Source organism: Gossypium hirsutum, chromosome D09 (assembly GCF_007990345.1).
Source record: "Gossypium hirsutum isolate 1008001.06 chromosome D09, Gossypium_hirsutum_v2.1, whole genome shotgun sequence".
Taxonomy (NCBI): Eukaryota; Viridiplantae; Streptophyta; class Magnoliopsida; order Malvales; family Malvaceae; genus Gossypium; species Gossypium hirsutum.
The window spans coordinates 26933337-26997869 of NC_053445.1; the positions used below are offsets into that span (position 1 = coordinate 26933337).

At 31.4% G+C, this 64533-nt stretch overlaps 1 protein-coding gene across 2 annotated transcripts; it reads left to right on the top strand.

Moving 5' to 3' along the window:
* The first annotated feature begins 20134 nt into the window (after positions 1–20134).
* Positions 20135–36776, top strand: LOC107891947 (probable serine/threonine-protein kinase SIS8). Of its 2 annotated transcripts, none has more exons than XM_016816875.2 (13): positions 20135–21309; positions 22963–23400; positions 23885–23988; positions 24361–25622; positions 25742–25782; positions 27412–27480; positions 28069–28169; positions 28692–28770; positions 29200–29298; positions 29385–29453; positions 30241–30290; positions 30389–30565; positions 36335–36776. In XM_016816875.2, exons 1-13 carry the CDS (start codon positions 20815–20817, stop codon positions 36465–36467), a joined length of 3117 nt encoding a protein of 1038 aa, XP_016672364.1. In that variant the 5' UTR covers positions 20135–20814; the 3' UTR covers positions 36468–36776. The 2 variants fall into 2 exon arrangements, with proteins under 2 accessions (XP_016672364.1, XP_016672366.1); XM_016816877.2 differs by having other exon boundaries at positions 21170–21309; positions 22944–23400.
* The last annotated feature ends 27757 nt before the right edge of the window (positions 36777–64533 follow it).

Sequence of the window (64533 nt, forward strand, 5' to 3'; positions counted from 1 at the left end):
TGATGAATCAAATTTTTTATTTTTTATTTGAAAGGTAAATTTATCTATTTATTCAATGAATGGAATCATACAATTCAAAGAAAAAATAGCAAACACTCGTCGTAGATGATAAAAGACAAGCTCCATCAACACAACAAAAGCTTTAGCCTTAACATCAGTAGAACATTATGACACATTGACAAGTGGCTTTGTCACAACTGAAGCACGACATGTCTGGAGTGATTGCAAGCACTTAATACGATAAGGAAATCAGCCCCGGATGGTCCAAATCGGTGAGTAAAAATCGGCAAAAGAATCAAGCATTCACCAAACTAGAGAGGACGACAACAAAATCATCCCTAAAATTACTTGTAAAACTAAGATTACATGCATAAGCAAGACTAAAAAACGTGCTACAAGAGTAGACAAAAACTTCTAAAACTGAAGACTTATTAAATAATGGAAAAAAAACAAAAAATATAAAACTTAACACGAGTCCAAATCGACACGTGAAATCATTTATTATTCTAAAATACTCTCAAAATAGAAACATGTTAAGAAGTTGACAAAGAGCCACCCACTTTCCAAGAAAAATTACTGGTGGCCGATGGAGTTTTAACAAACGACAGGCACAGTCATCTGTCCATCACAACTTGTGAAGACAATAAAGATACCCATAAAATAAATCTGCAAACCGAAAAGAGAGAAGACATGTATAGTGGGTAAGAAAAAGAAAGAAAGAAAAGGTTGATAAGAGAGGAATATGGCGGGCGATAGCCAGCCCAGAGACTGACACCGCCGCTGAGCAAAACAAAAGATAAGAAGCAAACGATTTATAATGGATCAACTTTTTAAAGATTAAGAACGGCGGAAATTTAATAAAATGAAGATATCAACTTTTTTATAAGCTATTATTAGTATATATATCATATGTTATTTTTTTTATCTTATTATCTTATTTTTAAATGTAATTATTGCATTATTCAATTTTTATATTAATATAACTGTACAAGCCCATTTTTGCCCGGGCCCGCACCAATAAACCAAACCCAAAACCAAACCACCTAAACCTAACCCATTAAACCCAAACCTCAGCCCAATTAAAAACTTAGCCCAATAAAACCCAGTACCCAAAATAAAACCCAAAACCCATTTACAAAAATAGACCCAAACATGGCCCAGACCCAATGAAAACTAGGGTCTCAGAACCCTAGTCTCTTCCACTGCCCTAGCGTGTACCCCCACTTGCTGCTGCTATCGCTGTTCGTCATGTCCCATCCGTACTTACTCCTTGCGCTCTGTCACCTACTCCTCCGCGCCGCACGCCTTTTGCCCACCTGCTCCAGCGCCACCTGCAAAACAAAGAGAGCACGCAACAGACAGAAGGGTAGAAACAAATCGCAACAGCAAGTACAACGGCAGTTGAAATAAAAAAATTGTTGTAGTTGGCTATAAATGCCGAAACCAAAGACATGTAAAGGGTTCGGCCCCTTTTTATGAATATTAGAAAATAAAAAAAGAGACTTTTAAAAGGATTCAAAAAAAATCTTAAGGTGACTATTGCTTTTTTTAGATCTGTTAGTTTGTTTCATTTTAATCTTGTTTGCGCTTCTAAATAAAAAATAAGAGTAAGGGAAAGGAGAATCCTTACCTGTGCCGCGCCAGAGGAGGAGAAACCGAACGGTTTCCCTCCGTTTCTAGGGCTCACAGCCACCTTTCACGGGATTCAGCCTTGAATCCGTGTTCTAGAGGCTACAGGCTTCAAAGAGGAACCGGAAAGGCTTGATTTTGTGCCTCCGGCCGCCGTTCTCGGTGGCTCTACGACGGAGGCGCGTTGGAGCCGAGGCCGGACTGAGGAGAGGGGTTGAGAGAGAATAAAGTTTTTTTTTGGAAAAAGAAGGGAAATGAAATTTTTTCTGAAAATTCTAGCTTTTATACAGTTTCTAAACGGTGCCGTTTTAGCCCAACATGACCCGCGTGTGACCTGACCCACTCCAGGGGGGATCCGCGTGTTTTCATGAAGTGGGCTATTTGCGCCCTTGGTCCCTCCTTGTTATTGATTTGTTTTAATTTAGTCCTTTTGCTTGTTTATTTATTTTTTAATTTGGCCTCGAAATTTTATTTCATTTTCAATTGGGTCCCTGGCTCACTGACGCGCTGGAAAGTAGACACGTGTCCAGGGATTTGGGTTATTTACCCTTTTGGTCCTTCCGCTTTTAAATATTTTTCCAATCAAGTTTCTTTTATTTTTTAATTTGGCCCTGGAATTTCTTTCAGATTTCAGTCCGATCCAAGTTGAAGCTGTGCGTTTTGGAAGGACAGGATTATTCCCCTTTTGGTCCCTCCTTGTTATTCGCGCATTCAATGTGGTCCTTCCCCTTTTATGTATTTGTGATTTGACCCCAAATGATATTTTTTTACTCAATTTAGTCATTTTTTTGTTATTTTGGTTATTTTATTATTAAAATTAACAAATTTGATATTATTATTATTTATGTTACTATTTTTCTTTATATATTCTTGGTTTTATATTATTATTATATTTTAATTTGTGTTAAGGTAAATAGTTTAGTGATATTTTGTTATTTAAAACTATTTTCATTTTTTTCTTTGTGTTTCTTTCTTTATCGTATTTTTTATTTTTTATTTTCTTTATTGTATTTATTGTTTCGCTTAACCTTCATTCATTTATTTATGTATTCATTACTATGCTTTAATTCCATTTGATTATTTACTTGTTTTTTCATAATTGATTTGTCCTCTTTATTTATGTATCTTATTTGTGTTGCTATTACTCGTATTATTTTTACATCATCATATTCATTTTTGTTTTGTTACGTATATTAACATCGTGTTTTATTTTTACTATTTTGTGATTTTATTTAAATTATGATTTTTGAATAAGCAAAATCTCGTGTTTAGATTTGAGAAGGTCGTACCCTAACTTACTGGGTTTCGATCTTCTCAATAAATCTAAATACACGAATCTTTTCAAACTCAAGTTTTTAAACGATATCGGGAATTAAAAAAAGATCGTGTCCTAACTTACTGGGCATGATCTCTTTTCTAAACCCGAGATAATTAAATGTCTTTTTAATAAGTAAATTTTGGCATTCATTCGCGTATCAAGAATTCGAGACATTGTGTCCTAATTTACTGGATATGATACTTTTTTTCTCGATTAACGTGAAATGTTCTCCTTTTCCCAAAATTTTCAACATTTTAATACAAGGATCGTGTTTTTAAAAATTCCTCAAAGTTTTCAATTTTCGAGACTAAGACATTAAGTAATCAACTAGGTACCAATTTTGGGCGTATCGAGGGTGCTAATCCTTCCTCGTGCGTAACCGACTCCCGAACTCATTTTTCTGAATTTCGTGGACCAAATTTGTTGTTTTAATAAAATTAAATTGTTTATTTAAAACAACTATTTTCACAAGGTGACTCGATCACACCTCATCAAAAAGGATTGGTGGCGACTCCCATTTTCATTTTTTTCAAAACCCAAGTCGACCCCGTTTTCATCAAAAAATGGTGTCAACAATAACTATTAATAATTAATGTAAATTCTAATCTAAAAAAATTGAAGAGAAAAGAAATGTATTAATTAAAATAATAATAAATTAAAATGCTTTTTCGTGAAAAAATATTATCTGTTTCAATAATTTTTTTTATTATATAAATTATGTTGAAACTTAAAAGAAAATAAGATTAAGGGGTTTTGTATTGGTACGTAAATTTATTGAATAATTCATCAAAAAAAATATAAACTTAAATATACATAAAAAAATATTTAAAACATAAAATATGATTGAAGCCCCAAAAGATTTTACCAACAGAATTCATAGGTATAGGAATAGGCCCTATCAAATAGAGGTTTTTTCTTTTGACCATATTTCGATTGTTAATACGATATATAAGGATCGTTATTACAAATAGTACTATACCTTTGATCATGAAATACCGATTGCTTGTTGAACCTTGTGAATTGCGTGAAAGTAGGATACTCCAAATTCGGCTGTCTAGGAGTTTTATAAAACATTCTTGGTGGAAAAAAATGTGAATTAAATATCCCACTGAATTGAATTGGGTCCATGAATCTAAGAAATAGTGAGAATTCTGAATCTCTCTCAATATCTCTCTCAATTCGAAAATCCAGGATTTGAATTAATGTCCTTTCATTGATTCCTCCTAAATTGCATTGATTTAACTTAAAAATTTCATTTCAATATTGGAATTTGGTTATTCACCATGTACGAGGATCTCCGCTAAGCATCCATGGTTGAGTGGTTAAAGCGCCCAACTCATAATTGGTGAATTCGTAGATTTAATTTCTACTGGATGCTCGCCAATAGATTATATTTCTAGTATTTTATATATAAATAAATGCTTAATTGTTGTATAAAAAAAATTTAATAAAAAGAATTAAAAGACAAAGCGTCTCACACAATTTTGTTTAAGAATAATTATTTGCGTAACAATAAAAAAAATATTTTTCAAGATACATCAAGAAATATTGTTCTTTTTTATTGAACGAAGTAGTTTTAATGAAATAATTGCACTTTAAATTAAATAATGCAAATTTTGTATTGTATATTTCTACACTCAAATTTTAAATTGAATAATTACACTTTTACAATTGAATAATACCAAAAATCATTCGAGAGAATAAAAAAAAGTTTGTACTATATATGTTTACACTCGAATCTAAAACACATATAAGCACCACGAAAAGGTGAAAAAAAGTCATAATACTAACTGTTGTTTCAAAAAATTCATAAAATGTTGTTTCAGAAAGGTTGTAACCTTGAAAATGTCATAAAATCACAAAAATTTGATAAGTAACATTTCAAAAATGTCATAACCTCGTAAAGGTTATAACATCAAATATTATTTCAAAAAATGTCATAACATTAACTGTCGTTTTATAAAAATTATAACTTTTTGGTGGTAAAATGTATTTTATTGGAATCGCCATTCATTTGCAAAAATTTAGTACTTATTGGAATCACCATGTTAATTGTATTGGCGTTTTAAAAAAGTCATAACCTTTTGGTTGTTAAGTGCATTGTATTAGAATCTCCACTCATTTATTTGTCAAATATTAACCTTTTTGGTAGCTAAGTGCATTGTATTGGAATCACTATTTATTTGCAAAATCTTAGTACTGTATTGGAATCACCATGGTAATTGTATTGACATTTTAGAAAATTCATAACATTTTAGTGGCTAAGTGCACTACATCGGAATCACCACCATTCATTTGCAAAATCTTAGTATTGTATTGGAATCACCATGGTAATTGTATTAGTGTATCAAAAAAGTCATAACCTTTTGGTTGCTAAGTGTAGGGGTGTTCAAATGTTTAATCAAACTGAGCTATTATTAACATAATTAATCGAACTTTTTAATCCTTTACCTGTTAACCAAACTAAAATTTTTAAAAAATAATTAACCGAACCGAAAATTTTTAGTTAATTCGGTCGGTTAACCAAATTAACCAAAATTTATGTGTTTTTATTTTTATTTTTAGTTAAAACAAGTATAAAACATATAAAAAATTTGAATTGATAATGTTCACTTGACCGAATTAAAATTACATATAATTTGTATTATTAATTATTAAGTTTGGTTAATTCGGTTGATTCTATTAATTACCCGATTTCAAACTGAATTAACCAATAACTGAATTTCTAAAAAATCATTAACTGACCTCCGACCGAATTAGATCAGTTCGAATGGTTAATTTAGTTTTAACCAAAATTTGATCACCCCTAAGTGTATTGTATTGGAATCACCACCATTTATTTGCAAAATCTTAACATTTTGATGGCTAAGTGTATTGTATTAGAATCACAATTCATTTGAAAAGTCTTCTTTTACATTGTATTGTTGTATTGGAATCACCATAAAAATCTTAATACTTTATTTGAATCACCATTCATTTACTGTAGTACTATATTGGCTGCAACAGCATTGGAGTCACCATGGTAATTATTTTGCATTTACAAAATTTTAGTACAATACTATGTTGATTGAATTCACCACCATGGTAAATTATTACAAAATCTTGTTTACAAAGGTTAGAAAAAATTTGTTGTTTCTCTCTTTTATATAATATAATATTATATTTTAATAGTATATAAATAACTTTAAATATAAGTCCTCTCATGAATCTTTTCATTTGAAGAAATTCTAAAGTGTTTATGAAAATAGTGAAAAAATTGACACTTATTTATAGGGTAAGCGTGAGTTATGAGTTGTTTTCTAATAAATGTAGGATTAAAATTATTTTTTAATTTCTTAAAATGTATCTAAAAGTATGTATTTTTTTATTTCATTAATTTATTTATAAATTAAAAAAATTGTATTAAGAATAAATAATATAATATTTTTTATTAAAAAAAGATTACGGGGATGTTTATAAAAAGATTTAAACTAATAAAATAAAATAAAAATAATTTTTTAAAATAATTTTTTTACATTGATAATAATTCTAATAATATCAATATTAAAAGCAAAATTGTTATAAATATCTTATTAAGTGGATGCCATCAAGATCAAGATAAGTTTTGATGTAACATCACTAACCAATATCCGTCGCCGGAATAGGATTTCGAAACATTATTGAAGTTTATCGATCAAACAGGCAGAATTCTCAAACACTTCATATCATCAAAACAAGTCATAAACCAATCAAACTCATATATATATATATTCATTTCAATTCAAATAATTAATACGTTCATAATATATCACTTCAATCTATTCAATCAACTTTAATTCAATTCAATATCAAAGTGTCAAATACTCACCTCAACACTTACCATATGCATTAAATTAAATTATAGCAAATTAACAACTAAGTTCGGATTATAGAAATACAAACCAGGAATTTCGAGCTATTCGACGTCGATTTTATCTTTCCCCTTTTTAGTAGAGGATTCCAGTACGATGTTAGCTACGAAATTAAAACAATTAAAATTCATCAATATAACACAATTCAATTTCATATTGAATATTTAATTTTTCACTCAATATTTGCCTAAATTTCAATTTAGTCCATAAACCAAGACTAATTTTTATTCTTCACATTTAATCTTATATTTTCATACAAATTCCACTTTAACTAAATTTAACTCCCTATTTTCACTTAAACCCATAAATTTCTAATTTTTCACAATTCAGTCTCTATTACTCAAAATTTTATTCTATAATTTAGTCCTTTTTAATTTCTAGCTTAAAAATCTATCAATTTAATCCCTAATAATAAGATTATTCAAAATTAACAACCTTTAAAAACTCAATCAATGCTAAAATTTCGACATGGTTCGAGAAATACTTAATACCAGAATTCCAAAAATATACAAATTACAAAAAAATAAACTAAATTGACTAACCAATTCAACTTGGAAATTTTTGAAGCCCTTAGGCCGTGCATCTGCTTCTTTCCTTCTTTCTCTTTTTCTTTCTTTCTTTTCTTTCTTATTTTGATTTTGCTTTTGTCTTTCTTTATTTCTTTTACTTATTTACCTATTGATTTTATTATTATAATATAATACATATGAGAAAACTTTAATTATTATAATATATAATAATAAATTTACAAATATCTTACATAATGCAGTCCCACTAAAGAAATAATGGGGTAAAATTGCTTCTTTAGTCCCTTTAATTATTCTTTAATCTATAATTCAACTTTCACCCTATATACAATTTAGTCATTATACCTAATTATTTTTAATTCATGCAAATTCACTTAACTAAAATCTAATTAACTGCACAACTAGTTTCATAAATATTTATTAAAAATATTTACGAATCTGATTTATGGGAACAGTGTCCCGGGAATACACTTTTTTTTATTTAGTCCTTTTTAATTAATCATCGAAACATTAAAAGTTTTCAGCGAAACTTTAATACCACCTTAATGACACTACGTAAATATTTATAAAAATATTTACAGCTCGGTTTATAAAAACAAGGTCCCGATACCTCATTTTCTAAAACCACTTGAACTTAATAAATCACTCATATAACATAAATTATCAAATCAAAAACCTTTTTAAAAATCACAATTGTCTCGTAAATATTAAATAATAATATTTACGAATTTACTCGTCGGATTTGGTTGTCCCGAAACTACTGTTTCCGACACCACTAAAAAATGAGTTGTTACATTTGATGTACTTTAAATTCCTATAGTAATTAGAAGTAGATCTCTACTTCATTTATATTTTTTATGCATATAAATAGAGACTTTAGATAAGTTTTGTAAATATTCCGATTGATCAATAAAATACGCTCTCTCTTTTTCTCTCTCAATTTCTTGGTTCTTTACTATCTGTCTATTTATTTTATAACGCGTTATCAGCACGATTCTCTTTTAATTGTTTTTCTTCATAAGTCACAAAAATATCCCAAAATTTGCTATTGTTGATTGCCTCATAAAGTTGCTGCTATTCCAATTGAGGCCTACATACTATGAATAATTATTAAAGCCTTTAACCACTCAGCCAGGGTGATAACGATGGTGTTAAAGAATTTCAAGTGTATTTAACTATGCTTTATTTATTATATCATGTTTATTATAATTGGAGACTAATCATGACAACATGAATAGATAGATTTTTATTTGAAATCCACGCATGTTTTGCGATTGTGATTATGAAATAAAGAATCAATTGAGGCATTTATAAGTTCGTTGTAGTAAATCTATTGCATTCCTCGAAGTGAACGCAAAAAAAAATATAAATCAATATTATTCCAATATTTGGTAATACAAAATTAGTCGAATGTTCCAGAAGAGCTAACATATTAATATCTTGTGATGGTTAATCCATTGGTTTTAAGGGATATTTATAATGGATATCATATTGAGATTGTGAATGAATATAAATATCTAATTTGAAAGGATGAAAAAAAGGGAGATTGAGTTATTAATTACTCTTGTTATTAAATAGAATTGATTGTGATTATCTTTGTGATCTTTTGTCATCATCCCCATTAAGGGGTTGAAAGCAAAATATTTGATTGTGAAAGATCTATTTATGAGCAATAGAATATGATAATTCTATCTAAAACTCGTTATGGTTGGATATACCTAAAGTTGCAAAAAAAAATTTAAACTATGAGTATAACTCTATAATATTCAGAATAAGTTCTCAATTAAAATTACATGGAAAAATATTATTGATGAGAACCTTGCAAGAGAGAGATTATTCAATTTTTCATAATTCAGATGTTCTCCTACGGTTGCAATGTCATGAAAAAGAATTTTACTTATGATTCAACAAAAGTTTTTAACCACAAAACCTAACCATTCCCTAAAAAGAATGTAACAATATGTAATAAATTCGAAAGACATAATCTTTGACGTAGATGTAGTAAATTGGACTATAATAATAGTCATGGGGGGTGGTCGTAATAAATTTTCTCCCCACCAGAAGTGGAAAAATGAAGAAAGCAAGAAAATAACAAGAATTTCCTAGAACTTTTTAAAAAGAGAGACAATTTATTTATGAAGAGTTATTGGTTATGTACCTATTGTTCACTTGAAAAATAAGACCCACTATCAAAGTTTGCTATTAATAGATTTTGATTGTATTCAAACTCTACTACTAAAGTTTAATTTGTTTACTTCTTATCGTTAAGACTCAATGTAGAACAAAAAAAGATACGTCTTTAAATATTAAATCAACTTGATATATGATTTAAATATTTTTAGATGGTCTTTCTTTTTAAGTTTTGATTGCATGTGCTACATATTGTTTTAAGCATCTCATTTGTTCATGAAAATGAATATTAACTGATTTATTTATATTGCTATAGTAGGTTTTATAATTAAATAATATATTTGATTAAAGCATATCTAGTATGTAAATTTATGTTAACAAACCAATGAATTTTATGGTTATTCAGATTTGGTTTACTTCAAAGAATTGTTAAATGTAGTAGTTCATATGTTTTATATTATTCCATTTGTTAATTATTAGAGAAATGACAGGAGCAATTGTAAATGAAAAGTTCAATGAGCTTGAATAGTTGAATTTTGAATTAAATTTCATGCATGTTTATGATGATAGTTATGAAAAAATTGCTAGTTTTTCAGTATGCCATATTTTTATGTTTGAGATGTGATGTTTATTGATATATTTAATATAGGCTTGTTTCTATACATGACCTAGGCAGTTATTCTTGGTAGTTAACTGATTATGCAAAACTCTTATTAAAAGAGTTTTAAAGGTATTTTGAATCGAACTCGGGACTTCTCGCATCTAAAGTAAGAATCATACCAGTAGACCAAATGCCCTGCATTTGAAGATTTTGACATATTCCTTAAAGTGAATATTGCATATAATTATTTGGAAATTATATTTATTGACTTAATGGCATTATAGGCTTCACATTGATTTAGACATTTCCGGTAGTAAATGTCACAATAGTACTTATATGTGGATACAAAATAAAAAGAATCATAGTAAAATTATCAATTTAGTACAATTGAAATGTGTGTTAAAATAAACCAGAAGTTTGTTGATACAAATACATTTACTACTTGGCATGACCAGTTAGACCATCCTGGATCATATATGATGCGGAAATTAATTGAGAATCCATATGAACATTCATTAAAGAATTGGAAGATTCTTTAATTTAAAGAATTCTCATTTGTTGCTTGTTATCAATGAAAATTGATTGTTAGAAACTCATTAGCTAAAGTTGAGATTTAATATCTTGCATTTCTGAAATGAATATGGTCTCATTTATCCACCATGTGGATGGTTTTGATAATATATGATTTTGGTAGATGCATCTACAAAATAATCACGTATGTATTATCAAATTGCAACCTGTCATTTGCAAGATTGCTTGTTTAAATAATTAATTTCAGACCATGCAATAAAGATAATTCATCTTGCTAATATTGATGAGTTTATATCTTAGTCTTTTATTGATTGAGTTTGAAAAACTTTTGTAAAAGTTTGTTATTTATGCACATAATGGTTTAGAGAAATTATTAATTGAATGCCTCTAATTAATGTCTAAACCATTATTTATGAGAACTAAACTTCTTATTTCAACATGAGATTATGTTGATTTACCTGTTGTACGCATCAAGCCAATAAGTTATAAATACTCCCCATTACAATTGGTTTTTGACCATGAGCTAAATATTTCTTATCTTTGAATTTTTGTATGTGCGCATATGTTCCAATTGCTCCATCACAACGCACAAAGATGAGTGAATCCTCAAAGAAAGTTGGGAATATATATTAATTACAAGTTTCTTTGTACTATTAGATGTTTTGAATGTATTGAATATTTAATTATGACATGATTTGTGATTACAGTTTTGATTTGATAGTTTTTCCGACATTAGGGGGAGAGAAATAATAACTTGTAATGAGTTAGAGGAGAGTAATTCGAAGCAGAAGTTCAACAAGGATAACTCATTACAAGTTAACTATCAGATGTATTTACAAACTTAATGAGAATAACTAAGTGTTATATACCATCTAATATTTTAATTTGAATTAAAGTCCCAGTAGGACAATCAGTTAGAATAAAAAATAGATTGATCAGTTCCAAAGATAAAAATTCTTCTAGATGGTCATATAATGGAGACGGGTGCTCCAGAAGAAACCCAAGACATAACAAACAAGTAAAACTCTAGAAGAGATTTAGGTACGTGAAACTGAAGATTAAAATAATGAAACTAAGAGATCTCGATAAGTTATGTCAATTCGAGAAAATGTGGAACCGAATAATAAAAGTGGTCGACAATGATTTTGCATGCAATATTATAATTGAAATAATGAAATAAAAGGAGGATCTTGAATAAACCTATTGAGAAATATAGATATGAAATAAATTGATCAAAATAGAAAGACGCAACTCAAGTACAATTAAATTCATGGATTTTTTGTACCAGTAGCCCAAATATCTAAATGTATAAAGCCTGTGAGGGTGCAAATGAAGTAGTTTTGCAAAAACGAAATAAAAATATGAAGTTTTTCACTAAGTCCTGGTATTGATTATAAAAAGATAAAATATTCTTTTGTGGTGAATGCAATAACCTTTAGATATATTATTTTGATAATTCATAAAAGATTTAACTTACGTCTAATGGTTTTATGAACCACTATTTTTATGAACTACTATATAGTAAAGTTTATATTAAAATCCTTGAAGGATTTAGGATGCTAGAAGCATATTGAAATTCTTAGGAAATTATTCATTTATAAGAATTGAAATAATTTGAATATATGTGGTAAATAGTAGTTGAAGGAGGATTATAAAATGATCCAAAATACCTATTTGTGTTTTTATGAAAGAATCGTGATTAAAATTTGCTATGATTATTGTTAAAACTCCTGAAGAGATCAAAATATATTTCCCCAAAAAGATGATGGGAATGCTTATTAAAAAAGTTTAAACTAAAAAAATAAAATAAAAATAATTTGTTAAAATAAATTTTTGCACCGATAATAATTCTAATAATATCAAGATTAAAAGTAAAACAAATAAATAATTGGATTTTAAGTTTTCTTGTAATTATTAGCTTCCTAATTTTTTTTCTTTTGTGGTAGTGGATGAACGGTGTCGTTTTAACTTAGATTTTTTATGGTAACAAAAATAATCAAGTTTATTAAAATTAGATAATTTCATTCTACTTTATTTGAAATTCATGTTTTTTTTGGTAGAACGATAACTATTCTTTTTATGCACTAATAATTATTATTATTTAACTAATCACAAAATTCAAAAAAAAAGTTAAATTATGAATAAATCGCATGGAAAAAAAATAAGTTGTCCACGTTAGCTAGAAGTACGAAATCTTGTAATATATAGATATATGATAATAAATTTCTAGTTGAGATGGTGTCATGAGTTACCACTAATTCAAATGGAATTAAAATTTTAAACATTTAATAAATATTATTATAGAGATGTTTATCTCTTTTAATATTTTTATATAATATCTTTTTTTAATAAACTTAAATATCTACTAGTTTTATGGTACACTCATGTTCCTTATGTAAATAATATATTTATAAAAGTTGTCCATTAAAAATCAAATAAGACATTGATTGAGCCAATTGAGTCTTAGTTTGATTGGCATCGGTACTGTTGCTAGTGTAGGAGGACGTAAATTTGAATATGCTGAAGCGCATTATCCTCTATTTAAGGGTTGAGAAAGGGGTATGAGTAGTTCTAAATATTGTATTAAAAAGAGCAAACGTGATCAAACATATAATGAAATTAATGTTCAAAAAAAAAAAGAGACATTGGTTGAAAAGGTTGAGTTAAAAGTCTACAATTCATGCCGATTGAGTCTTAGCTCAATTGGCATCAACATTGTTACCAATGTAGTAGGACGTAGGTTTGAGTATGCTAAAGCGCATTATCCTCTTAATAAAACTATAATTTTCTTTAAAAAAAAACTAACTTACAAGTACTGTAAAAACACTACTATCCCCATAATTAGTACATAATGGTTTGTGGTACAAGTTGAGCCCATATGATAAATCACAAGACTTGATAAAACATACTTAAAAAAGTTGAAGATTATTTAGAATAATACAAGATCACTTAGAAAAGTCCAAGATGAAATAAATTTGGTGAAGCTGATGTTGGATATAAAATATTCTAGTTAAAATAAATTGGATAGACAACTTATCTCAAGCTACTGAAAGAGTTTTATGAGCTTCAAACAATCGACCTTTAAAGCTTGTATATTAGGTACTTTATTTCGTGGGAATATAGGGAATTGAGAGAGTAATTTTATGTTTATTGTAATCAACATTGTTGAAAATGTTTTTTTTTTCAGCTTTAAATGGTTAGTTAACAATTGAAATGTTGTTTGGGTAACGATGGTGAGATTGAAATTATTAAAAGATATATCATGAGTTTAGTTGTGGATTTCTCAAACCATGACGAGTTTAATATTAGATTTTTTTAGAAAATTAGAATAATTTAGTTGTGGATTGTTTGTACCATAAGTTTAGTAGTGAATTCTATTCGTGTAGCGTAAGGTGATGCACTGAACTGCATTACTAATTTTCTTATGTTTTAGTCAACAATTGAAATGTTGTTTGGGTAACTATGGTGAGATTGCAATTATTAAAAGATATATCATGAGCTTAGTTATGGATTTCTCAAATGATGATGAGTTTAATACTAGATTATTTTAGAAAATTAGGATAATTTAGTTGTGGATTGCTTATACCATAAGTTTAGTAGTGAATCCTATTCTCTAGCAAATGATGTGTAGCGAAAGGTGATGCATTGAAGTGCATTATCAATTATCATGTATTTTTTTAGTACTTACTCAATATATTACCAATTTTCTTATATTCTTTCTAGTATAAATAAATGCCCTTATAGTCATTTATAATTAAAATATAAAAATAAATTTATTTTAAAACACTCATATAAATTTTAACCAATAAAATAAGAGTTACTATTTGGTGCACTAACAATGTATTTTTTTATTCCACAAACAGCTTTAAAATATTATCACGTCTTTTTTTTAAATATTGGTTTTTTAATATTTTACTATATCAGAACACTTGTCAACCCCCTAACCCTACTTATGAAGTCTAAAAACTCTATTGATATTGTATCAAATATTTTTACATAAAATAATTCTTTATCTCTCATGTTTCTAATAAATTTTAACAATTTTTCACCCATAAAATAGGTTTTTCTAATTTTTAATATATATATATATATATATATATTTGCGTATATTTAGTTATTACCATTGCATACTTTTATCCACCTTTAATTAATTTTTATTTTAGTCACCATTTTATCTTTTTAATTTCCCTTATTTTTTCATTTTAAGAATTAATTTTATTTTTCTTTCAGTAAGGGGAAAAACTTAGATTTTCTAAGAGAAAAATCTGGGTTAAAAAACCAGTTTATCTTTTTATTTTTCTTTATTTTTTAGAATTAATTTTATTTTTTCTCAATAAAAGGGAATGAAAAAACTTGGAGTTTTACAGGGAATTATCTAGGTTTTTAAAAGAAAACATTGAGTTCTTACGGGAAAAACCAATTTATCTTTTCTTTTCTTTTTTCTTTTCCTTTTTCTGGTAACAGGAAAAAATATGGGGTTTTATAAGAAATTATTTGGATTTTTACAGAAAAAATTATTTCATCTTCTTAATTTCTTTTTAGAATTAATTTTAGTTTTTTAGTGAAAGAGAAAAATCTAGGATTTTATAGGGAATTATCTAGTTTTTACAGAAAAAAAATAGTTTTTACATGGAATTGAGTTATAAGTAAAAACTTTTGTTTCATTTTAGCAGCTGAATAACTCAATTTCTTATAAAAACTCTTTCTCTTTTTTAAAATAAAATTAATTCTAAAAAAAATTGACCAAAATAAAAATTTACTAAAGTTGGGTGACTAAAATAAGTGTAAATAACGGGTGACTAAAATGATAAATGTATGTAACAACAATGACTAAAATAATAAAAGTATATAACAATAGTGTTGAGACCACAATTTTTTTTTTTGATTTTGATATCTAAAATAAATAAAAAAATTATAAAAGTTGAGTATAGTTGACGAAATAAACTGAACTGAATTTCAAATAAAAATAAAACTTTTCCATATTTATTTTCTAAACACAAAATCCAATAAAAGTTAGTAAGGTCAATCCATATTCAAGGTTTTAGGCTATGGAACCACGTGATACTCGTTTAATTATTTACAAAATTGCATTGATATGATAAAAATGGTTAGTCTAAATAAATTATAGACTAATCATCCAATCAAAAGTTTTCAACACTATGGAAAGATTGATAAGTCAACATTTAGGATGTACAACAAATTTCAATTGTTCATCGCATCATATTCTAAAGTTGAATAATATGGAACCTTTGAATAATACAAGGTCTGCCTTGGAATTCTGACCCAGTTCTTAAGGTTTCTTTAAGTTTTTTTGTTTTAAATTTGTGCATTCTCATAGATGGTTGTACCTTTTTATCAAACAATTGAGTATGCTTAAATACAGATGGTTTAGTTAGATTAAAAGATGCGTTCACTACCGTTGGAGAGCTTTTGCGTGATCGCAATGGGGATGGATTATTGGCTTTAGCATGTATTTGAGTAATTGTGCAGTACTGGGTTTTGAACTTTAGGGTATTTTCGATAGGTTAAAACTTGTGCTAGATTGGGGGTTTGAGAGAGTCTTAATTCAGACAGACAATCTTGAAGTAGTTAACATCAATCAGGATGGAATAAGTGAGGATTTCAGTTCCACTTTGGTAAGTAGAATCCATACATTATTGAAGGTTTTAAGGCAATGGAATCTTCAACATATTTTTCGGAAGATAATAAACTCGCAAACAAAATTATTAAAGCGGTATGAGATAGAAGAATTGATTTACGGCTAGTGGAAGATCCCATCTAGATAACTTAATATTAATATTAATATTAATTATTTGAGCTGTAATTATTTTTCAAAAAAAAAAAGAAGAGTTGAAAAATATACAAACTTTGTTTTTTATATATTGTTTCAATTAAAGGGACAATCAATAAATTTAAATTCAAATACTAAGATTTTTTAATTTAATCACGTGACTGGTTATAATAATTTTGAGATTTTAAATTCAAATTATATTTGTTTTGGGTTAGTTTTAAAATTTCATTCATGTATTTAGATGTTATTTGATAAATTTTTTTTAAAAAAGTAAGTGTTAAATATTCAATACCAAATCTTATAAGTACAGTTAAGTTTTACTGGATTTTGAGTTTAGAAAATAAAATTGACCTTCAATAAAATTGTTAAGTATATTAATAAAATTCACTCTTTCTAATAAAATTGTGAAGCTACTAAATGTAATTATGTTGTTTGATATAATTAATATTGTTTTTTAAAATTATTTATTTCTTAAATTTAAGCTTATTAATATAATAATTTGGATATCTCACTTTTTAACAATTTTTAAAAAATATGCTTAAGCATTTTCAACATTAAGTGATAAGTAGTTATCTACTTACTTATTCAACATTTTTTGTTGAATATTTTGTATTAATTAAAAAATTAATAAGATTGTCAAACACATTTAAAAAAAATGTCAAAAATTTTCATTTTCAAAATTTTCAACAATTTATCAAACACAAGCACCAACAAGTTTTTTTTTTTATTTGATGCAAAGAAAAAAAAAGACTATGTTCTCGCCATATGAAATATGAAATAGCATGACACTTCAAATTCAATATGAATTTTTTTATTTTTTATTATTTCAAAATATTAAATTATGTATTGAAAGAGTAGTACAAGAGAAAGAGCATTTCCAATTTTATCTTAATTGTCGTGGACCTATCTCAGCATCATAAACTTTTTTCTTTTTACACCAAAGGCTATTAATAGTATTTATGTTATAAAAGACTACGAAAAAAAACTATTTTTTATTTTTCTTTTCAAAAAAGAAGAAGAAATTTTGGGATTACTGAATCAAATACGAAATAAATATATAAAGCAACGAAACATCATAATATTATTGAATTTTTTCCGAAAAAAAGGTGATAATTAGATTATTTAGTGACTTGAAGTTCGTAAAAAAACCCCAAGAAACATCATTGTATTTGGAAGAAAACTTTGTGATCTCGTAGATTTTTTTTGTAATTCTTGGAATGTATGGATTATAATTGTAATTGAGTACTCATAATTATATGGATAATCTTTTAAAAAGAAAAAATTATTAAACACACACCTCTATATTTTCTCTATGACAAATTATAACAAATATTTTTTTAATGACAACTAAATATATTTTTAATAAAAACCTATGTAAAATATTTAATTTAGAATTTAGGTCTTTACGTCTCATGCATTTAGAATTTAGTCTTTTCATTTTTATTTTTAAGAATTTAATCTCTCTACTTTTTTGGATTTAAAAATTCGTTTTCAATTTATATATAACCACCCAACATTTTAATTAAAAAGTAACATTATAAAAATATAGAGAGCAAATAATATTAGAAATTAAAATTTCAATTTTAAACATATTAAAGGAACTAAAATAAAAGAATTATCCATTTTATAAAACGCAATAAAGAACATGGGGGGTGTGCGCCAAGCATAACAAAAAGACATTGGACTTTCCTTTAATATACAAGTATATAGATATTGAAATTAAATTTTTTTATTCGTGTGATACGTGTGTATTAATTAAAAGATATTTAAAAATTTTAAATTCACCCTTACCATAAGCCTATATTATATTTTTAAAATCGAATTTATATTTAAAACAATTACATTCAAACTCTAATATAGTATAATTAAATATGAATACAATAACATTGGACATTTCTTCAATTCTTAATTAAATTCAATTTCAATCTCAATCTCAATCAGTCAAAATAATTAAATATTGTTTCTAAAATTCAACATTGAATCATCAACAATTTTTAGATTGAATTGGTGATCGAACCAGTTAGGTTACCGATTTGTCGATCCGATCAATTCAATTAAAACTTATTAAAAAGTTAAAATTTTTTAAAAAAATCCAATTCAATTTTTGGTTCAATCGATTTGTACCAGTTCCCAGTTTAATCGATTTAAAGTCACTCTTTGAACCAATACCTCAATCGGTTCTTGATCCAACCGATCTGATCAACCGGTCCAGTTTGATTCAAACAACATTTATTTTAATCTGCATTTTTTTATACATTGAAATGATTAAATATTTTTAAAAGATAAACTTAAGTATGTATATGTGTATATATTAAGTATATAAAATATTTGTTTGATAAGTAGAGTTTTAATTTATATCAAATTTCTTTTATAAGGGTTATTAGATGTATTAGATAAATTCTTACAAAGTACATTTGATTCTAATTTTTATTATTACAAAAGTTTTGATTGTAGTTCACTCAAAAACAAGATATTTAGATAAAATTTGATTAACAATTGTTGTTAGTCTCTATACTTGGATAAAATTTAAAATTTAGTTTCTATACTTAAGAGGTTAAAATTAAGTCTTTTTATTTTTTTATTTAAAAATTTCAGTTTAATCATTAACATTCTTAGTACTTTTTGTCAAAATTTATCAAGTTGGCATATTGATTAGACCGTCTTCGTATAACGTTGAATATGATTGACAAAAAAATTAAACATGTAAAGTTGACAATTTTGGACAGAAATTATAAATAATGATAATGGTTGGACACTAATTTTTAGCTTTTAAAGTATAGGGACTAAATTTTAAATTCTAGATAAGTATAGATACTAATAGCATATTTTAACCTTAAAATTTTACCAAAAAAAAAAACTTTACAAAAGCGGCCGTAATTTGTAATTGCCTTACGGAAGGTGTAATCTTAAAAAAAAAAAACATTTTTTTTTACTTTCCATTGCAGTAAATTTCATGGGAATAGAAGTTAGAACAACTTTTTGTCTTCAAACTTGGTATCGAATAGAAGCTGACAAAACGAAAATCACATTAAAAATAGGCAGAAGAAACCCAAAACCAAACAATAAAATTAAAAGCTAAAAAGAAAAAGTATAATAACTTTTTTAATCCTCTAATTTTATAAAAAAAATTATTTTAGTCCTTTATTTAATTTTTTTATCATTTTTAATCCTTTAAATTTGCTCTGTTTGTTAAATCACTCAAAATAGATGAAAAAGAATAATGTTTGTTAATTTTGTTGACTGTATACACATGAATTATCACTTGGATGCCACGTTAATAATTTATGAATTTTTTAAATTTTAAAAATAAAAAATAAAAAATTACAAAAAGAATAATTTAAAAATTTTAAATTTAATTAATTGCTGATGTGTCAAAAGTTAATAACTTTTTCATCTATTTTAGAATGATCTGATAATCAAGGTAAGTTTAAAAGATTAAAAAAATAAAATATTAAATGAAAACTAAAATAATTTTTTTACAAAATTAAAGTAACAAATAATTAATCACCACAAAGAAAAGAAAAAAAGCATCAGCAAGTCATTGAAATGAAGTTCATGGTTAAATATGATTCCATTAACCTCAAATTTCCAACTCATCATGCCACCACCTTCCAAGTTGTAAGCAGAGTTTGGGGACGACAAGAATATAGAGAGAGAGAGAAAGAAAGAAACAAAAGAAATAAAAAGAAAGTATTTTTGCCACCAAAAACTGGAAAACTTTTTTTCCTTTTTCATTTGGGACATCGAAAATCCTTGTTGGCCTTTGCTCTATAAATCAAGTGGGTCAGAGTTTGTTGTTGTTTTCCGAGGGGTCCTACAATCCCACTTGTTAGTCCTTTGCTCCTTCTCTCTCTCTCTACCCTCTGTTTAGTGTTTACCTTCACTTGTTTTTAAATATATATATTTTCCAAACTACTCCCCTTTTCTATGCTTTCTTCTCTACTATCTATATCCGAAAAAGGAAGATCCATTCTTTTTCTTAATCTGGGTATTGGAATTTTTTGTTGTTTTTTATTTAGTTGTTGAAGCTGAAAGAAACTGTTTGCTTCTTTGTGTGCTGTTAAACTCTTTTTCCTTTTTTTTTTGGTGGATTTCTTTGTATGAGGAAAGTGGGGGTGTTTTCTTTGACCTGAAGTATCTGGGCCTTTCTGATATTTGACTAACTTTGCTTGGTTGTTTTGTGATTATGGTGGTTTTGGATTTTGGATTTGATGGGTTGATTTTTTGGGAAATCTCGAGAGGTAGAAGGTAATTGGGTTTTTAAGAAAAAGGGGTTCTTAAATTTGTTTTTGGATTAGTTTAAACTTTAGATTTCATGCTTGGTCCAAGACAATGGAGATGTTTATGGCCAGATTTTTATTTCTTTAGCATTGGCTGCTATATCTTAGTGAAATAATATGAAGAACTTCCTCAAGAAACTGCATATGATGTCTAATCAATCGGAAGATGTACAAGGGTCAACTTCATCGAAGAGTAACAAGTCCAGTATTGTATCATCATCTAGTGATAGGCCTTTACAGTCAAGGCCTCATCATAGTCCTGACAACAATAAACCATTATCTGTTCTTTCCAATTGGTTAAATTCAGTTGCTAATAGAAAAAGTCCCAGTCCACCATCTTCTTCAAATGTGAAGAGGGAGGAAACTATGGAACCTGCTGATTTAGCTACTACTAGTGCTTTAGAGGCTGCTTTGGATGCAGTAAGGCGTGATTCAGGGTCTAGTAACTCAAGGGATCCTGATGTAGAAGAGGAATATCAGATACAATTGGCTTTGGAGTTGAGTGCCAGAGAGGATCCTGAGGCAACTCAGATTGAAGCTGTTAAGCAAATTAGTTTAGGCTCTTGTGCTCCAGAGAATACCCCAGCTGAAGTTATTGCATATAGATATTGGGTATGTTTCCCTCTTCATTCCCCACTTTAATCTAATTATCTCGGTTGAGTTTAAGCAATTTATCCAAGTATATACTATAGGTTTAGCTTTAGCCAACTGTTTTGCATTGCATGAAATGTATATTATCTTTTCTCCTTAATTTATTTATATTTCTTTTCTGTTTCATCTTGAACTGCATGTAAACTTTATTTCGTAAATTGGAAAAGTTTGGCATATGAATTTCTGGCATGAAGGTAATTTATGCTTTAAGGGGAGAAATACTTTCAAAACCAAATCCAATAATGTTCTGAGGAGGGGTCTGCCTTGCGCTTGTGGTGATTGTGAGTCGTGATCCTTTTCATTTTTTCATTCCACTAAGAAATATGATTATAAATAGCATCATCAAAGCTTAAGCAAAGTTTCCAAATTCCCTATTAGTGCTGCTTTACATTTATCATCTTCCCAATAGAAAGGCAGTATTGTTGCTCATGTCACTGATGACAACCTTTTGCTAGAGTTGGTAAAATGTTGGTAGAAGGCTTACATTGAAACTAGGTATATGCTGGCAAAAGTCTAGGGACATCTAGTTTCATAATCTTCGATTTTGATGGCTTTTTTTGAGGAATTAGTATGAGGGTTTTTCATTTTGGCTAGTTGTTTATTTCTTGTCTGTTGGTTAATCTTATTGGACTTGAATTTATCCCCTTTAGATCTAGCCTCGAGGTTTATTTAAATCATCGTCTGACATTCTGTTCTTTTAAGTGTAAAGTCCATAGTCCATTTATTTCTTATCTTCAGCTAACATAGTCAGAAACTGAAATTGGTCTTTTAGATAAAGCTCTTTTGTAAATTTTTCATTGCTGCTTCTTAGTTGAATGGACATACTAAATTATATTTGTAAGCTCATGGATCCTTTCAATCCATTGAGAAAAGCATATGTTTTGAGACTTTCACTGTAATAGTCTGGTTTATGGTTTACACTGAACTCATGAACTTTGCTTATTTTGTTATTCTTCCAAGAAATTAAATGTGCAAGTCGAGCAATTAGAGGGTTGAATCAAATCTCGGTCTTTTTGTTTTCGAGTTGCTTTAGATTTAGGTAATCTTGGGTTTGTAATTTTGAATTTGATATTTTTGGGGGTTGGGTTCAAGCTGTTGATTTTTTTTTAATTTTATTTTTTAGGATTCAAATTCAATTAGATTTGGATTAATCTTTTAAATCAAGGAAGATTTTATCAACTGTTAGATTATTCCAGGTCATATTTTAGTGAACTTGTGGTGTACTCCAAAATTTGATTTTTGATGTCATATAAATAAGATATTCATGGCGCTAAATATTTTAAGTGATTCTCGGTAATTATGGTTTTAACTTATATACAAAGGTCATCTATAACACCAAAAGTCAGAAGTGGTTTAATTGCTTTTCTGAATCGTTAGAATTTTATTGAGTGTTAAAAAAAAAAACTATTTGAACATTGGATTATTAGATTCTCCATGTTTAAGAAAAAAGAAGTTATGGCTAAATTTGCTAATGTATCATTTTGGATTTTCTGAATATCTACTTTTGATTGCTAGATTCCTTCCCACTTCCAAGTTAGCTTTCTGGGATTTATTTGCTATATGTTTATTCCTTGCTAACCCAGCTCATATCGTAGATTTGTCCGTGCTTCACAGAATTATAATTCCCTTGATTATGATGACAAGATCCTGGATGGCTTTTATGACCTGTATGGAATTCTAACTGAATCCACTTCAGAAAGAATGCCTTCACTTCTTGTTCTGCAAGGGAAGTTGGTGTCGGACAATGTCTCTCAGGAAGCAGTTTTGGTCAATAGGGCTTTTGATGCAAATTTGTTGAAACTTGAACGAAAAGCACTAGCGATGACTGCAAAGTTAAGATCAGAACCTTTGGCTTTTGTAAGCAGCAATCTGGTGCAAAAACTTGCAGTTCTAGTTTCTGATTATATGGGTGGACCTGTTGCGGATCCAGACAATATGTCACGATCCTGGAGAAGTCTTAGTTACAGTTTAAAAGCTACCCTGGGCAGCATGGTTTTGCCTCTTGGCTCTTTAACAATTGGGTTGGCTTGTCATCGTGCATTGTTATTCAAGGTATTTGCCCCGTTTGTTTATTTTTCTTTTCTTTCTATTCAGGTGTTAGCCTGCCAAGTGCCAACTGGATTTCTCAAGATTTACAAGAACAATTAAAAAAATAATTCCATACAACCAATGCCATGTCGTTGGAATTGACAATTAGTTCAGTGATGTTGATAGTTTATTAGATATTTCCAGTACAAATAACTATGATTGTGAGGAGAAGTGGAAGCAGTTAATGATTTCAAAATGGCCCTCTAAGCATATCATTCTCCAACATGCGCTTTAGATATTTTTGGTTAGTTTGATGCTCTTCATTGTTGCTTTTTTCCCACCCACAAAACTTGTCCCATTCATGTTGCTTATTGTTTTAGGTCATGTACAATGAGCACCCACCTCTTGCATACTTGCCTTCAGGAAGGACACCTTTTTAAGTAGTTTGGTTTATGGCGTGATTGTGATGATCTCTGTAAGTAATGGTTGTTTCTTTGTGGTTGCCTAGGTTTTGGCTGACAGTGCTGGCATTCCTTGCCGGTTGGTGAAGGGTCAGCGATACACAGGTTCTGACGATGTAGCAATAAATTTTGTAAAGATTGATGATGGAAGGTGATTTCTATTATGATGTATATTTTTATTTTTTTTACCTTACAAGTAAGTCATATGAATTGTTTAGGTTCTTTTTGTTCGGGAGTAGAACATATTTTACCATTTCTTATGTAGGCAACTGTAGATGATTTCATTTGATTCAATGTATTTCTTTTGTTTGATTATGTTCTGTACTACCTTCTATACAGACGTCTATATTTTTCATATATATATGTATGTCTATTTCTGGATTTGCATTGTGGTTCTTGCATTTTTATTCAAAAGTTGGTTGACTAGATTTTCTGTAGGCTAGAATTGCTTCTAGGTTTGAAAATTGTTGAAATAGGTTGCAAAAACTCAACTATTTATCAAAGGGGTTCATATGTTTTTCAGGGAATACATTGTTGACCTAATGGCTGATCCTGGCACACTTATTCCTTCTGATGTAGCTGGATCTCATGTGGAATATGATGATTCTTTCTTTTCCAGTCCTTTGTCTAGAGACATTGATTCATCTCATATGGCCTCTTCTAGTAGTGGGGTTGGGAGTTCTATTGAAGATAATTCTGAATTTGGGACAATGGAGAGGAGATCCAGGTTAAAAAATTTTGCTGCTGGAGGAAACCAATCTGATGAAAGAGGTGATTTTAATGCTTTTGTAGATTTATCTGGGGCAACCACAAAACTGGAGCAATCCAAGGAACCCATAGAAGACCTGAAAGTCCCTTACAACATGGAGAAGGTGCTTGTTCGAGAACTTCCAAACAGACCTAGTTATCCTTATGCACATGCGAGATCTCCTTCCTGGACAGAAGGTATTAGCTCTCCTGCCGTGCGTAGGATGAAGGTGAAAGATGTCTCACAGTATATGATTGACGCTGCCAAGGAGAATCCACAATTAGCTCAAAAGCTTCATGATGTATTGCTTGAGAGTGGTGTTGTTGCTCCTCCTAACTTATTTACTGAGATTTATTCCGAGCAGTTAGATAGATCGACTGTTGAAGTCAGGTTGTCAGCTGAGACTAAGGATGAAAACAGACAGAGCACTGGGCTTCGTGAATCTAAGAATCAAGATGATTTTGGACCTTCTCATTGCTTGCCTCCTCTACCCCATCGCAAAGTATATGCTAAAGCAAGCTCTCCTCATAACCAACCTGAGCATCTTATACATGGGGAAGGCCTAAGGATCACTTATCCAGTGGATACCAGGGAAGCCATTGGACCTCCCGCGTCATCCCAAGTTGATGCAGTTCCCATTCAATATTCCAGAAATGTTCCAGTTGCTGCAGCAGCGGCAGCAGCGGCTGCTGTTGTTGCATCTTCAATGGTAGTTGCTGCATCAAAGTCTTGCACTGATTCAAATGTTGAACTTCCTGTAGCAGCTGCTGCTACTGCTGCTGCTGCTATGGTGGCAACTAGTGCAGCGGTGTCTAAGCAAAATGAGCTTAATGATGTAGTTGCTGACTCAGCTGGCAGTGAGCCACGATGTAGTGGTGAAAGGGAGCATGATGCTTTGGGGGTCAATTCTGAAGGTGAGAGAATATCTGATAAATCAGCTGGTAATGATAGTTCAAAGTCGGATGTTGCACTTGAAGATATTGCAGATTGTGAGATTCCATGGGAAGATATCACCTTGGGCGAGCGTATTGGACTTGGTATTGACCAATTCAATTCCTATATATCCATGCTTTTTCTTGGGTAGATATTTTGATTGCAGTTGTTTTCAGTTAATGTGATCTATTATCTTTATTTTGGTGCATCTTTTCTGTTGCAGGATCATATGGTGAGGTTTATCGTGGAGACTGGCATGGGACTGTGAGTTTTCTCCTGCTTAGTTTTTATGTCTAATGGCCTCTCTGGGTCTAAATATTTTAATTTTTGCTGTCATTGAGAAGCATTAAGAATTTTCTACTATCATATAGAATGGATGATTTTCTATCATGCTTATTGGCTGGTAAGTCAACTTGGATGATTTGCAATAATCTTTTTGCGTGTAAGGCTATCAGCTACAAAATATAAGCTGCTAATGTGGCTTAAAAGAATACGGGAGACTTCATTGAAAAGATTGGCCTGAAGACAATGGGATTTTAAGAAAAACTTGCATAAAAAATGAGTATAGTGCAAGATATTATTTGAAGAGCATATAGAAGTTGAATCTTAAGTCTTTTTCCTTGTATCATGTGTTCGGTAACCAATCTGTCAGGCTTCACAAGATCCTTTGGCTAATTGTTGTGATTTTTACTTATTATTAGTAGAAATAAATATGGGAAACACTGATTTGCGAAATTTACTTCCTCAAACTTTCATGTATTCTCTTTCTTAAATGAGCTTTGTGTTAGTTGTTAAAAGAGTAATGTATATCTTAAGATATATGGATCTTACAATTTCAAACCCATTTTAACTTTTGACTTGGAGATTAAGTAATGCAATCAAATTTTCTTCTGGACCAAGATTGGGGATATGATGGCCACCATATAATATCATTTTAAAGATTCAGCTGAAACAGAACCTTTTGATGGTTTTATGCTTGTGTGAACACTTTTTTGGGCCTGTTTGTGGTCCTCGTTTTGTTCAAAGTTCAGCATTGTCAAGTTGATAGATACCTAGTTGGAATGTCATTATATTTCTCGGTAACAATTTTAAGTAGAGTAAATTTGCTTTGATCTATTCCCTGCCTTATTTGGAGAGTGGTAACAGAACTCAGACAAAGAAAATTAAATTGAGTTTGGTCCAATTAAGCATTGCATGTTCAGTCTATTTAACACATGTGAAGTGAAAAGTGTGATATCTCTCGGTTTTGAGTTTAGAGTTCATTATGGGGCTTGTATTGCGGTTGGCCTTTCTGCATGTTGCTAATTGGTTTTTGGTTGATAGCTTCAAAATATTAAGGCCGAGTTGTTTGTTCTTATTTATCATCCACATGCTAGGGCCATTTCCTTTGAGTTGTAGTGTTGGGCTTCCACATGGAGTGTTAATTGTTGTTAGCCCTCGTCTTTTTATAATTTTCCTCTGATCTTATTTTCTTGTTTAGCTTCTTTACTGATTACAAGTTGGTTTTAGATCGGATATTGCACTACTGAAAATTACCAGTTCCCAAACAAATTTTGACTCCCGGTTCTGTTTCATTTATATATCTAAATAAATTTTGGATAGGCTACCGCAACTATGATATTTCATGTTTCTTTTCTATCTTATTTAACTGGCATTGCCAGATAATGCATTCCATATTTGTTAACTATGATTTCTTTCATTCACAAAGGTTAGCTTGTTTATACACGATGTCAATTTGATTGTCAATCAATGTTGTAGCATGAGTGGTTTCTTTCCCGCCTTTTGAATGAAATCATTTGTTGCCTAACCCTTGCACTGGGTAAAATTTTCTATCTTATGTTGCCCTGTTTTGAAGGAGAATATTAACAATTTTCTCACTCTTCGATTTCGTAGGAAGTTGCTGTGAAGAAGTTCCTGGATCAAGACATCTCTGGGGAATTACTTGAAGAATTTAAAAGCGAGGTATTGGCCTTTCCTACCTATCCTGTTGCTATTGTTTACATCTACTTACCCTATGCCAAAGCCTAATTTGGCTTGTTTTTAATGTTAACCTTCAGTTACTGATTACCATGCAACTTCGGACCATCTTTGATACCTAAATTGAGTCAATATTGCCCCACTTTATGTCTATCTATACTTCACTGGTGGCCTTTATGGCTAGAGTTGTCCAAGGGCCGAGAAGCCTTGCCAGCTCATTATCTCACTTCATGTTCTGATATCTCAGTGCACCACTTTTAGAAGTATTATGCTGGGTGCAAGAAAAGAAATTTTAAGCCTGCTAAAGCATGCAAAAACTCCAGCAGCTTAGCCTGATAAAATAAAATTTTATCATGTATAATAGAAGAAATTTATTTTACTGATTCTTGACTACCATTCCATTTCATTTAGGAAAACTGTACAAAAAGTAGGCTTAATGAATGGTTCTGATTTTCAAAGTTCAAGGTCCATACCACTTATCAGACTGGTTGAACCCAAGGAAACCCCAAAAGTTATTGCCTGTTTTCTTGAGGAACTAAATCCTTTGTTTTCCACTTTTAACCAACTTTGCAGGTCCTAATCATGAAAAAGTTAAGACATCCCAATGTTGTTCTTTTCATGGGAGCTGTAACTCGTCCTCCAAACCTTTCAATTGTAACAGAATTTCTTCATAGGTATGTTGTCACTATTTCTTATCATAATTTTATAGGAATTTTATTTCCATTTTGAGAAAACGGTCTGATTTTACTTTTCATTGTATACTACAACATGGTACTTTTGAATAACTTCTTGTGGTGACTTTCTAACATAGATTATGAGAACTAGTTATTCTCTGAGTAGCTTAAGGGAAAAGATGCTTTAACTTGCAAGTAAAGCTATTCCATAAATCCTCATCATTGAGTCATGTGCCAGTATTTTGTTAGCAATTGAATTGTGAGAAAAAGAAGAAGAGGGCTAAAAGCTGAAATTATCATAAGCTGAATTTTACCCTAATGAATAAACTGCTGTTCGAGGCATGATTCTTTATTCTGAACTTGCTCATCTTGGAATTGTTGGTTTCTTTTGTTCTTGTTCTTTTGGTTTTTGAATCTTTTATTTTTCTTTCTTATTTCTTAGTTGCTGAGGCTTAGCAATTCATTTATTCTCTTTGATAGATATATTCTGTCTAAGCATTTTTGCATCTTGCTTATTTGCAGAGGTAGTTTGTATAGGTTACTCCACCGGCCAAACAATCAATTAGATGAGCGGAGGCGTTTGAGAATGGCACTTGATGCTGTATGGTTCTGTTATTTTATTATTATTAATATCTTATGTCATATGCAATATGGCGAATTTTGTTTTTCCATTTTATTTTTAAACGATACTTATATATTAAACATATAATTGCATTCTTCTTTTTATCTATTTTTGAATAATAATTATTTGTTGCACATTGAATTGCATATACACAAATAACTGAAACTAATAAAATGCATATAATTTAAAGTTATTTAATATGTAAGGTCATCATATTTTCAAAATATATCTGATTAATATGAAGTTTAATGTTTTACAAACAACCGTGCTTATATGTATAGACACACATACATGCACACACAAAATGATTATGTTACTTTTGTCTTATATTTTATTTATCTGGTTTGCTTAAAGTTCATTTGATGGCTTTTCTGGGTATCTTTCTCTTTTGGATACTTGAACTTTCAGGCTCGGGGAATGAATTACCTGCACAACTGCACTCCGATGATAGTACACCGTGATTTGAAGACCCCAAATCTTTTAGTTGATAAAAATTGGGTTGTAAAGGTTGTCTTCTTCTCTTCTTTGCTGTTGCTGATCCCGTTAGAAACTTCTTTTATGATTAACTGAACCAGGCATGAAATTTGATTTAGGTTTGTGATTTCGGTTTATCACGGATAAAGCACAGCACATATCTATCATCGAGGTCAACTGCAGGGACGGTAATGCCAAACAACTTGTTTGCTCCTTTCTTTTGTATGGATACTTTATATATATTCATTTATTTTCTGTTATATATAGCTGATCATTTTGAACCAATGACAAAGGAAATCAATTTGAGAGAGTGGCAAGGCTAGGGGTGGGTGTGTGGGTGGGATTGAACCAATATATCCTTAAATACAAACTATTTGAAGAATTTGGAATCTCATTTCTTATTGTCCCTATTCTATTTTTCCTTCAAAATTTCTGTTGACCGAATAACATTTAGAAAAAATAAATAATTAGGGGGTGAAGGAATTCTGCATATGTCACAGTTTGAGATCCTCACCTAGCTATTTTCTTATCTCATAATGTTGCAATAAACGAGCTATAGAGCTACTTATATAACTAGATGTAAAATGAAAGGATAACAAATTGAATAATATTAAACAATTAGAAGAACTACATGCCTTTTGAAATAGTGGAATTATTGATGGAAGGTTTTTATGCCATGGCATAAATTTTTTTTGCCTAGTGTTATAAGAGTACAATAGACTTGTACATGAGGGGGATAAGTTCCATTTATGGGTAATCCTGAAAGTTATCCTGGTGCAAGTTGCAACTGTTATATTATTGGTAGCTTAGTTTCTTCTTGTTTTATTCTTTATATTAGAATGGGTCTGTTTTTTTTATATTTGGAACAAAGAATGATTTTAATGTCATCAATTATGCTCTGCACATCACCCGTGTATTTTCATTGTTTGCCAATGTCAACTTTTAATTGTACCACAACCTTTGAATTTAACCCAGGCTGAGTGGATGGCTCCAGAAGTACTACGAAATGAACCTTCAAATGAGAAGTAGGCTTTTCCTTTTCCCACTCTATTATTTTACATTTTTGTTTTCATCAACATCCTATAATCATTTAGCGGTCATATAAAATATGGTCAACATGCAGGTCTGATGTATATAGCTTTGGAGTTATCTTATGGGAGCTCTCTACATTACGACAACCATGGGGAGGGATGAATCCAATGCAAGTTGTTGGTGCAGTAGGATTTCAGCATCGTCGACTTGACATTCCTGATGACATGGATCCTACTATTGCAGAAATTATTAGAAGGTGTTGGCAGACGTGAGTATATTTTTATTACTGCCTTTAACTTTTGGTCTTTGATTAAATATTGTGATTTAATGCATCCAAGTCCAATAAGCTCATGTTCATATAGTTGCACAGTACCTTATGCAATATCTTAAACCTAGATTTGACATGCTATTTATATTCCATAGTAGCCATAGTTCCATTTGTTAATGGGCAGATTAAAAGGACGCTCTAGATGCTCATGTTTTGACTTGGTCTATATTTTTAAACATTGTTGCTTCAAACTATTTTCTATTGCTTGTTCGCTGAACCTGTTATTTGGGCTGACCGATTATTTCTTTGAATTTTTTCATTAGTTTAGCTGACACTTCCGTGGTTTTATCTTTATAGTCATTTTCAGTCCCTTATACCTGGATTCTGCTCTTTAAATCTTCAAAGGTTGATTAAGACCTTTGTCACATGCCTATGCATGTGCCAAAAACATGCATTCCTTAATTGCAAGCAATTTACAACTAAAGAGTGTATGAATTTGTCGAAACATTTTCAAAATAACCTTTCCTAAATGAAAGGTGATGTCTTTAATAAGAGTTTTGTCTCTTAATTATAAATTAAGAGTTGCAGCTCTTGGTTATTTACCAAGAAATGTTACTATCCAAATAGATTTCTATTGCAGTTGTTAGACCTGTATAAATAGACATGGAATTATTTATTTTCTCAGATTTTGAGAAGGGAGAGATACTAGAAGAAAGAAAAATGTGTAGAGAGATTGGAATAATTTGTTCTCCCTCCATATGTTAGAATTTATCAGATTCTTTTATGAAGTTTTGCTGTAAAAAAATTCTGTAGAAGTTTGATAGTTTTGTTTGACACTTTTCAGTGGTCAATGGATAGATTTCGTCAATGCAAAATGCAATCAATCTGTGGGTTCCATGGTATCCCCTAGGTTTATATGCTAGTAACTATCATTTGAGGTAAAATTTATGATGTTTTAATCAGCAATAGTGTTCCTATATATATACAAAGATTAGTTTCCCTCTAACAATATTATTAAATGAATACAAGAAGTCAAGAAAGAAATAAGAGAATAAACCAGAGAATTAAACTCCTAAAATTATAACTATTGTCCTAAAATATCTCCTAACTACTTGTTTCCTCACATTGCCCTTGATGTGGTTTAGAGAAGAAAAAAACCCTAATTAAATAAATAGGTTCTCTAAACCAACCCTAATTAAATAAATAGGTTTGTACAACGAGTTAGAAAAGTTGGAACTTCAGAAAACATAGGGTTATAGAAAACCTCGAGATTTCTTTACTAATTCAAAGATAATAATTAGAAAAGTTGTTGATAAGGGAGCAAGCGGAAGATCGTATTCAAATTGTTAGACGCGAGAAAGAAAGATCTAGATCTGACCTGAAGAAAAAAACCAAATAGATTTAGGAAAACAAGAAAAACAAAGAAAATAACTAAAATAAAAAATTTAAGAATAAATAATAAATAGTTAAAATAATAAATAAACGATAGAATAAGAAGTGGAAGATGGATAGAATAAATTGATGGATATGATGGATAAATATTCAATTGAAACCTTTGAGATATAAATTCTAACAAACTCAATTAATAGTTCTAATCAACCTTCCAAGAAATAATCTTTGGCAAATTGAAGGATGAAGAATGAATTTCTACGGCTCATTGAAGAAGATCGAGAAGAAAATTGATTTTTAAAATCATAAGAATGCAATCTTGCACAAAGAAACTAACTTCTAGAGTTGGAAATTTTATTAATGAACAAAAACAATGGTGTATCTAATGAACAATGAAAAGGCTTATAGGTTAGCTAAGTACATCCAAATAAAATTTTCAAGTATAATGAAATTTTAATTAATCTAAATAAAGAACTAGTTTTAAACTAAACTTTCTTATTGACTAAAACATAAAATACTTTAAAAAAAATCTAAAATTTGGAATAAATAATAAAATAATAAAACCTAATAAATACAATATTGAGCTCATATATAATAAAAAGTAAGCTTAAAAATCGAATCCAATATGATTTACACTCGAATTAAAAGTTTGAAACTCATAATTTTCATAATAATCCCGTCTTGAAATTTTGCTCTCGCAGTTTTTACTAAAATGGTCATAATTTGAACTTCTGAACTCGAAATCGAGTGATTCAAAGTGCGTTTTGAAGTTAAGAGAGAGATCTTCGAATGCTATAAGACATCTCAACCTAGAAATGTTTGGATCCTATCCAAAAAGTCATCGCAAGTCGGCTGATTTTTTAAACTTGAAAATTGACAATTTCGATGAATGGAATTTTATAAATTTCACCCCATCCGTGCATGTATCAGTTGTTGCAGTAAGTTTGTTACATCAAATATATAATAGACTTACTTACAAGCAAAGTTACTAAACTTTCTTGCAAATAAAGTTTTATCATTAACCCTAGCTTAACCTTTAAGAAACTAATAATCCTATCTCTCCGAAAATATATTTAAACTTTAAAACTAAATATTATAAAATAAAGTGAAATAAAACTAAGATAATAAAATAAAATATTAAAAATTAAGCTTGTGTGTCTTCTCCCTAGCTTGGAACGTAACACCCTTATTCGGTTTGGAAGCTCGGTCAGATAACGAGTATCACATTAGCTGCTGAAGCAACTTGAACGATCAACCATATAATCAAACGTATTGAAATACAAGTTAATAACATGCAAGTATACAATTCAAGCATTGTTGAGATGTTATAAATGAAATTTGAGCTCAAATAGGCTTTAAAACAAAACTTGGGGGCCTAAAATACGAAAACTAGGAGCCATGTCAATACCTAGGCTAATGTATCGATACAGGATTTGTTATCTTGAGACTTGTCTCTCCTAAAACTAACTTTGACTTTTGACTTCGATTGTCGCGAGACAATGAGCAATGTCTTGAGACATGCACCCAAAAATACATGTTTAGCTCAAATTTGCTCATCTTGTCTCGAGACATGTTCGTCCTGTCTCGAGACACAAGCCCAGAAATGTAGAAAAATAAGTTTCTAAGCCATGCAATCATGCCTCAAAATAGTCCTAAACATGGTAGACATATTACCGAACAATATCAGCAAGTTTAGCACACTAAAGCATGTCAAAACATACAAATCCATGACCTTAAACTCATTAAATCAAAATTTGGCCATATAAGTAGTTTAAACATGATTAACATGCAACATTAATGTAATTCTCCTAAAACTAACTTTGACTTTTGACTTCGAATGTCACGAGACAATGAGCAATGTCTTGAGACTTTGCCTACCATGTCTTGAGACATGCACCCAAAAATACATGCTTAGCTCAAATTTGCTCATCTTGTCTCGAGACATGTTCGTCCTGTCTTGAGACACAAGCCTAGAGATGCAGAAAAATAAGTTTCTAAACCATGCAATCATGCCTCAAAATACTCCTAAACATGTTAGACATATTACCAAACAATACCAGCAAGTTATTCATACTTCTAATTTTCATAAGTACCAATAGTGTCAAAATCAAGTGCCACGATGTCAACGTGCCCCAAAACAACGAGGAATGTCAAAACATCCATAATAGCATTGTAAGGCCTAGGTACATAAAGGTATTAAAAAGGCCAAAATGTCTTTACAAAAGCAATTGATCAGTTGAGACTTCAAGAAGCGACACTGTTTGACTTCAAGAAGCACCTCCCAAAACTTGTAACCTGCACATCGAATACAATGCGCATGCTGAGCTTTCTTCAAAGCTCAGTGGTGCTCAATGAAATTCCAATAATACCATATATAATTTGCAAAATTAAAAGCATGCTAGCACATACTCATATTCACATACTACTAACATTTTATTAAATCAAAGGCATCATACAATTAAACATATCAACATGTTTCTATCACAAGCATATGAATAGTAACCTTTCATACCACATCATGTACATATTTATTCATTACATACCATAAATGCTCATATATTTAGCATTAATGAATTCATTCATCATATACACAACCAAATCGTTTCAAAATGTTGCCCCAATTAACCAAACATAGAATCGTAATTGGATACACGGATATCCATCCAAATCCCTTTAAAGTGGTGCATAAAGCACAACAATAAGGTACACAATAACGAATTTCTAGTGCGTGTAAAACACAGCATATCTAAATCCTCGAAATGTGTTATATTTCATTGTCTACAATAGGAAATAAATAAAAGAAATCAAATCAAACCCTATCCTATCCTAGAATTAAGCCTAATATCATGTACACTATCTATGACCAAGAATCTATAACTATAACGTAACGACGTTTTTAATTGTAAGAAATTTGGAAAAGTTAGAGCCATTCCGATCTTCTATGTTCCAAGTAATACTTGGGGACTACATTTTCAAAAGCATTTTTTGTGTTCTAAAGAAAATGCAATGCTAGTTTGTGGTTGATGCAAGGAGTTTAGAAGTATCTTTCACTGTTAGGTCTCACAAAACTGATAAGAGTAAGCATTACGTTCTCTAGCATCTGGTGGAGTCATCTTCTTGAGTGAATGGAGTATAAGATTAAATAAGAGTAAAAGTTAGAAAGGAAAGAGAAGATTAGAATTATTTGGTGTTGCTCAATTTTTTTCCCCCAAAATCAAAACTAAGTAACATGTCGATATGTTATTGCCTTGTTTTATTGTTTGTTAATTTTACAAGTTATTTTGCTTCGAACTTAGTGGAGACCAAATTAAACACACCCTTTTACATTAGTATAAAGTATGAATTTTGGGTGGACTTGATGCCCGTATCTGCTGAATCCTACCTTGATGGAGTCAAAATGCCTTACTTTGGACCATTTATATGTCCACTGTTGGAGGTTGCCTTAGCTACTTTTACATTGCTTTCTATAACATTCTTTACAAGAAGAAAAGAGAAAATCAATGCCCTAGTATATATATTTTATCAAAAGGTTTACTTATATATTTATTGAAGCTAATTTTAGTTATATACTGACTTGAATTTGATTCTTTATAAACAAGCTTTAATCTATATTTGCCTGCATACCCTGAAGACCTTACTAAAATTTGAGCCTCCAACATAGATGGTTATACAAATTTATTTTATTTCCTATTCAAGCCTTGTCATGTTGTGGCTTCAGGTGATGACATCTAATCCCATGTATCTGAAAGAAAGCTAAACTATTAAAAGGACTATGAATTTGTATAATTTTTGGTAGTCCTTTAGTTTGAAAATCTACCTACTTTTAGAAGTTGATTTGTTACTACAATCTTGGTGCATGTGTAGTTGGCGATCTGGCTGGTATTACAAGCCAATCTTTTGAGCCCTTGTGAATTGAGCTAATTCTAAACAATTAGCACAATTTTTGGGAATTGTGGGCCACATCAATTGTATTTTCCATCTATACTTTGTACAGATCTTGCCACTTAGTTATCTCAACCTGACCTTTATTTGGTAGTCTGAAGTTTCTCTCTTGTTTACTTTTGATTTGCATTACACTGACAGTTATGCTAACCCTGTAGAAGTTGTGCTGAAAATTTTATTCACTTGCAGATAGCTACCTTCATCATTCCATGGATAGTATAAGTTAATTGACCATTCATTGATGGTCCTAGTTTACTGTTATTTAAAACGATTAATCATATAAACATGTTTACTATTAAACTTGGGTGAATGATGAGGTTGAATGGAGATGAACTGTATGGTGTCATGGTCCTTGCAATCTATAGGTTGTAGTTGTAGATGCATCTAAATGTGTTACAACCAATAGGCAGAACTGACTGATGTTCTCTAAAACTGTAGAGATCCAAAACTGAGGCCAACATTTGCAGAAATTATGGCTGCTTTGAAGCCCCTACAAAAGCCTATAGCAAGTGCACAAGTAGCTAGATCAACTGCATCTTTAAGTGGTGGCCATGAGAAGGTTCAGCCATGAAGTTTTGTTGAAGGGTTAACAGGGAGAAAGCCGGGATAAAGGTGACTCGTGGCCTTATCAATTTGCCAGCAGTTGGTTGGGCATGAAATGTTTGGGACAAAATATGATTACACATAATTGAAGATTACACAACATGGATATACTCCAATTTGGGATGATATGATTCTTTTTGCACATTTTCCTTTCTGTTTTTGTTTTTGCTGCTTTCTTTTTCAAAATTTTTTTGGGGGTCTTCAGTAACAATCATTTTCAATGTTGTGCATTTGTTTGTAAAAAGGAGAAAAAAAAAGTGGAAGTTGTTGTAATCAATGTTTTGCCTCGATTTGGGTTGACAGGGGGGGGTTCCAGGTGATAAAGTGTACTCAAACCTAACCCATTTATAAACTGTTTAGAGTGAAGGTAGGGAAGGGAGTCAAAATTGCATATATTTAATCAGCTAAACCTTCACCATGGAATAGGAATAGGAATCTGTTGAATGGCAGCAAAATTTGAAGAATGGTGCAGCTTACTTGATGGTTGTTTCAAAACTCCATTTCTTGGGGGTGTAAGCTATTTATACGGTTCATTTTTGCTCCTTTTTCATTTAAAATTTGGGCTTTACCTTTTCTTTTTACTGACAAGCAATTCCCAATAGGAAGGAATAGAATGAAAGTTGGGGAATATTCGAGCCTAGCCATTTTTTCCCCTTTTTTAAGTTCAAGTTAAATTTAAGACACCCAAAGCTTAAATAATCAACTAGCTTTTGTACTTGAATTTGATGTTTGTTTTTACTGGAGTATCTAAAGAAATTTGCGGTCACATTGATATCTGAAATGCACTTCCACACTTGGTCAACCAGATTTTAAGAGCGGTTAATGTATATTTTAACCATAACTTGTTCTTGGTTTTTTTATTTATTTAAAATTTAACTGGTATTTGAACTTAAAAATTGTTAACCAATTTGATGTTTTTTATTGGTACTTGGCTAATAACGTCATATTTTACACTAATAGTTACTAGAATGTGATATGTTTTACACTTAATAGTTACCCGAATGCTCATACGTGTTTTAAAAAAATGATTATGAAAATTAAAAAGATTTAGGAACTTTTTAGAGTTCAAATGCATAATGAGTTTGGGCTATTATTTCTCTAATCAAATCTGATGGTGTACTTTTAGTACTTTTTTATTTTTTTATAATTTTGAAAAAATGGGGTGAACTATAATAATGTTCATTCAATTATAAAAAAATTATAAAATGGTTATTAAGTTATTCGATTTTTTTTCTTTTTTTAGTTACCTATTGTTAAAAAGCAAACGGAAATATGATGTGATAACTTTTAAAATTGACATAATTATAATTTAGCCCTCAACGTTTATACATTGTCTCAATTTAGTCTTAAGTTCTAAAATTTTAGCCTTCAATATTTACATATTACCAAATTTTATCCCTTTTTTTACACGAAAACATAATTCAATACACATTGTGTAATTATTACACAATGTGTAAACGTTGAAGGTTCAATTTTTTAGAATCAATACTAAATTGGCATAATGTATAAATGTTGAGAATTAATGTAACACCCCAAACCCAGCCTAGACGTTACGACCAGATTCTGGAGGTCACATTGGCCACCGAAATGACTAAGTAAAAACGATCAGGCCTTCAGAAATTGATTTTTTTAAAAAAGTGTTTACTTATTTTTTTGAAAACTGTAGTGAACTTTTCTTTACTTATAAAAATATTAATGTTGTCGAGTTTTAAAAAAATCCAATTAAACAAAAGTTCTTATTAATTTTGGAAATATATTTGACTTATAATTTTTTTTTCAGAAATTAAAGTATGGATTTTGCAACAAAAAAATACGATGACTTTAGTTTGTTATTTAAAACCGTCTTTCAAACTTATATGATCAAATTTTTGGTTTGCCAATCATCCAACTTGGACGTTATGGCCGAATCTAGAGAAATTACACTAACTTGTTTAAAAACCTAGACATCTAACTTGAAAACGTAAGGTAAAATAATGTTAACTTTGATAATTTGTTTTCCAACTTTAAGGAAAAATTATCGTTAAAATCATTTATATTATTATTTCGGAAAACCATTTAAGTGATCATTTCGATTTGCAAAGAAATTTCTTTAAGTTAATAAGCTTTGAAAATTGTGGTTTGATTTGTACCCCGATAACGTTGCAGTTTGAAATATACTTTAGTTTTAAATACGGTAAAATAGTTCAAAAACGAGAAATAAAATCTAAAACCATTTACAGTCCAAAAAGTCTCGAACAGTTCAAATTTAACAAAAAAGTCCTTAGTTTAACCATTTTTAACCAGTAACCAATTCCGAGATCCCACATGCTATCTGATCCTAAGTTTACTAATTACTTGGGAGAAAACAAACAAAAGGGTGAGCTATGAGCTTACTATATAACTCAACCCAACAAACACATCAGATAAATATACAAAATCAAATTCAACTACAGATGCAGATTCAAATACGTATATGTAGATTTAGAAACAAATATAGATCCTACCCCTATTTGTTACACACCATCTCCGTCCATCCCTACACACCAATTAGGGTAATAAATACCCCATCCAATCCCACACACCTGTAAGTGAGCGTATGTCACTTTTCAGAATATTGCAGTCAAGCTGCCAAATATAATGCAGTAAACCGCCAGATTTAGATATATGTGATCAAGCCACCAGACAGATATATGTGGTTTTAACCACAAGATAAAGAAGATTATTAAACTGCCAACACTTCATCAATTCATATTCCCACCCCAATGCTCATGCAAATACTAACAGATAACAAATGCACATATGTCATGCATGCTTTTCACATAAGAACATGCTATCAAAATTATCAAATTACAGAACATATATGAATTTCACATTTTTGGCATGCTAACAAATGACGCGCATGCTTTATCCATTTCTCCTACAATAGCAAAATATCAAATTTCATGTTTTAACGTCATATTTATATATCACAGGCCCTACAAAATGGTTAAGTTTGATTCTCACATCAATTATGGCCCTAAGAAAAATTTTCAAAAAATGGGCCCATATAACTCAATTGGCCCAGCCTGTGTGGCCCACACGGCCTAACTAACCCAACCTGTGTGGCCTAAACGACTTGGCACATTGCTGTATGGCATCGACAGCCCGTTTTTTGGCATCGCGCTGTTTGCTATTTTTTGGGTTTTTCGTTACACACCTGAACGTTTTCCGATGCCTACACCACAATCGAAATTCCAGTACCTAAAATCAATATTAAGAATGCCCAATTTAGTAATGAAACCCTAAAACTATGCTGCTAATTCAACCATAAGCGCTAACCGACAATCCTTAACAATACCAAACAACCACTAGCACAGCATTCTATTACTTACATAAAGCAAACAATAACTTCCAACAGAAACTAGTTCGTCGAAGGAACGTTTGTCTCAAGATCCTTACTTAAAACAAAGATTTCAAAACTAAAAAACTTTATGCCACAATAATAACCAATTCCACATTCACAAATCCCTTATAAGAAACCATTAATAACCACTTACGTAAGACATAACAAAAGATTAACGGTGCGAAACGAACGAAATGCAAGAGTAAGAAGGCAACGGAAGACGAAAATGTGAAAAAGAAACAAAAACTGATAAAAAGGGAGAAAAGGTGAAAGAGTAGAACGACAAATTTTTTTTGGAGTATTTTTGGGATAATACTCAAAAGTAATTTTTTTTAAAAAAAGCTACCCACTTCCCCACAAGCACACGTAGGGTTTTGAACATAGGACCAAAAGGTCAGCTGAAGCCTTAACATTGAACCAGTAGGTTCATTAACATTAGTTGAGCGAAAATAATATATAACTCTAATATTCACAGTCAGGGGTTGGACAAAAATTAAAAAAATTTAAAGGAAAAGGATTCAAACCTAGAACCTTACACACACAAAGACAACACTCAACCACTGAACCAGATTAATTCACTTTGTCAATTTTTAACAATTCAAAAACTAAAATTTTGGGCCAATACAATTTAACCATTCTACATGCATGCTTAATCAAAATAAAATCTGAAGTCCAATCCCATGCCACGGTTTGTATAAAATTTTTTACAGTCCCAACTAATTATGAAATTTATAGTCTGATCCTAACTTTGAGGATTATCTAAAAGGAGAAGATTAGGGGGGTCGAGCTTTAAGAAGCTCAATGTGAGTAAAAAAGTAACAATTCGGTCATAAAGCTATTCTTAGAAAAATGATAAGCCATCCATACAAAGCCAACAATGGTACATAGCAAATCATTAATCAATACCATCAAAACAAAGTTCGTAATAAGCATGACAAATTTCAACTAGTACATGAGCATGGGTATGATCAAATGATGCAATGTAAAGTGTCAGCGAAACAAATCCTATCCCCATCCACTACATACCATCTCCATCCACCCAACACACCAATTAGGGTAATTCGAAACCCTTCCAACCAAACACACCAAAATCGTGGTCTTTAGCCACCAGAAATTATGCAGACAAGCTGCAAGATTTATTACGAAAATATCGCTAGAAATGGATAATGTAGTTTAACTGCCAAATCAGAATTTGAGGCTAAACCTCAAGAATCGCAGATCGTAGTTTGCTAGAACTTCCTCCAAATCGTACATAACCTAACCCCAATGCACATTGAAATGGCATAACAGAACTGAGATTACTCAAATCAGATGTGCCCATATGTAGATAAAACAAATCAGAACATAGTAGTTGCACATATAGTTTAACAGATCAAAAACATGCTATTGACATATTCAGATAAAACATATTAGAACATATTAATTGCACATATAGTTTAACAGATCAAAAACAGGTTATTGGCCAATTCGGCCATCACAAATAATATAAGTAAGTATCTCATTTAGCAACACAGTAGAACATACACGCTATCGGTTAACTCTAATCAGGCGTACTCACCCTTCAATCATAACAACCAACTTACCTGCCCAAATTCGACCATAATCGAAGCACAACCATAGTCCATTGACTAACACCAACTTAATAAGGCACCAGAAAAGAAACACCGATCACAATTGAATGATTCAAATAAGGCACAATTGCATACGATTATCATCATACCCTTACAGATTGCATAGGATTAGGACTCACTCCTGATCTATGTAGAGAATGGCTAGGGGTGGCAAATAACGGCTGCTAAACGTTGAGGGAACCAACCATAATCTCCAAAGGGCTGCTGAGAAGGGTTGTTACCGTTGTAGGTTGGTGGCGCATAAGGAGTGACAAATTGCAATGGTTTCCGATTGCGTGCAATACTATACGATGATTGCCGATCGTGTGCGACAGAGTGTGATGATTGTTGATGGCTGTTGATGACTGTCGTTGTCTGTTGATACAAAAGATAGGGAGACAATGAAGTGAACAACATAGTGCTATTTCGATTTAATGGAAACAAATAGAAAGAGATGAAAAGAAGAGATACCTAGAAGAAGAAACACTGAAAATTTTAGCAAAAGAGAACTGCAGCAACAAAAGGAAACAACGTGCAAAATAAAGTAGAAAAAGAGGGGGAAGTGGGACAAAAAAGAGAGAGAGTTTTGGGGAATAATTATAAAAATTTTAAAAAATATTAAACAATTCCCTAACCACAGGAAAATAAGAGAAAATAATTTTTAATTTTTCACACAATAAGATTCAAACTTGGGACTTAAAGGTAAGTTAAGGCCTTACCACTGAACCAACAAGCTCATTCTTTTCAATAAACATACATAAATTAAAGATAAGCTAGATGTTCCAAACTAGATATTGGGATAAAAAATAAAAATAAATTCTAAGGGAAGAGAATCGAACACAGAACCTCAAGCGTAGTGGTAGGTAGTGGATGGTAAGGTGGAGAAAGGGAAATGTGGCTGATGATAAGACTAAACTAAGAAAACAAGTTGTGAAAATTTGAAAGAGCTTTGAAAGTTAGAATGTGAAAGTGCCAAAAGTCCCTCACCAGTTGTGATAGACTCCTATTTATAGTGTCTTAAGAATAAGAGTTATAAAGCTAACAATTAATAATAGTAATCAAAATCCATTTTTTTAGTTACAAAGGCATTAATGAATCTTTTTATTATAAAAGGATTTTGTTGGTTATGCAGATGATAAGTAGCTGTAACACCCCTTACCCAACCAGATCGTCAGGTTAAGGTACCGGGATGTCACATTTGTTGCCGAAGCAACTACAATCATTCCAATGCGATCGGACAATTATATTCATATTGATAAGATCAAAATATGATTTAAATACTGATCCAATCTTAAAACGAGCTTACGAACTCTAATGCCATGTTTGGTTGGGTGTAATAGATTAGCCATTACACCCCGATTCGGTGGCCACACCCAATACGCCGTTTGGTTCACCGTTTACTGATTCGGAGGTTTTGCTATTCCTTGCTTATTCCCTTAGTAGTTGTAATAGGTATTCCTGGGTTTTAGTTTAAAATAGCTATTCACCGTTTTCTTCTTTAATTTTGAGACCAAAATAGCCTGCCTTCTTCTCCCCAAAAATTTCCCATTGATTTCATATCCTCAAATCAAGCCAAATCGATTCGCCTTCATCTTCTTTCAGCCAAAGGTACGCTGACAGCCAAAGGGCTTCACCATTCTTTCGCTTCTTGCAGCGACTGAGAAACAGTAGCGGGAAGGGAGGTAATCTTTTTCTGCCCTCATCAAGCTTCATACTCTCTGACTTTTCCCTTCCATTGATTGCAGAGGTAATCTTTTTACTTCTCTTCTTCATTGATTTTTCCTTCTTACGTTTGGGAACTTAAAACCGATTTCTGTCCTCAGCTCCATCTTCTCATACGTTTTTGCTCTTCATTTTATCAGGAACAAAAAATGTCATCACTTTCACATATTTGAACTTCCAGCACCGCCGTCTGTGCCTCTACTACCTGTAAGAATACCTTGTCTCCTTTATATTTAAGTTTCAACAATGATGAACATAATTCTTAAAAAAAAAGAAGCAAATATAGTTTTTATTGATGTGATTACCGAATAGCAAGTCTTATTATAGGCATTGCTCTCTTTTCTTCATCCCTGAATAGAAAAGGATTAGACCTGCTAGTGATGAAAATTTTTCTTCTAAACATGAAAATAATCATTATGGCATCCACTTGGTTATTTTTCCTTTGGCATTCCTCTAGACATAGGTGAAGAAATCATGGAGTGGGATGCATTATGTTAAACAATTCAATTATAATTTGACATATGTTTTGAAGTCTGACTTATGAGGACAAAGCAGAGCAGATTCTTAGAGTAACCTTTGGGTATATGCTCATGAGGATTTGTGTTGAAATATTGCATTCTTTAAGTTTTTGTTTTGTTTCTCCCATAGAGCTTTCTAATTGAATGATAGCTTGGCTTTGGCTGCAAAATGAATCAAGCTATGGATAGGCACGTTTAATATTAAAGAGGTTTGCACAAAAAGCAAATCCTATCAAGTCTATTTCATTTACTGTTAAACTAATTAAATACTATATCAAAGGGATCTTAAATTTCATCAATCTTCAGCCTTAGCGCATGAGAGTTTTGTTACTTTAAGTCAATGACAAGGTGTCCCCATATAGACACATGAACTAATATAAGGCAGCAAAAGAAGAAAAACAAAATGTTATTGACCATAAAACCTATTTAGATCTCCTTCGATGTCTCCTCTTTTTCAAATGCAGTTGAAAATTCTTGTCAATATTTACATCATCTTCCTCTTTTCTATTTTGCAGATAGAGCCAATCCCAAGTGGAAATCTGCCTCCTGGTTTTGATCCTATTGAAGGTTGCAAGCTTATCAGAAAGGAAAATGTATTATTTTCAAGATTTTCCCTTTTCTTTTTTTTTTCCTTTATGAAGCTGAGTGTGCACTACAATTTTAAAGCATAAGTTTGAATGAATTGTTTCTATTTTGCTTGTTTGTATTCATGTTACTTTGGTTATCCTTTGTTTTGCTTATCCTTTGTTATATTGTATCATAATTCATACATTATGTCGTTTACGTCGATTCGATATATGCCTTACATGTTCATTGCAAGACAGAATCTGTTCCCCATTTACTATTCGGTTTTGTTTGAAACATATTTGTACCATGGGGTTGCAACGAAGATTCTATTTTCGTATTTAAACCGTTTGCAACAATGGTTTCATTAGAGCAAGTTTTCATGTCTGCTGATAGAGAACAATTTGTAATGCTTTCACTTGATGACTTGTTTACACCGTTGCTCGTACAAATCGTACATCGGTTTTATCTTATCATCTAGTATAGGTTTCAACTTCTTCTATTGCAGCTTTCAGTTGTATGACCTTAGTCTAGGCCTATAGGATTCTCACTTTTGTGGCATATTAGGCATGTTTTTTTTCAATAGGCTGTTAATTTTTGAACCCGAATGAAGTTGGAAGCTATGAAGCTTTCTACATGTTCACTATGACACTACACTATGGTCAGTTAGAACCCAATCCCGCTTCTTTGCTTGCTTTATATGCAGCTTGAAATCGCAATCAAGTTTTTGTCGTAAAGTTACACCATGGTCATTCTTGTAGAATCAAACCTCTGTTCAATAGGCCTAGATGATTATCCTTTGTTGCAATGTTAGTGTCTTAAGGTTTATGTATGCTATCTGGTTTGCTTATCCCATGCAAAAACATGGTCTTATTACATTTCGCAGCATGGGATTCACATTCTGTTGCTTGTTCATGGATTATACTACCTGTTTTTCAACCCAATTCTTATCATTTTCGTTCTTGCATCAATAATCAAATCAGTCTGTTAACATGCTCAGAACCCTTTCAATGCCACACATGGGGTTGAAATTAATGCATAGATATCTTCAGCCTTAGCGCATGAGACTTTGTTACTTTAAGTCAACGACAAGGTGTCCCCATATAGACACATGAACTAATATAGGGCAGCAAAAGAAGAAAAAAAAATGTAATTGAATTATTCAATTAAGGGTTAATTATGTTGTTTTCTATTAAAGACTCAAATAATTATTGAATTATTTTACAAGGATTTTTATATATTAATAAGCTCTCTATTTTTAAATTATGTAAAAACAATCAAATTTCAATTTCGATGCTTATATAATGTTCAAAATTAAGATTAAATCTTTATATTTTAATTTTTAATATAATTTGGTACACCAATATTAGCCTAGATACTTTAACCGATTAAAATGCTAACGTTAATTTTTAAACTTGATAATAATATTAAAATTTTTTTTGTTTAATTCGAATTCATTATAATATTATTTTTATATAATTATGAAGTGAATTTTTTTAATTTCAAAATATCACATTAACGAATTTTATCTATAATTGCAAATACAATACTACATTTTAATAATTAATTATAATTAACTATAACTAACGAATTTTAACTATCGAAAAAAGTGTAATTATTGTTTCTTTCACAATCATAATTGCAAATACAATACTACATTTTAATAATTATTTGTAGATGTAAATGAGATTAAATTTACAAAAAACGGTTATATATATTTATACGAAATGAAATTTAAAATTAAAATGTTATTAAAGTTTTAAAACTTCAATTTCATTATTAAACCAAATCCCCATTCTTTATTTTATTTGTTTTAAAATTAGAAAACCTTAATTAAACTAATCATCAATAAATAAACTAATCAATGTTCAAACTTTGAACATGCTTTATAATTTTAAATTATAATGAGTTTAGTTATAATCTAACAAATACCAACAATTAATTTTAGGTCAATTATACATATACCTTTAAATTTTAATAGTGTTTTAAAATGTATTTGAATATATTTTCTTTCTTTATTGTTTGGGTGATTGATAAAGAAACAAAATTAAAGTTTCAACGATATCATTTAATAGATACTTTTTTGCTTCGTGTGTTCTAAAGTTGTATTGTTTATTTTTATTTGATAATGTGTAATTTCAACTTCAATTCTTTGATACTGTGTTCTAATTTTAATATGTTGCAGTAATGGCTCGTCTGCCTTTAATTGCACAAAGTGTGAGGCGTAAAAGAATTGGTATTGCATTGACAATATGGTTGGAAATCTGTAGAATTGTGATTTGGTTCTTATTTAGAATGGGTGCCAGCCTTAGCCTACATACTTATAGACCAAGGATTAGGTCCTATACCTTAGATTTTTATGTAAAACGAGATTATGTGAAAAGGCTTGTATATGCTAGTGACAAGACCTGTATTGAACAAATTAGGATGAATAGAACTGCCTTTTTTAAACTATGTGAGATGTTAGAATCATTAGGGGGATTGAAGTCGTCAAGAAATATTCTTGTTGAGGAGCAAGTGGCAATGTTTTTACATATCATCTCCCATCACCTGAAAAATCGAGTTATCAAGCATCACTTTAGAAGGTCCGGGGAAACTGTTAGCAGAGCATTTCATAGTGTTTTAAATGCTGTCATACACTTACAAGATGTGTTATTTAAAAAGGCGGAGCCAATTACAGTTGATTCTTCTGACACAAGGTGGAAATGGTTTAAGGTATTGGACTGAGTTTTATATATAGCTTGTACAACATTTAGTTGATTTAGATTTAAATTAGTATTCTAACTCAAGGTTTTATAGCATGTGATATAGAATTGCTTAGGTTCTCTTGATGGAACCCACATCAAAATTAGGGTTCCAACAGTTGATAAACCTAGATATCGAACGCGAAAAGGTGACATAGCAACAAATATGCTAGGTCTTTGTACACCTGATATGCAATTTGTTTATGTTCTTCCTGGTTGGGAAGGTTCAGTTGCTGATGAACGGGTTCTTCGAGATGCCATTAGTAGAAGACATGGACTAAAAGTTCCTCATGGTAAAGTGGATAGTTAGATGACTTTGAGTTATTCATTAAGATCAAACTTTTTGTGCTGAATTAATCATTTAAAAAATTATTTTATAGGTTGTTATTATCTAGTTGATACTGGATACACAAATTGTGAGGCATTTCTTGCACCTTTTAGAGGACAACGATATCATTTGAACGAGTGGCATCAGGGTTATCAGCCAAGTTCTCCGCAAGAGTTTTTTAATATGAAACATGCCTCAACACGTAATGTTATTGAAAGATGCTTTGGATTATTAAAACACGTAATGTTTGCTCCATAATTTTATTCGAACCCATATGAGTATTGATCCTATTGAAGCGGAGGTGGGAGAAGGATTACCTAGTAATGTGGTGGATGACGATGAACCGAATATCGCAAATATTCATCCATCGGATGCTTGGGCTACTTGGAGGATGGAACTAGCCAACCAAATGTTCAATGAATGGCAAGCATCTAGAAATTAGTTTGTGAAAATTTTGTGGTGTTTGAATTGATTTTTGTATTGTACTAAACTTGTTGAATTATAATTTAATTTCTTTTCATTTAGCATGTGTTATAATTTTAAATTTTTTTGGTATGGAGCTTTTGATTCATGATATTGAACTTAATTATAATTTTATAAAGTGTTCACCTTTTGATTCATGATATTAAAATAGTAATTAATATAATTTGTTTTTTTTTCTTAAGATAATTATGTCAGGTGTTCCAGAATCAAATGCTTCTTCTCAAGCTTCTCGAGGAACCAAAAGAAAACGGGTTCCAGAAGAAGATGCAACATTGGTTTCCTGCATGGTGGACTTGCACAATGTTGAAACATTTAATGCTGATACCGGGTTCAAAGCCGGTTATTTAAACGAGTTGGAAAGAATGCTACAAAAGGCTTTACCAAATGCAATGTTGAAGGAGAAACCTAATATTGAATCGAGGATTAGGTTACTAAAAAGGGAGTGGTCAATCGTCTATGACATGCTTAATGGCCAAAACAATAGCGGTTTTGGTTGGGACGAGCATAGGCAGCTCATTGTTGCTGAAGATGCGGTTTGGGACTCCTATTTAAAGGTAAGATTATTTCAAGTCTTTATTATCTTATTTTTACCAAACTTATAACTAATATGATTTCCTTATTTTTTTAGGGTCACAAAGAAGCCGCTCAATTCAGACATCGTACTTTCCCTTACTACGACCAGCTTACTGCCATATACGCAAGAGATCGAGCGACTGGAAAAGATGCTCAAACAGCTCCTGATGTTCTTGAAGAAATAAATGCTGAAGGTGTACCTACTACAAATATGGATGAAGAAAGAAACTCATTCTATGACTGCGAAGCTGACGTCTCTTTGGATGACATGGATGTTTCTGTTGTGGAGCCGCGACGAGATAGACACCAAGGGGGTTCCTCATCTTCAAACAAGAAAAAGAAGAAATCTGATGCTTGTGATAATATGTCTTCTTCATTTGATGAGGCTGCCACTTTATTGGCCGAAAACATGCGGGCCATTGGCGAACAAATTAATAGGAGTATTGCCTCCGATGTGGTCGTTCAGCAGAAGTCAGATGAATTCCAGATCATCCAAGAGAAAGCTACAAATTTATATTCAACCTTTTGGGAAATTGAAGGTTTAACCGTCGATGAGCGGTATCGAGCTTTGAGTAAAATTCCAGATCATCCTACTCAAACGCTTGTTTTCTTTAGTTTACCTTCTGATGTGCGATTGGAATGGGTCAGAAGATTTCTTTCTGACCATTAAAAAACAATGTTCAAACTTTTTGATGTTGTAAAACTATATAACATATGGATTATGATGTAGAATTTCATTTTCATCTAACCTTTTGTTAATATAAGTTAATTATATTTATGCAGAATATAATTCTCAAGTTATATTATGATTTTAGTAAATTCATATAAGAATATTTATTATTAAGAATTTTATGAAATTATATATCATTATTAAATTATATTTAATATTAATTATTTTAAATTATATAAATTCATATAAGAAAATTTATTATCAAGAATTTTATGAAATTATATATTATTATTAAATTATATTTAATAATAATTATTTTAAATTATACAAATTCATATAAGAAAATTTATTAGTAATAATTATTGTAAATTTTATTAAATCATATATTTTAATTAAAATATATTTAATAATATTTTATAGTATCATATATTATGATTTTAGTAAATTCATATAAGAATATTGATTATTAAGAATTTTATTAAATCATATATTTTAATTAAAATATATTTAATAATAATTATGTTAAATTATATTTTATAGTACCATATATTATTATTATATGAAATTCCTATAATAATATTGATTATTAAGAATTTTATTAAATTATAAATTTTAATTAAAATATATTTAATAATAATTATGTTAAAATATGATTAAATTATTTATTATTGATATTAATAATCTTATTAAAATTTAATAACAATAACAATAATCATTTACCTAAACAAATTTCTGCTAAGGGTATTCTAGTCATTTTAGTTTTTTCCCTTATGCTATTACACCTCCATTCCATTCAACCAAACACAAGAATACTATTACGCCTCTATTCCATTACATTCAACCAAACAATTGATTTGCTATTACGCCTTTATTTTAATACAGCAAACCAAACGTGCTGTTAAGGTAATCGAAGGTCATTGAAGGACCAAATTGTAAGGTCTAAACTATTGAGTGCTTGTTGTGACTTTATGGTTTCCATGTCGCGACGTCACTCTTAGACTTATTCGCATTGCGAAGTCATTCACTGATTAGGGATCGTTGTGACTTCACAAGCCCGATGTCGCAACTTCAGTCCTGCCACCTTGAAACTTAAGAGCAACATTTATATGCTATATAACATACATATGAACCAAAAAACCATTTAAACATGTCAATTTCCAAACTTGAACATCAATTAATTCAAATCAGTACCATATATATATCCAAATTACAAAATTTACAAAGTGGTCCAAAAGCAACATAGCTTCCATTGAATTCATCCATAAACATTTCTTAACATATATTCCTTTGTGCATGCCAAAAGCTAATGCCCAAAAATTTAGATTCATACTCTCTTCTAAGTTGATTTGTGATGAGATGAGTAGAGTTCAACCTTCCCCTTTTAAAGCTTCAAAACAAGTCCTCACGTACGTCTTTGAAAAGAAACACATTAAGCTCACGAGAGCTTCGTAAGCATATTAAGAATTAAATTTGTAATTTAAATCAAAACATTACTTTTATATTTATATATATGTATATAACACTTATAATCCAAACCATCATTCATAAACCTATATCAATAATAACTATAGTAAGGTACCAATTCAACAAGTTACAAGCTATTTACCAATGTCATTTTTAAGTTCACTTACCTTGTAATTTTATTTCCCAATTGTAGACTTAATAGAATTTATAGTGTAACACCCCTAGCTTGTCTTCGTTGTCGGATTAAGGTTACAAGATGCTACAACAATTAACTAGTCCAAAAAAATCAAAACAATTTAGAGTTCAATTTAATCATCATAATTCAATAGCCAATCATAGTTCATAGCATATAGGCAAAAAAAAACTTAAATCGGGCCTATGAAACCTAAAAATCAATTTAGAAACAAGGATTAATCTAAAATAAAGTAGAAAAACATGTAAAATACAATAAATAGGGGTCACATGGTCGTGTGACATGAATGAGGCTGTGTGGTGCCACTCTACATGCCCTTGTCCTCAAACTGTGTACAATTTGAAAATAGGGTCACACGGTCGTGTCGCCATGTAACAGTCGTAAACTGCATGAAAAAAATCATGCACTTAAAAAATCAATAAGACACACGACCGTGTGGGGAGGTCGTGTGTGGCACACAGCGTGTGGCAGCCAATGTTCTAGGCCGCGTGCAACCAAAATGACTTTAAAAAATAAGCTATTCAAACACCATTTCTTAGGTACCAAGCCAAACCATTTTCAATCATTTTCACCTATTCAAAACACATTCAAACATGACAAAAACATACCAAAAACAACCATCCTAAGTGTTTAACCAATGTACCCTCATTGATACTGTAATGACCCAAAAGATAGTGGAGTCGGAAACAATGGTTTCCAAATTCTATTTTTCAATGATAGAGTCAGTGGTTTTGGAAATTAAGGTATCGGGAACTTGTTTCTGTATATCAGACTCGTAAATATTTTTATTAAATATTTATGGAGTTATTACATAGGTGAATTAAATTTTTTTATAGGTAGCTTTACTGAAAAAAGTGAATAATTACGGTACAAGGAATAAATTGTAAAAGTTGCAAAAGTGAATTTTCTTGAAATTTAATTGCCTAAGGACTTTTAAGATAATAAAATTAAGGATTAAAATGGAAAAAATACCATTTAAATACAGAATGGAAGATTAAATATTTTTTCTTTTGTAAATTAAATAAAGTTAAAATTCATGCGTACAAACTCCACAGGCATTCATTTTATTTCAATTCATAACCTTGGTTGAGGAGGGAATTTTAGTTTGATAGTTGGGCTAGTAGCGCTGGTTATATACATAGTTCAACTTTACAAATGTTTCTTTGAAATAAAACTAGATAGTTAGGTGATGGTGGTGTTAATCATTATGCTTAATATTTTATAATATTAACTAATAGGTTTAGGGGGTGGGTGGCTTTTGGTTGTGACTAGACTGAAAGCTAAGAAGGGGAAAAAGGCTTGAACATTCTGGTTTTCTTTCCTTATGCTCATCTCTGCTAGCGATTCAGAAAAAAGTGAGGTGAAGCTGATTCTTGGTCAAACTAGGCTCATTAGGAGCTAATTATTAACAAAAAAGGTAATTTCCTCAACTCGTCTTTGTCTCTAGACCATTGGTGGGAATGGGACTTTGGAGAGGTTGGTTTAAAACTTGACCGAAGGTTCCTCTTCCAGCTGATTTATTGCATGTTCAATGTTGATAAATTCATGAAGTGTTTTAGTAGAAATACAAGGTTGTTGAATGTGTTTTCTTTTGTTTTAACAAGGAAATAGTTGTGTACAACTAAGGGAGAAGCTGGAAACAATAGTAAGAAAGGGAAAGGCACGACTTCAGAGTAGTTTCAGCTGGATTTTGTTGGATCTAAGAAAATAGAATGTGAAACTTTTACGGAAACTTAAGCAAGAAGCTTCAATATCTTGCTGATCAAACAAGAAAATAGGCTAGAGTTTCGTGAACAAAAATTACTTTTGCTGAACCAAAATGAAAAAAAACTTGAAAGATTTTCATTACATTTGAATAAAGGCATAATGCCATTACATATACCAAGCATTCAGCTGGTCAAAAGAAGAAAATGTTACCTAAACATATACCTAACTCCACTAAGTAGCATAGAACATTGATAAACATAACTTGTACACTTGGTAAAGCTGATTTATCAATCCATCAGTATCTAATACATCAAATATACTAACAACTTACTTCATATCTAACTGAGTAACAAAACATTCATTTGAAGTAACAAAACATCAGCATGATCTTCAGCAGCAAATTGCATGGAACGGGCAGCTTGGTCTGCTTCATGGTCTGCATAGAAGCCAACTTCAACACTCCTCCTTAGCTTGTATGCTGTAAACTCCCAAATTTGGCTCTCAAATCTTTGAACCTTGACACACAAAGAGACTTTGTCAAGATATTAGCTAGCTGATCTTCAGAACTACAATGAATCAGTTTAGTTTCTTGAGATTGTTCCATTTCCCTAACGAAGTGAAACTTGATCTTAAAATGTTTTGTTCTCCCATGAAACACATGATTTTTTGCAATTGCAACAACATATTGATTGTCACATTTGATCTCTGTTGCTTCCCTTTGGTGTAAGTTCAAGTCAGCCATGATCTTCCTTAACCAAACTACTTGGTTAACAGCTCCTGCAGCTGCTACATACTCTGCCTTAGCTGTTGACTGAGCAACAACAGTTTGCTTCTTTGAGCTCCAACAAAAAATAGCTGAACCAAGGGTAAACAGATACCTTGAGGTGCTTTTCATGTCATCTACCGATCCTGCCCAGTCACTATCAGAAAAACCAAGCAGCTTCATGTAGTCAACCTTGGTAAACATCATCCCAAAGCTTTGAGTGCCCTTAATGTACCTGAAGACTCTCTTTGCAGCTTGAGAATGGTTCACATTGCAGCAATGATGAAACTGGATAGGAGACAAATAGCATACATTATGTCTGGCCTTGTGGCTGTCAAGTACAACAGGCATCCAACTAAGCTCCTGTATGTTGATTTAGGTACCTTCTCCAAATCACCCTGACTTGTCAAATTTTCTCCAATAGCAACTGGTGTGTTATTTGCTTTACAATTCATCATGGAGAACCTGTCCAGAATCTTCAAGGCAAAGGCCTTTTCACTCAAGAAAATTCCTTGTTGTGTCTGAGACACTTCCATACCAAAGAAGTATGTCATTTCTCCCAAATCTGACATTTCAAACATCCTCTCCATTTTAGTTTTAAAGTCTGTCAGCATACCATTGTTTTCTCCTGTTACTAGCAAATCATCCACACCCAAGGAGACTCTGAGTTGTGTTTCATCACCTTGCTTCTTCACATGCAAGGTTGGCTCACTAATACTTCTTTCGAACCTCAAGCTTGCTAGGTAGGTGTCAACCCTATCATACCAGGCCCTTGGTGCCTATTTTAAGCCATACAAGGCTTTTCTCAGCTTGTAAACATTGTCTTCTTCACTAGGAACTTTTAAACCTTCAGGCTATTCAACATAGATCTCCTAATTAAGGGAGCCATTGAGGAAGGTAGATTTTACATCAAGTTGATGTATCCTCCATTTCTTTTGAGCAGCCAAAACAACCAGCAATCTAATAGTGTCAAGTCTAGCTACTGTTGTAAATGTTTCAAGGTAGTCAATTCCATATTTCTGACTAAATCCCTTCATAACCAGCCTTGCTTTTAGTTTGTTCAAGCTTCCATCAACATTTTTTTGGCTCGAAACACCCATTTTACTCCTATAACCTTCTTGTGAGCTGGTCTTGCAACTAACTCCCAGATTTGATTTTTGTGAATCATGGTCATCTCATCCATCATGGCTTGCTTCCATCCTTGTTGAGTTTGAGCTTCTTCAAAATATGTTGGTTCAATAGAAACTACATCAACCCTCTCATATATTTCAGTTAGTGGTCTGGTTCCCCTAACTGGCTCATGATGAATGTCCATTTCAGGATCATTTTGGTTGACTTCAATCTGACCTGTCACAAGATCTTCAGCAGTAGCTTCTGGTTCACTTTTATCCCAATTCCAACTTGACTTCTCATCAAATACAATATCTATGCTCACAAAAACTTTATTGGTTGTAGGATCTAGAATCTTATAGCATTTCTTGACATTGCTGTAGCCTACCAAAATGCCTGGCTGAGCTTTCTTGGCTAACTTGTCTCTTTTGACTGCAGGAATATGTGCATAACATATGCATCCAAATACCCTCAGGTGAGCAAATGATGGCTTGAAACCAAACTAAGCTTCAAATGGTGTTTTTCAAGTAGTGCTTTAGTTGGTAGCCTATTTTGAAGATATACTACAGTGTTAACTACTTCAGCCCAAAAATTTTTAGGCAAATTCCTTTCAAATATCTAGCCATATCCATCAAGCTTCTATTCTTTCTCTCACTAACACTATTCTGCTAAGGTGTGTAGGTGTTGGTGAGTTGGTGTTTACTACCTGCTTTATCACAAAAACTTTAAAACATTGCTGAAGTATACTCTGTGCCATTGTCTAACCTTAGTGTCTTGAGCTTGCAACCTGATTTTGTTTCTGCTGTAGCCTTGAACTTCCAAAAAACTGATGCCACTTCTGATTTGTGTTTGAGAAAATATCCCCAACAGAATCTTGAGTAATCATTAATAGAGAGGATGAAGTACCTGTTGCCATTTAAGGATTCAGTTGTCATAGGGCCACACACATTAGTGTAGACTAATTGCAACTTCTCAGAGGCTCTCCAGGCCTTGTTCAAAGGAAATGGTAGTCTAGCTTGCTTTCTTAACTAACACACTTTACAAACATCCCTCTTTGTGACTGATTTTGTGAAGTTTTCAACCAAATCTCTTTTGGTCAACTGATCTAGAGACTTGTAGTTGACATGGCCCAACCTTTTATGCCACAGCTTAGATTCATCTAAAGCAGTTGTGTAGGCACAAACTAAGTTTTTACTCCAGTCAACAATAAAACTTCTATCAGTCATGCTTACTGACATGAGCTTGGATCCACTTGGATCACTAATTAGGCACTTTTTATCCTTAAAAACCAAAGAGTAACCCTTTTCAAGCAGCTGAGATATACTAAGTAGATTTCTATCAATTTCAGGTACTAATAAGACAGTAGAAAAAAGTTTGTTACCTGTAGGGGTGTCAATCAACACATCTCCCTTGCCTTCTGCTTTAATGTAATGTCCATTGCCCAATTTTACTCTTGTGTTGAAGAATCTGTCAATGCTTTTGAAAATGTTCTCATCAGGTGTCATGTGATTTGTGCAACCACTGTCAATCAACCACCCTTTTGTTGTTTTTCTTCTGGTGGCTAAACAAGAGACAACAAATACTTGTTCTTCTTGATCACAACCTTCTTTTACCACTTGAGCTTTAGCTTTAGGCTGTTAAGGCTAATTTTGCTTCTGCTTGCCTTTATTTTTGCAAACTTTGTCAACATGACCCATCTGTTTGCAAATTTTGCACTACACATCAGGTCTGAACCAGTAATTTGCCTTTGGATTGCTAAGCCTTCTACAATGTGAGCAAGGTGGATATCTTCTTCTTGCTCCATCTCTTCTAGGCTTATCTGACCAAGTCTTCTTCCCTTTATAGCCAGAGGAGCTCAAGGTTGGTTTGCTCTTGGCTTGAAAGGCACCTTCTTGATGCTCTTCCTATCTGCTAGCTCTTCTTTGTTCCTAAGCATAAAGAGCATTGATTAGCTCAGTCAAAGAGATGTTCGATAGATCTCTTGAGTCTTCCAAGGAGGATATTTTGGTTTCATATCTTTTAGGTAAGGTTGAAATAACCTTTTTGAGTATTCTAGCTTCACTGAACTGGTCCCCAAGCAATCTAATGCTGTTAACAATAGACATAATCCTGTTTGAATGTTGCTTAATTATTTTTGCTTCCTTCATCTTCAAATTTTCAAAGTCTTTTCTCAAATTCAAGAGTTGTTACTACCTTGTTCTTTCAATACCTTGAAACTCCTCCTTAAGCCTGCCCCAAGCTTGTTTTGGAGACTCACAGGCCATAATCCTTGTAAAAATCAAGTCTAACACATTGTTTTGAATGTAGGACATTGCCTTGTATCTTTTGGCTTTGTCATCAGAGTGCTGTCTAATCTAAGCCATCGCGAGGTTGGTTTTCAAAGTTGGTGGTTCTATATCAGCATTAACAACCTCCTACGAGTCAAATGCCTGTAGGTAGGTCTTCATTTTCACTACCCAGATGTGGTAGCCTTCACTATTGAACACTGATGGTGGAGTTGGAGAGAAACCAGATGAAGACATTGTTTTTAAGGATTGGAAAGAGAGAGGTCCACTAAGAAATCAACTCTTGATACCAATTGTTGGATTTAAGAAAACGGAATGTGAAACTTTGACAGAAACTTAAGCAAGAAACTTTAATATCTTGCTGATCAAACAAGAAAATCGGCTAGAGTTTTGTGAACAAAAATTACTTTTGCTGAACCAAAATGAAGAAGAAAATTGAAAGATTTTCATTACATTTGAATAAAGGCAAAATGCCATTACATATACCAAGCATTCAGTTGGTCTAAAGAAGAAAATGTTACCTAAACATATACCTAACTCTACTAAATAGCATAGAAAATTGATAAACATAACTTGTACACTTGGTAAAGCTGATTTATCAATCCATCAGCACCTAATTACATCAAATATACTAACAACTTACTTCATATCTAACTAAGTAACAAAACATTCATTTGAAGTAACAAACATCAACATGATCTTCAGCAACAACTTGCATGGATCGGGCAGCATGGTCTATTTCATGGTTTACATGGAAGCCAGCTTCAATAGATTTTCTGGTGAGATTTTCACACCCTTGTTCTTTTCTCTTCTTTCCTTTATTGTTCTGTCAAATGGTGAAACTGGTAAGAATGGTAGGAGATGGAAGTTGAACGGTTGTTGTATGCAGATAGCATGCATGCTAATAATGTTGGTATTCCTGGTGGTGTGGTTCGACTGATATGGAAAAAAATGGATAGTAGTGATGTATTTAATGCTATTGAATTCTTGTTTGAATGCAATTTAATGTATCAAATTAATGCTATGGAAATTAGTTTGTGTTCTAAAATGTCTAAAACCTGGTCAGTTATGTGGTTAATGTTGCCATTACGAGGATTGTTTGGTGAGAGTAAATACAAAGCATAGGTTGCTGAACTTATATCTAAGGGTTATCGAATCTGTTGACTTTAGTGAGTTCTTGAACTCTACACTTTAAAATTTTTTATTTATTTTAATGTTTTTTCATTGTTGCTTTCGATTGAAATTGATTGAAGTTACACTTAGATATCAATGGATAAAAATGTGTTGAACAAAATACGTTAGCGAGCAAATATAAATATAAATAATTATATTCAATATAAGAACTGAACAAATAATATATACAAATATTTATATTTATGTAAAAACACCATATTTAAATAAAAAATTAGATAAATATTTATATTTATTTAAAACATCATATTTGAAAACAATTAAATAATCCAAACCTTATAATTTGGTCCTAATTCAAGCTCAGGTTAGCAAAATAGCTTTCGTAAGCTCATGTGGACCCCAAAATGATCGTGTAACATATTATGTACGTGAATGTTAGTTATATGTGTGTTGAATGATCGAATGTTGTTTAATGGTATGAAATTACTTTTTCAATGATTACAGTATCTTGTAGCTCAGACCCGACGACTGGGTCGAGTATGGGGTGTTACAATATCATATATATATATATCCAAATTACAAAATTTACAAAGTGGTCCAAAAGCACCATAGCTTCTATTCAATTTATCCATGAACATTTCTTAACACATATGCCTATGTAAATGCCAAAAACTAATGCCCAAAAATTTAGATTCATGCTCTCTTCCAAGATTGATTTGTGATGAGATGAGTAGAGATCAACCTTCCCCTTTTAAAGCTTCAAAACAAGTCCTTACCTACATGTTCGAAAAGTAACGCACTAAGCTCGCGAGAGCTTAGTAAGCATATCAAGAATTAAACTTTGTAATTTAAATCAAAAAAATTGGTTTTATATTTATATTTATATAATAATATAATAGTTAAGATCCATATCATCATATATAAATCTATCTCAATAATAACTATAGTAAGGTACCAATTCAACAAGTTACAAGTTATTTACCAATGTCATTTTTAAGTTCACTTACCTTGTAATTCTATTGCCCAATTGTGGACTTAATAGAACATATAGGAAATGCAGAAATATCGATAATTTGCACTGAAGTGCCACTACTATTTACACGGATGTGCGATGTCACTTTGCACCAAAATGCAACTAACAGTTGCATCGTAATGCCTTTCACTTGCACTGTGGTGCCACTATCACTTGCGTGCATAGAATTTTTCCTAATGGCATGCCATTTATATCCTACTAGTTCTCATTTTGTCTACTTGGGCATTTAAACTATATAATTTATTTACATTTTCTCAAAAAATATAACAATTCAAACTTTAATATTTTTACAATTTAGTTCTTATCCATATAAAATTAACTAACATAAAATTTCACTTGACATTTGTTTTATCAACATTTAACATTTCACTTAATTACTTCATATTATTATCAATTTCACCTATCTAACTTTTACAGTCCTTTTTACTAATTTCACTACACATACACTTTTCAATTCTTTCAGATTCATAATTGCATAAAACAAATCATCATTTTCATATGTAAATAAATCACATATATAATACTAAATTAGTTTGTCAACTTTTTCATTTAGGGTTTCATTAAATAAATAAAATTCTTGATATACTTACAACAAAATGTTTGGATGAACATTTTTCTTCTTTATTCACTCTTTTGCCACACTTTTGTCTTTATCCCCAATTTGATCTTCACTTTTCTTCTCTTTCTCTTCATTAACATAACACACATACACATTATTTACACATCAATACAATAACCACATATCATTTCCATGCATATCAAATGAGATAAATATGAAATTTCTTAAGAAAATCTCATCATCCTTACCTTACTTACTCAAATCCCTAACTTTCCTTCACTTTTCTTTCCCCTCAAGATGAATATTAGCTAACCTTACAAGAAAATGAGCTCGCTATAGAATTACTCTTGTGATTTCACTAAATATTTATGGAAGAATTTTGGAGTTTTTAGCTTAAAAAGAATGGTAATGGAGGGAAAAAAATTACCAAAATGGAAGAAAGGAAAAGTTTGCTAAGAAGGGAAGTGAGAGACGTGGGAGAAAAGATAGAAAGATGATGGTGTTGACTTTTTTTTATTCTCTGTTTTTCTACATCTTTGTCATAAAATTTTATCCATCTTTTTCTTTATTTTAAATTAATAATATTTAATTAATTAAAATCAAATCATCATCATTACTAACAAATGGTGGCTATTCATTCTTAACCTCATCCATATTTTCATGTTCTTTCATGATCAATTCACCTTTCTAGTCCTTTTTCTTTATCCCATGCATCAAATTCAATCATGTCTTATTTTTAATTTTTTACACTATGGCCCAACACTTCACACACTTTTAGTTCATTCCTTAAATTAATTTTCCCTAAATTCAAAGTCTTTTTTAATTTCTTACAATATCCAACTCCCTTCTCCACTAATATTAATAATTTTTTTTATGTACTTCAAAAATTCTAACATGTGCCAACCCGAATGGATACTGTTCACATCTTGAGGGGTGTTAGGAATGTTACAGTAGCAAACAAGAATTCACTATGCTTTTGGAAGAAGGGAGAAGCACCTGATGTTTCACGAAAAAGTTAAGAGAAAAACTTATTAACTAAAAAGTTAAGAGGAAAACTTATTAACTATCTTCATATTTGATCCATTAAGCCTAGTTCTCTTAAACATCCAAGAGTGAAAATAACCCAGAAACCCTATCATACTTTAGGGTTACTTCCACCTCTTCTACTTTGGTGAAATAATATCATGTGAAACATCTTTCGTGAAACATCTCTTGAAGCAAAAATTGAGGGTTGCTTTGAATAAGAGTTATTCCAGCGTGTTCCAAATATGAGTTATTCTCAACATAATTGTTCGAAATAATAGTTGTTCTGTCGTGAAACTTTACTTGGTAGAATTTGTTTTGAATAATGACTATTTCAACAAAAACACAATTTTATTTGTCTACCTATTATTCACAAAGCTTACATATTTTGGTGTTTTTTTCATTTTTTTAGTAAGATAACATATTTTACTTCAAAGTCATCCGACTTGTTTTTAAAAGTATCTCTAATATCATTTCTCAACAATGGAATATATATATTTTTTATAATATATATTATAGTTTTAATGGCTTAATTGTTATTTGCGTTGCCTGGATTGTGCAGGGCATACAACTCAAGGCATCTGAATAATTTATCATAATTTTTTAAACTTTGAAAATTTTCAATTGAGTCCTTAAGTTCTAACTAGGTCCTTCCATCAACTATTTTGTTAATTTCTCTATTCCTTTAGCTTTTATTTTTAGATTTATAATTAATTATAATATTATTTAAGTAATAATTTATGTTTCAATTAAAATAATTTTTAGATTTATAATTGATTATATTTTTATTTTTATTTTATTAAAATAATTAACATTATAAACTATTTTTATTTTTATTTTATATAAATAATAATTTATATTATAAATTTAATTTGGCAAAAAATAATTTAAAGTTCATATTTTGGCTAAATAAGGCCTTTAGGCTATTTTTATTTTTTATTTAGGCCTTTAGGCCAATTTTAATTTTAGTTAGGAAAATAGGTCAGTGTTAGGAGAGAGAATTTGAAAGCGCGTCCAGCGGGGTGCACTTTTCTGCCATCTGTCAGAAAGTGCGCCCAGCTAGACGTGTTCTCCCTCAATGGTAACTTCAATGACTTTTTGATAATTGCCGGTGCTAAACAATAAAAAAATTAAAAACCCAAACGATAATTGTTTTACCCTATAAATACCCCTTAAATTTTATTTTTTTTTCATTCACATCCTTCTCTCAAACTCTCTCAAGCTTTTTATTCAAAATTTATTTATATTTTCATATAAAAATATATATTTTTAATTATATCATATTTTATTCGTTCGGATCAGTTTCTCGAGAATAGACGCCTCTCTAATCTGCTTCGACGACAACCATATTTTCGCTACCTAATTAGCAATGGTAATTCGTTATTTTTAATTATGTTAATTTTTTAAAATAAATCTAAATAATTTTTTATGTTGTAAATAGGTGGACGATTGTGTGCTGAAGGCATTCATACATAATACAAGGGAGCATCCAATCCCTGAAATTCATGTGTACTTGCAAGAGGCTGGATTCTTGCATGCGCCTCGCATGCAAAGAGGATGCAAACTTGATCCTACATTAATCAGCGCGTTGGTGGAATGATGGAGGCCCGAAACACACATTTTCCACCTTTCATCCGATGGGTGTACAATCACACTCAAAGACGTAGCATTACAACTCGGTTTGCCAGTGGATGGGCCAGTCATCGCGGGATCAGTAGTGGTTCGGGGTAAAGTAGACCTCTACATGGCAATGTTGTGGAAGGTCCCGAACAGGATCGAAGGTGGTTGGATATCAACCAACTAGTTGGAGAAAATTTTCAATAGGCTTCCCGACGACGCAATAGAAGAGGTCATATGATAGTACACCCGAGCATTCATCATGAGGTTAATCGGAGGCATTATAATGCCCGATAAATCTATAAATTTGGTGCACATAAGGTGGCTTCTACATCTAATGGACTTCAGTTAATCCGTAAAACTAAATTGGGAATCTGCCGTGTTTTCAATGTTATACCGAGAGCTTTGTCAAGTAACACAATCGGATTAGATGTCGATCAGTGGTTGCTTGTTGCTGTCATGGGCCGGGTGGCCAATATGGTTTCTACGTCCTAGGGTCACCGACCCAAACATGTTCTCATTGGTGACGAGGTAAATATAATTGATCAATAAATATGTATTTTGTGCAGTAAATGATTTTATTTATTATATGTTTCACCTAATATATCTCTTGTACAGGTGGAACCACGGGCCGAGTTACGTCAGATTGCCCGACGAGTTGGACAACATTAGGCTACTATCAGATCAACGTTCTGAAATCGAGGTTAATTTCTTATCCTTTTCGAACCTATATTAATTATGAAGTGATTCGTTAAAAAAATTAGTACGTAACGATATTTTCAATTTATACTTTTTAGTTTGAATAGATGTCATATGCCGACCTTGGGATCATATCTTGCATCCCGCCTGAAGTTTTAGACAATCGAGAGATGTGGGACGCGAAGTTGTCGTTTATAGTGTACGCGGTGGTGAAAATGTACGAATCGGACCGAGTTCTACGGCAGTTCAGGTATAGGAAACGAATTTCTTCTCCACCACTAGACATTAAAGACCTACACAATGTGGACATGCGGGAGAAGAACGACGAAGAATGGGTGTAGAAGGACAAGGAGCACATCCAAGCTTGGGACCGTAGAATGCAATCCATACTGGCCCGCAAACCATTTTTCTCGACGGACACAGCGAAAGTCGAAGATTACTTGACATGGTTCAGAGGTTTCGGCAAGCCGCATCTGCTACCACCGGAGGCGAGGAGTAGGTAAATTCGGTCGAAGATGTAACACCCCTAACCCGTATCCGTCACTGGAATAGGGTTTCAGAGCATTACCGTACAAATGAAACATTAAAACGTACATTTAATACATCATTTTAAACATAATCTAAATACATTCAATCACATACACAACGTCCCTTAATCAAGCCCTCGAGGCCCTGGAAAAACCTTAGAAACAATTCGGAACCAAATTGGAAACAATTGTAAAGTTCAACAAAAAGTTAGAAAAATTTGACTGCAAGGGTCAGACGGCCGTGTGGCCAGGCCGTATGCCTCACACGGCTGAGACACACGGTCGTGTCTCTGTGTAACAATCAAAATAGGGACATACAGTCGTATCCCTGCCCGTGTCCTTACCCATGTAACTCTTTGAGTTAGGTCACATGGCCAAGCTACACACCCGTGTGCCAAGCCGTGTAACTTTCGAAATAACCACACACACTCGTGTGCCAGGTCATGTAACAGCCTGACTTGCATACATTAAAACCTATAGGGGACACACGGCTGAGTCACAGGAACATGTCTTAGGCCATGTGAACATGAAATTGGCCAAAATCAAGCCATTTCCAACATTAAGTCAAGCAATCACCTAAAAACATTTTGTGCATATAATCAAGGCATCAAAACATGACCAAAACCTATATGAAATGACCAATTCAATATTTTAAAATCATTCAACCAATATGCCATACAAGGAACCTCAAATACAAATATTCAAGCTTACCAAATCATGCATATATTAGATTACATTTCTACTATCAAACATAACTCACTTTTACCAAGTCATACCTCAAACATGATCATTAACTCTTCACATAACTTACCATTTAAGCCACACCATTCATGCATCACAAGTGCAAAAATGAAACAATCCAACCAACATCAAATGGTACCAAAACAACATATGCATCCCAAAATCATCAACTAGATATCAATATAAGTTCACTTATACATGCCATTATAACCTTGACCAAAACATCAAAAACTATCAATATTTATGCTGGATAGTGTGATAGATCTTCGACAAGCTTTCAAACCAATCAAGCTTCCGATTATCTATAAAACATAGAAAAAAAAACTACATAAGCACATAATACTTAGTAAGTTCGTAAAACATAAAGCATAACTTACCATTTTAATACATAACATTAAGATTAAGCATAATATAATCCAACCACAAGCTTGGCACAAGCCTAAGCACCATCAAAAACACATGTTAGTGCATTCAAACATATTTCACATGAACTTAACATAAGGTAAGCCATTATACATGAACATACTTCATTTGAATTCATCATTTTCATTAAGATAAGCATACGTCCATTGAAGCTTACCATTTCAATCCTTTTTATAATTACATGAT

Bases quoted from the DNA above. Each gene is read 5' to 3' on its own strand.
- LOC107891947 (XM_016816875.2), top strand. From the start codon at position 20,815: ATGAAGAACTTCCTCAAGAAACTGCATATGATGTCTAATCAATCGGAA. The intron at 28,771-29,199 runs GTATGGTTCTGT...TTGAACTTTCAG, and splicing joins TGAGAATGGCACTTGATGCT to GCTCGGGGAATGAATTACCT. The intron at 29,299-29,384 runs GTTGTCTTCTTC...AATTTGATTTAG, and splicing joins ATAAAAATTGGGTTGTAAAG to GTTTGTGATTTCGGTTTATC.